This window comes from Cyrtonyx montezumae, unplaced genomic scaffold (assembly GCF_038088225.1).
Source record: "Cyrtonyx montezumae isolate F1298 unplaced genomic scaffold, pur_monq_1.0 scaffold_3, whole genome shotgun sequence".
Classification (NCBI taxonomy): domain Eukaryota; kingdom Metazoa; phylum Chordata; class Aves; order Galliformes; family Odontophoridae; genus Cyrtonyx; species Cyrtonyx montezumae.
Genome location: NW_027072034.1, coordinates 7,735,689 through 7,807,777, shown reverse-complemented (window position 1 = coordinate 7,807,777; position 72,089 = coordinate 7,735,689).

Genomic DNA, 72,089 nt, shown 5'->3' with positions numbered 1-72,089 from the left:
TCCCACACTGCTCTGTATCCCTTACCTCCCCAGAACAAAGAGAGGAAAATACTACTTGCACTCCCACTCCCTTAACCAACTGCCCTAAACACCTGAAATCTCTTTTGATAGCTCACAGGCTACCCTGAGTGATTTCATCACTGTCTGCCTGTACTATCAATAACAGGCAATAACCAGATGAATGAACCAGATCCTCGCCTCCACACTCACCTCCTCTTCAATTTCCAGCACTCTAAACCCGTTGCTTAGCAGGACAGGGGGAACTGGGGTAGGCAGGCAGGGGGTGACGCTTGACACTGTGCCAAGACTCTTTCCCAGACCTCCTCATATGTCAGATCTGTCTGACTGCAGCAGGGCTGGAGGTCCACCACTTCTCTCAGGGTATATCCCTGGCACTCTTCACTCTGGCCCTCCAGTGAGTTACTCCACCAGTCAATGTATTCAGTGAGTGAAGAGAAATTATAGCAAAGAACTGTAGACCAATTAATATTCCATTTACAAGAAAAAATGAAGTCTTTTAGTACAAGTGAATGTGCAAATAATTCAATATTCTTTATGGACTAAGTGGTCTGTCTTGGACAGCTCTTTCTCTTTTCAAAAATAACCTTAGTCAAGGTTTTAGGCATTCTACAGAAAATCTCCTGCTTAAGGTTCACAACCAAAGGTTCATAGGGTTTTTTGCACATTTTTTGTACTTCACTGTATTTTTAATTAGTCAGGAATATAATTAAATAAAATTGAAACGTCTTCAGTAGACATATTTTAAAAATTGTTCAAAAGATTCTGTAAATAATTTGACAGGATCTGCTTAATTCTGAAGTCACTAATTAATATTTCCATCAGAACAGGATTTTTATCTAGAAAATCTGGTTTAGGCTCAGTCAAGAAGAGTTGAAGTTATTTTTAGTAACTTAACTTACTGCCTAAGTGCCTTCACTGTCAGTAATAATGTATTTATTTTAATCTGAATTCATTAATTCTATGGAGTGTTTGTTACCAGAACACATCCTGCTACTTCTCAGATGTTTCAAGTAAGAGACATATCTGAGATAAAACTCCCTCCTCCTTAACACTAGCAACCATGTCAGAAGCACAAGTACAAAGTTTGGATTTTTTTCTAATGAAGTAAACTTATGCAAGTTTTTGAAAACTGCATTAGATGGTTCACTGACTAAGAAGTTGTCCTTAAATATCAGAGTTCGAAAATGTCAGATCCAGGGAGGTGCCTAAGTGGTTTTGGTCAGCACCAGGCTTAGTAATATTTGAAATTTTTAACAAAGGTCTGAAGAGTGAATTGCAGTTGATGAAACTTGAGAATTATGAGGAAAAAAAAACAACAAACAAATAAACAAAAACTTTACCATGTTTTTCCTGCTAGAGTAAGAAGGTATTAACATTAAGATATTTGACTGGCTTTTTCTGACAGAGTTTGTTGTGAAAATTATTTTATTTTGAAACAAGTCAAAGAGAAACATGTAAAGCTTTTTATTTGTGCATTTGCTTGCTCACTTGATTTTTGTTTGTTTATTTCCCCCATTTTTCCATCCTCAAAAAAATTTCCACTTGAAAGGTTATATATTTGCCCAGAACTGTACATTTTTTGAAATATGAAATATTTTATAGAATAGGAATAATATCTTCAGTGACCTCTATTTTAGTGTGGTCAACTACATAATTAAATGCAGAAAAAATAAAAATATCTAATTTTCATGAGCGGGCTACAGGTCAGTGCTTTAAAAAATTATCTTTAAAAAGAAGTAGCATAGGGTTCACATGGGCAAGAATTCCATATGAACTGACTAAAATAGGTGCACAAACTCTGAATGCAGTCTTTGAAGTTATAAAAAAAGCAAGTCAAATTGAGAAGATCACTCACATATTTTTTTGAGGAGTTCTTTATTATGTCAACACCACTGGCCAATAAATGCCAATTTCACTACTAGTTGCACTTCCAGATTTTACTGATTGTAAAATAATGCTGATCCTATATCTCATTTGGACTTGGTTTTGTCTGAGTTGATTTTTTTCTTTTTCCAACCATTTAAGCATTTTTTACACAATTCTAATTTGTTTTAGTTCAGTTCTGTAAAAACTATATATGGAAAAGTCTAAGAAATGTATGGAGTCTTCAGGTAATACATATTAACTTTGATTGTTACCTGTGTCTGAGGTTACTCTACTAAGAACCTTAAGCTTGAAATTAAGCTATGGATATACTTAAAAAACAAACAAACAAACAAATAATAGTAAATATATATACATATATATAAACAGTGCATAATCAGATTGTATGAGAAAACACTTAAAAATAGCCCCAGTCATATTCAAAACACACAAAACCATCAAGAATAATCAAGAACCATCATGCAATCAGAGAACTCAGGACAATGACTAATCAGTGAAAAATGTTTGTCTCAATTCTCCTTGAGGAAAACCTGCTTTCTCAGGGTTACGTTTCAGAATGCATTAGGCTGCTGAACATAACAGCAGGGAAAGGTTGCAGATACTAGAATATTTGTGTAGAATCTATGTTTATCTGTAAAAATTATATAATTTAGACTACAAAGTTATCATCATAGATTGCATCTGAACTAAAAGACATTGGTTGCAATTTTATTAGATCAAAAACCACAGATTTTCTTAAAAAGTAACTTAATATGAATTATTATAAATTATTGGAACCACTTGTGAATTTTCTTTTCCCTACATAGGGGAGTTCTTCGAAAAACAAATCATGAAATTCCAATTTATTAATAAAATTTTAATCAGAAACTGTATTCCTTAAGGAACCATTATCTTATTTCAGAATATAAACTGTTTTATAAGCAATCAAATCAATCTCTCTGTCAGATTCAGTATTCTTATGAAATATAAGTTAGTTTTTCAGGACATTAAAATTATTTGTAGAAGCAAACCATTTCAAACAACAAAAAATAATTACAGAAATCTCTCATCACAGTAACTTTGAAACTTTCAAAGAATATTATGTACACTGAATTATTAATTCAGCTTTTACCAAATATATAACTTTTTACATTAGAAAAAAGTTTAATAATTGAAATAATACAGTAAGCCAGAAAGAAAATGTGCATAGGTGGTTATTTTATAATTATATATATATATATATTCTCTGTACACTTGTTAAATTTATTTTGGTGATGCATTAATGTCAACATCAGCAGTATTACTAATATTCTTAGTGTTCTGTGTTTTGATTTGCACGATGAGTTCAACTTCTAGTTCCATCTGGAAGAAATTCCATTCATATTAATTTCCAGGAGTGATAAAATAATGTTAATTGAATTAAAGTGCTAAAAAGCCCCAACAATAAACAAAAAAAGAAAAAAACAACATTCCTATAATTTAAGCAATCAGTTTTACTATTCCTTATGTATTATTCTATAATAAATATTCTTAAGAGTATAGTTGCTGGATGATCAACTTATTTTCACCATTTATTCAGTTAATACTCTATAAATTCCATCTCTTACATAGCTTTGTCCTCAGGCCACTCCAGTGAGTACTAAAAGTTTTTCCTCCCCTCAGCTTTCTTTATAACAATAATATACTAATAAACTTAACTGAAAACATACTTAAGGTTGAAGTGAGATGCTCTTGTTTCATTCAGTGCTACATCTTTTTTCAGGGTCTATTTAACTGAGGTTATTCATTAGGAGAAAGTAAGGCTTCCACCCACTTAGATATTCTTCTCAAGAAATAATTTTTTATCATTCTTATCAGGTCCACAGTATTCTATGCGATTTGTATTTGTGCTATAAAAGCAACATATCTCATCCTCAGGATGCTGAGTGCCTGAGAATTAGTGCAGTATCCACCGGCATATAGAGTATGGTAATATGAATTTGTGAGTTTAAGATTTTGCAGGTAAGAGCACTCTGACTTTATGTTCTTCAGAATGAATCGGTATGAATATTTTCCTCAAACTAAAAAGCAAATGTTAGTGAATGAAAGGTGTTTTTCTTGGCCCCTTCAAGACATATGGACAGGAATGGTAAACTGAATCTAATAATACAGAGCCTATTACTATAGGCTTAAGTTTTAAAGAGAGGTGTATTATATGTAAATAAAAGAGACAGCAATTCAGATTTAAGCATCTATGATCCCTTTGATTTTTTTTAGTTCTATTCAAGACAATTTTCAGACTATCATTCAGGTCTTTGGGGAAATAAAGAAAACCTAGATAAATTGTCCCATTGATGATCAGCCCATGTTTAAGGTACATTGCCATGTATAGTGAGTATAGTCCATTACTTGGGTCTGATCCTAACCTCAAAAGCTATTATCTTCTTGATCCATTGAATTGAACAATTCAGTAGTCTGAATCTGGATCTGGTACAGTTTGAGATCACACAACATTGTCTGTACTATGGGAACAAAATAGATGCACCAACTTTATAAACACATATCTGTCTGCCTTCTTGACTTAAAATATCTTAAGACTCTTGCCTTTTCTCTCAACATTCTCTTCCTGTGCAAATATTTATTTTGAGAATGCAGTATAGCTTGGCTTATCACAAGATACACATGATGCAAATCAGCAAGTCAGTCTCATATGGAATGAGTCCAGTAATAACTTGTCTGAAACAAACACAAAAGCTTCTCAAATATTACTACAGTGACTCATGTCACTGCACACTATGCCAGTATCCTGGACATATCATATAGATTTTAATTGGGAAGCAAATGATACTTCAGACTGTAGTGCAATTTGTAAAGTATGGTCAGGACTACATCGAGAAAAGCATATAGATATAACTGTTCTGTCAAGATACTGCTCAGAAGATGAAAAAACAGACTTTAGTTATTAAATTAATGAAGATCGCAATCTTCTGGCAAAAAATATTGTTCCTAGGGCATGTATTATTTCCTTGTTGCACAACAGTAATGAAATATATCTATCTAATAACAAACATGGAATGAATGCACTAATAAATTTTGTACATGGGGCATTGTGGTAAAAGCAAGATCTTGCCTCTGAGAGATGTTAACCCAAAAAAAGAAACAAAAAATACAAGGTTTTAGAAGAAAATCTGAGATGAATAATTTATTCTTTAGAAGTCTAATAAATATTGTGACGTGTGTTCTACATTGTAAGCCATTTATATATGTTGAATTGATAGATGATCCTTGTTGAATTGTTGACTGTGTTCTGGGTTATTATCATCAGTACAAGCTCTGGAAAGTACCTCTGGAGAAGGACCTAGGTGTAGGTCATGAGAGGCACCCCCTCAGCAAGTTTGCTGACAACACCAAGCTGAGTGGTGTGGTTGGTGCGGTGGAAGGAAGGGATGCCATTCAGAGGGACCTCAACAGACTTGAAAGGTAGACCTGGATGAACCTAATGAGGTTCAACACAGCAAAGTGCAAAGTTTTGCACTTGGGCTGGAGGCATCCCAGGCATTTATACAGACTGGAAGGAGCAAACCTGAGAGCAGCCCTGCAGAGAAGGACCTGGAGGTCCTACTGGATAAAAAACTTAACATGAGCCAGCAGTGTGCACTTGCAGCTCAGAATGCAAATTGCATCTTGGGCACCATGAGAAGAGGGGTGGCCAGCAGGGACAGGGAGGTAACTGTCCCTCTCTACTCTGCTCTTGTGAGGAACCATCTGGAATACTGAGTCCAGGTCTGAAGTCCCCAGTACAAGAAAGACAGAGAGCTGTTGGAGAGGGTCCAGAGGAGGGCCACAAAGATGACCGGAGGTCTGGAGCACCTCCCGTACAAAGACAGGCCAAGGGAGTTGGGCTTGTTCAGCCTGGAGAAAAGAAGGCTGCAGGGTGACCTAATTGCAGCCTTTCAGTAGATAAAGGGATCCTATAAACAAGAGGGGTGTAAACTCTTTGAAAGGGTAGGTAACAGCAGGACAAGGGGAAATGGTTTTAAGTAGAGGGCGGCAGGATTTAGGTTGGATGTCAGAGGGAAGTTCTTTACTATGAGAATGGTGAGGTGCTGGAACAGACTGAGCAAAGAGGTTGTGGATGCCCTGTTCCTGGAGGTGTTCAAGGCCAGATTGGATGGTGCCCTGGGCAACGGGGTCTAGTATTAAAAGGGGATATTGGTGACCCTGCTTGTGTCAGGGGGGTAGGAGATTCATGATCCTAGAGGTCCCTTTCAACTTGAGCCATTCTATGATTCTATGATTCTGTGTCCTGGTGGACAACAGGTTGGCCATGAGCCAGCAGTATGCCCTTGTGGCCAAGAAGGCTGAGAGTATCCTGGGGTGCACTGAAAAGAAGGGAGCCAAACTGGTCAACGAAGGTGATCCTCTCCCTCCAATCTGCCCTGGTGAAGTCCTATCTGGAGTACTGTGTCCAGTTCAGGGTTCCTCAGTTTGAGAAAGATGGGGAATTTCTAGAAAGAGTCTGGCAGAGGGCCACAAAGATTATTAGGGGCCTGGAGCATCTCCCATATGAGGAAATGTTGAGAGACCTGGTTGTGTTCAGCCTGGAGAAGAGAAGACTGAGAAAGGATCTTATCAGTATTTATACAGGCAGGTGGATGGGGTCAATCTCTTTTCAGTGATGCCTAGTGACACAACAACAGGCCATGGGTACACATTATAACACAGGAAGTTCTGTATAAACATGGAGGTTACAGAGCACTGGAACAAGCTGCTCAGAGAGATTGTAGAGTCCGTAGAGAAACAAAATCCAGACAAGAGACTGGTATTTCTAAACAAGGAATGTTCTCGGAAGTGATTTAAGTAGCTGTGTCACATAGCAAAATAGCTGTGAACAACAAGATATTTTGCTGTGTCGCATAGCAAAATAGCTGTGGACAACAAGATATTTCTCACAGCTGTGTTTTCAAAGTTTACTTCCACAAGAAAATAACGTCAATAAATAAATAAGGATGAATGAATCCCTGCAGAATTAATTATTTAACTTATCACAGGAAGCTTTTCCAACTATCTGTTCTAGGTCAGCAGGAGAAGACCCTATGATTCCTGTAGGAATTCTTGCTCTTGATTTTTTTTTCTGACTAATTTAATCTTCAGGTTCTACCTACTGACTTGCTAACATACTGCAGCTGAGAAATGAGCCAAGGAGACAACAGAACAGTTGTGAAAAACATGGAGAATCTAATTAAGTAGTCTAGGAGGAATTGATATACTAGGAACTGCCAGTTTTGTTGTGCAGTCATAACACTATTCAAAAAGGAGAAAGAAACCTGTTGCTATATTTTCAGTTGAGAAACAAAATTAAGTAGTTCATGAGCTCACTTTTTCTTTCCCATTGATAAAGTGGAACTAAACTGCATGAAGAGCAGTAAAGAAAGTATAATGAAGAAATTGGGATAATATATTCAAATAAGAGATTAAACTTTTTACTCTTTATTTAAGTTGTATGGAAACCGTACAGGAGGACTCAATGAATCAGTCCAACATATTATTCAATGAGCACTGTCCCACTTGAGCAACTATGGAATTGGTTTCCTAGGAAAAAAAAAAGGCTACGTGTGTTAAAATTAACATAATTGTGCACATATGACAGAGGAACTTAGAAGTTTTTAGCTGGATAACCAACTGCTTACAAACTCTGAAATTCTTTTACTGTTTAGTCTATAACTTTAGTATTCTTCCAAAAGCTTTTTTTCCTCTTGTTTTAATATATTTTTAGTAAAACAATTTATCACTGCACTTCCTTTCAAATATCAGTAAAACTGCTATAAAAATGCTAATAGAATAAAACGATATCTATGAGAGGCCTTGGATTTTTTCTGTATCTTTTACTTTATTGAGAAACATAAATGGTAAACCCAGAACACACTTTTGATGTTTTGGGTGGGATGGAAATCTAGATGGAAAAAGTGTATCAATGTCACTCTTCCAGTTGTCCAGAAGTAGATTTAGCCTGAGGGAAGAAAAAAAGTATATGTAAAACACTCTAATTAAAGATTTTATTTATTTATTTTTACTTTCTGTGCATGTTTGAAAAGCGTTTGAAAGCAAAAATATGTAGCGAGGCATTGGCCCTTAAAAGACATATATGTCTTTGAAAAACCCTTCTTGGAATAATTTATTACTTCCTTCTGAAGTACCTTGCTGTATGCTCTACTCTGGATCATGTGTACACATCAGAATCTCCAAATAACAACACAGTGTAAGCAAATATTTCCTTTTTGCTTTCTATTCGTTATCAATATATCTTTTCCTCCTGTTTAACAGTTATTTTAATGAGTAACTGAATTTCTACCAAGTAGTATTTTATGAAGCTACTGAGATGTAATCCTATGAAAGCTGATGGCAAACGTGTAGGTGGAGGCAGCAATTTCTTTACAGAATCTCTGTTACTGATATATAACAAATGCAGCAACTGAAGTTGCGAGGGGTGGAAGTTGAGCATGTAACAAAAATACTACTTTAACAGGTGCCACCACATTTATTTAGATACATTTGAATAGTCAGGATTTTTCTTAGTTCTTCCTACAAGTATTTCAGAACTGGAAGTATAAGTAATGAATGCACAATAGCCTCCACACAGTTCTAAGATTGCTTTGATTGTCTAGAACTAAGCTCCTCTATTTATATGAGATATTAAAAAAAATTATTGCTTTAGAGGTTTCTGGAGAGTGCTGATTAACTAAGTTATCCTTCTGTCAAATAAATAGTACAGCTGAATCAGGAATTTCATACAGGAGATTAAATTTTTTAAGACCTGAAATTACTAGTAACTGATATATTCCCATGGCAGAGGATAAGTGAATTAATCCTTGGATCTCTTAAGATATCTTTGAGTAATTTTGCATTATGGAAACTATATTCCTCTGTAATTGATTTTGTCCTAACAAGTTCACAAGGGTCTCACTCCAGAATAACTACCGCTGTGATCACTGTTAACTAGGAAGGAAGGAATGGCTTACATGTACTCTTTCTAGTGGTATGAATACATTTAAGGTTGTACTTTCAAAAAAATCCTTTCAAAAGGTTGTACTTTCAAAAAGACTTAATGGGAGTTAGTAATCTTTTAGTGTACAGAATCAATCAAATGTTTATTCTACTTAAGACTGTTTTCACAGAATCACAGAATAACAGAATTGTAGGGGCTGAAAGGGACCTCAAGAGATCATCGAGTCCAACGCCCTGCCAAAGCAGGCTCACTAGAACAGGTTGCACAGGTAGGCGGCCAGGCAGGTCTTGAACATCTCCAGAGAAAGAGATTCAACCTCTCTGCGCAGTCTGTGCCAGTGCTCTGTCACTCACATTGTGAAGAAGTTCCCACTCGTATTTGTGTGGAACTTCCTATACTTTAGTATGTGACCATTTCCCCTTGTCCAATCGCCACACACTGCAGAGAAGAGTCCAGCCACATCCCTTTGAAAAACTCCAAGAGATTGTTTACCCAAAATACTAGCTATCATTTCAGTAGATGCAATATGATTTTATTTATTGTTTCTTTGTTTGCTTTTTCCCAAAGTGATCAATTACACTGGCACATTCTGCTAAGAAGATCAAAGTTTTAAGTTTACTTGCCATAGTACTCAGTGAACTTGCAGCTTGATTAGTATCAACTGAAATTGTGTACATTAGAGGACTCAACATTAATTCCTGAGTGATTTGAGTTGAACTCATGATACGTAGACTTAGCATTGTAACATTTCATTTTATGCATATTGTCTCTTTTGTGAACCTTCAATCTCCATTTAAGAAGAAAACACAGTGGGATTTATCTCCTGTTCAAGAATTTTATTATGATCAGATTCCAGACATTATGCTACATATAAGCTAGTAATGCAAAAATGGATCCTAAATAATAATTCAAACAAATGCCTTTCAAAAACTACTGTTCATGAACAGCCACCTACGTACCCTCAAATTATTAATTTCTTTTCCACACCCTGAATGGAAAGGTACTTTTTAAACTCAAAACTATATTTAGAAAAATATGTTCAAACACTCCAGAAAACCTTGAAATTCAAAATAGGAGTATGATAATAAATAGAATATTTTTTCAGTACGATATTTTACCTTCCTTGAACTATTGTTGTTTTTTTCAGAAAGGGCACAGTCTAAAGTTTTTATTATATGTATTAATTTTATATATGCTTGAAATAAAATGATTTAAAATTAGAAACTTGATTCAACTCATAGGTGGCACTTTGACATGGATTCCTTTCTTCTTCTTCTGAAACTGGGACTATCATTAAAAATTAAAGGCAAAGCAATTAAAACAGAAGTTAAAAATTTTCCATTTACTATTTATATTTATCACACATCTCAAGCTAAATTTTTCTATAAAAACATGGCAAAATTAAATCATTCCTAATAATATTCCCTCTAACAGCTGGTTTCTCTGCAGACTGCTGTTCAACTTTGGCCCAAGATTCTTCTCTACTCTTTTTACGTCTATAGAAACAGATAAAATACAACAAAATATTTCAAAATGATGACACTTCCTATGTTTATCAGATTTTTATGTTGTTTTTTTCTTCACTTTTATGCACTTGTCAAAAGACATAAATATACTAATGCAATAAAGATCATGTATGGACAGCATACATATTATTAAGATGAATGTGTTAAGATAAATGTGCTGCTCTGTGCTGTATTTTTTTTTCCCAGTTTTTTCTGTTGCTGCACTGTTTAACTGTCAAATTCTGAATAGTACTTTAGTATTTTAGAAACATTACAAATATGTTTTGAGTGCTCTAATGTCTCAGTAGATAGTTTTATATCCCAATAAAAGGAACATTTACATTTTGTTGTTCGTATTTTTATGTTACTTAAGTGCCCAAAGTGAATGTAGGAAGCCTCACAATAATTTCAGTGATGAGGAGAAAGGTGATTTATTTGCAAAGCTGCTGTACCTTTACATATCATGGTTTCATAGGCGCCCTTAGTCTAACCTTGAGATAGGCAGCTACTCCCTGTGCAAACTAATTCATGTGGGATGTTCCTCAGCAAACTGTCAATTATTTTAAACTGTGTCAACCTGTATATATCGTGCAATTTTCCACACTGAATTATTGTCTACTAAATAGAGTCAGCTGCAAATATTGAACTCTTACAAAGTACTCCAGGGGAAGAAATACGGAAAATTTATGTATTCTTAAAACATCAGCCAACTGTCCTCTTGCATAAATGTGAAGGGTTATAAAAGTTACCCAGAAGTATAGTACATAGCATAAAGCTTTATGAAAACAGTTTCTCATTTACTATATTAACAACTCATTTAGTACACAGTTGCTATTGAGAACAAGTCATTTAAGTACTTAATAGAAATACAGTGCATATATTTTCACTATTCTGTGAGCCAAGTCCCATCTGTCTCAGAAAAATTAACAAAGAAGGGGTCTAATGCTTAGTTAGAGTAAATTACCATCAGGGAATTAAATGGCGAAATTCAGTTTAAAACTGCTGAGGGTTCTCACTGCAATGTTCTGTCTGCCTTAGAATCATAGAATCCTCAGGATTGGAAAGGATCCCTGGAGACCATCTAATCCAGCTCCTCTGCAATAAACAGGGATATCTACAGCTACATCTGGTTGCCCGGGGCTTTATCCAACCTCACCTTTTAAGTCTCCAGGGGCATCAATCACAACACTAGGCAACCTGTTCTAGTGTTGCATCACCCTCACTGTAAGATATTTTGTCATCATATCTAACCCAAATCTACGCTCTCTGAGCTTTTAGCCATTTCCTCTTGTTCTGTCACCACAGACCCTGATACAGGTTCTGTCCCCTTCTTTCCTCTTTCAATAGCTATTTCTCCTGTAGCTCCTCTTTCAATATCTATTTCTCCTCTTCAGTATCTATTGAAAGGCCTTTATCAGGTCACCTGGCAGCCTTCTCTTCTCCAGCTTGAAGAGCCTTTTCTCATAGGAGAGATGATCCATTCTGTGGATTATTTTTGTGGCCCTTATCTGGAGGCACTCCAACAGGTCTATGTCTCTGCTGTACTGAGGACTCCACATCAGGATGCAGTACTCTAGGTAAGAACTCACCAGCACAGAGTACAGGGGCAGGATCACCTCTCTTTTTCTTCCCCTCAAAAAATGGACATGGCAGCTACACAGATCTGCTGATTTGAGTGGCTGTAACAAGGAAAGTAATAAAAATAATTCAGCAAGAAAACAATAAAAATGTAACAAATGTAGATGTGGGCTTAAAAATACTACCAGATATTCTCTAATGTAGTAGCATATTTATTAATGATCTTCTTTGAATTATTTTTAAGTATGTCTTTCAAATTAAGTTTTCTAATTGTCTATCAATTTCTTTGCAAAATACTAAATATTGCAATTTATGCAGTAACATCCCTAGTGCATATGCTCTTACAGAATGGTAAGGAAAAATGTGCCTTGAAATTATCTTGTCATTTACTTTTTCTCTTAAACAAATATTTAAAATAATTTAATAATAATTTTATAATATTATTATTAATATAATAATAATAAAAAATAGATATTTTACTAACATATAAGAATGAATTCATTAACTTTACTCTTAGTACTCAGAACACTACTTCTCAATGACCTTATAACAAAGAAAATAATTAAAATTCTTCTACACGAACTACTTGAAAAGAAACTATTGAAACCACAAAGGATTCTTCTGTGGTGTAAACAAAGGCAATTCAGTAACTGCAACTTGTTAGCAACTACTTTAATCTGAACAGGACTTAAACTATGTTCAAAGCAATATGTAGTTTATAAACACTTTCACCCATGCAGAACAGGAAATGTCAAAGGAAAAAGCTAATGATTTCATAGGAAACCTTAACAGGAGCACTATATAATAAGCATCAGGTGGGTTGACAGCTGTAATCTATTGTAAGTAACCTTGAAACTTGCAAGGACAGGATAGAATATTAAAAAGTTTTATTTAAATAGTCATACTCGTGGCCAGAATAGTGGTTGGGGTCTACTACAGGCCACCTGATCAGGGGGAGCATGTTGACAAGACCTTCTTGCTTCAGCTGCAGGTTGGTGTCATGCTTGCGAGCTCTTGTCCTGATGGAGGATTTAAACCACCTGGATATCTGCAGGTATAGTGGCAAGGAAGGTGGCAGACAATTCAGGCGATTTCTGAAGTCTGTTGAAAACAACTTCCTGGTTCAGGTACTAGATGGACCAACCTGAGATGAAGCCTTACTGGACCTGGTGCTCACAAATGCAGAGGAGAGCATCAGAGATGTTAAGTTTGGAGGCAGTTTGGACTGTAGTGATCATACCCTGGTGGAATTTGAGATCTGGAGGAATGCAGGCCTGGCAAAATTGAAGTAAAGACCCTGAACTTTAGGAGAGTAGATTTATGGCATTTTTTTAATGGCTTTCCATTAGAGGAAATGGCTGATATGGTTGCTGAGCTGCTCTCTATCATATTTGAAAAATCATTACTGTCAGTTGAAATCCCTGAAGACTGGAAAAAGGGAAACATTACTCCGATTTTTAAGAAAGGAAGAAAGGATGATGAGGGAACTACAGGCCAGTGAGCCTTGCCTCTGAGCCTGGGAAGAACATGGAGAAGATCCTCTTGGTTACCATGTTGAGGCATATATGAGATGTAGAGATCTGAGACAGCCAGTAGGGCTTCACCAAGGGCAGATCTTGCCTGACCAATCTGGTGGCCTTCTATGATGGAGTGATGACATTGGTAGACAGGGGAAGGGTGACAAATGTCATCTATCTGGACTTCTGCAAATCCTTTGACATGGTCTCTCACCACATTCTTCTCTCTAAATTGGAGAGGTATGGATTTGAAAGATGGACTGTTTAATGGATTAAGAACTGGTTGGCTGGTTGCAGCCAAAGGGTTGTGATCAACAGTTCTATGTGTGGTTGGAGGCTGGCTGGACAGAAGTGGTGCCCCCAAGTGTCGGTCTTGGTGTAGTTGATACTCTGGAGGGGAAGTAAGCCAACCAGAAGGACCTAGACAGGCTGGAGAAGTGGGCCTGTGTGAACCTAGTGAGGTTCAACAAGACAAAGTGCAAGGTGTTGCACTTTGGCCAGGGCAATCCCAGGTATTTCTCCAAACTCAGGGAAGAAATCCTGGAGAGCAGGCCTGCAGAGAAGGACTTGGAGGTCCTGGTGGATGAAAAGCTGGACATGAATCAACAATACATGCTTGCAGCCCAGAAGGTGAACTATATCTTGGACTGCATTAAAAAAGGTGTGGCCAGCAGGGAGAGGGTGACTGTCCCCCTCTACTCAGCTCTTGTGAAGCCCCATCTGGAGTAGTGCATCCAGGCCTGAGGTCCCCAGCACAAGAAAGATTCAGAGCTCTTGGAACAGGTCCAGAGGAGAGCCACTAAAATGATCAGAGGGCTGGCGCATCTCTCCTATGAGGAAAGGTTGAGGGAACTGGGCTTGTTTAGGTTGGAGAAGAGAAGGCTCTCGGGTGGCCTTCCAGTAATTGAAGGGAATGTATCAACAGGAGGGGGAACAGCTATTTGCACTGCTTGATAGTGATACGACAAGGAAGAATTGTTTTAAACTAAGACAGGGGAGATTTAGTTTGGATGTTAGGAGGTAGTTTTTCACTCAGAGGGTGATGACACACTGAAACAGGTTGCCCAGAGAAGTTGTGGATGCCCCATCCTTGGAGGAATTCAAGGCAAGGCTGGATGTGGCCCTGGGCAGCCTGTTCTAGTGGTTGGTGACCCTGCTCATGGCAGGGGTGTTGAAACTAGATGATCTTTGAGGTCCATTTCAACCCAGGCCATTCTATGAATCTATGAGCTAGATCATTTGATTAAATGTTAATCTAAACGTGCAGATGAGATTTTACTGCATCCAGATTGACATTAATGAATGGCAATATCCAATTCAGAATATCTATAACATGCACATTAATGGAGAGGCCTTTTGTGCTAGAAAGTGATGAAGTAGATAGGACATCTCGGCATGACTCAGTTAGTAAGATATATACTCATTCAATTGCTTCTGGTACTCATGTCATTACTGGCTCTGTCCTGATGTTCTCACTCAAAGCAAAGGTGTATTTGAGTGGAATAGGAAATTACAAACATTATGAGCATAATGGAAGAGAACAGAAGAGAAAAGCTGCGTGGATATTATAGTAACCTGAGAAGTGGGGAAAAAAAACCCAAAACAATTTCATAGCCAGGCATGAATTTCTAGTATTTTATTTTTTTAAATTAATTATGTGATGCCTTCTTTATAAAGTATTCTAGGAAAACAAAGAAATAAAGAAGGAGATCTTTGAGTATAGTTAAAACAGTACTTTCATATAAATAAAAAATCATTCTATTTCCTACTCTCTTGTTCAGCATTAAAGTCTGATTTTGATTGCAGGATATTATAGTGTGAAAACCCAATTTTATGTAATAAGCAGGTTTATTTATTTATTTATTTATTTATTTGAAATTATGTCATTTTTGTTTGCTCTTTTATAGTATCTAATGCTTAGAAATTCAGAAATTGACAGAACTATAAGTATACTGAAGCTCATTGTAAAAATATTGTTGGAACGAGCAATCATATCTGATGGCAGTACAACACTGGAATGATTGGAGTACAACACAAGAGTGAAAAGAATGCATTTAGCCTAATATTCACTTCATAATCTTGATTTTTAGTTTGTGTTTAGAAATCAACATCCGAAGTGCCGCAAAATCATAGTCATCATAAGCCAGAGCAAAAAAATGGTGTAAATTCTGACAAGCTCTATTGAAACATTTACAATTACTTCAGGGTGTTACTGAGAACTACTCGATATTTTGACAGAAGAAGGAACAGAGGAAGAAGGGAAAATAATCTGCTTGGAGAAGAAGTAAAACAACGCAGGAATCACTGTGACAAAAGCTCAGAGCAGTCAATACACCAGGAATTGGTGTATCCTATTTTCATATATACGTTAGATAATCAATAAAAGCAACAGGTAGTAGCTTATTTTCCTTCCTCTCAGTGATGTTAATCCTCCACAGAACACACTTCATCAGCTCTATAGCTTTTTAAAAAAACTTTTATGAGAAAGTGAGAAAGACATGTTTCCAAATCTATATCAATCTACTTTGATATAGAACAGCTGAACTGAGCTCAATGGGATGAGGTTCAATAAGACCAAGTGCCGGGTCCTGCACTTCGGCCACAATAACCCCATGCAATGCTATAGGCTTGGGGCAGAATGGCTTGAAGAATGTAGAGAGGAAAAGGACCTGGGGGTGTTGGTTGATGCTTGGCTTAACATGAGCCGGCAGTGTGCCCAGGTGGCTAAAAAGGCCAATAGCATTCTGGCTTGTATCACAAGCAGTGCTGCCAGCAGGAGCAGGGAGGTGATCATCCCCCTGTACTCAGCTCTGGTACGGCCGCACCTCGAGTACTGTGTTCAGTTTTGGGCCCCTCACTACAAGAAGGACATTGAGGCCCTGGAGCGTGTTCAGAGGAGGGCAACAAAACTGGTGAGGGGTCTGGAGCACAAGTCTTATGAGGAGTGGCTGAGGGAGCTGAGATTGTTTAGTCTGGAGAAGAGGAGGCTCAGAGGAGACCTTATTGCACTCTACCACTTCCTGAAGGGGGGTTGTGGTGAGGAGGGGGTGGGCCTCTTCTCCCTGATAAATAATGACAGGACGAGAGGGAATGGCCACAAGTTGCGCCGGGGAAGATTTAGATTAGACCTGAGGAAACATTTTTTTCTGAAAGAGTGGTCAGGCACTGGAATGGCCTGCCTAGGGAGGTGGTTGAGGCACCATCCCTAGAGCTGTTCAAGAAGCGTTTAGATGAGGTGCTAAGGGATTTGATTTAGTAGTTGGGTAGGGATAGTGATAGGAGGATGGTTGGACTAGATGATCTTGTAGGTCCTTTCCAACCTTATGAACCTATGAACCTACTTTGGGAGAAAGTAGGCATCTAATTAGTATTTCAATGTAGGCCTTCCTAGTCTATAAACATACATATTTACTTACATATGCTAGTTATACTGAATAACAGAAAGCAATCTAGCCTTGTTTATGCTGAGCAGCTAAAATGAATAATATCACACTGCAAAATTTACTAAATTAATCATATGAAATCAAAGTGTTTTATCATACTTTAATTCATAAAACCCTAGCAATTTCCATATAAATTGAGAATAAAATGACCTTCTACTCCGCTCTGGTGAGGCCTCACCTGGAGTACTGTGTCCAGTTCTGGGATCCCTGGTACAAAAAAGATAGGGATTTCCTTGAAAGAGTTCAGTGGAGGGATGCAAACATGATAAAGAATGTGGAACACCTTCCTTATGAGGAGAAGCTGAGAGATCTGGGTCTGTTCAGCCTTGAGAAAAGAAGACTCAGAGGGGATCTGATCCACATCTATAAATATCTAAGGAGTGGGAGGCAAAGGGACAAGACTGGACTCTTCTCTGGCGTGTGTGGTGATAGGACGATGGGAAATGGCCACAAACTGAAGCATAGAAAGTTTCGCACAAATGTGCATGGGAACTTTTTCACGGTGTAGATGATGGAGCACTGAACAGGCTGCACAGAGAGGTGGTGGAATATTCTTCTCTGGAGATGTTCAAGACCTGCCTGGATGCTTACCTGTGCAGCCTGGTCTAGGGAGATGCTTTGGCAGGGGGTTTGGACTATGTTATCTCTAGAGGTCTCTTCCAACCTCTACAATCTGTGATAATGACAATTTATAGAATTAAACTGTCTGTAATTTTATTGTTGTTGTCTCTAAGTTTTAAAATTTGAGTCAATGTAGAGAAAACTGGTAGCAGAGAGTTGCATGCTTTCAAGATCCACAGAATTCAATTAATAAATCTTGTTGAAAAAATTACAAAGCTTATCTACCTGCAAATGCTTTACTAGCAATTGTGAGTTGATTCTGTCTTTTTAATTTTTTACAACTCTGACTTTTACTAAGTTGATCATTTAAATACATTCTGCAATGTCTGCAACAAGAAAATTGAAGCAATCTCCAACATTTTTTTCCTGAAATACATAGCTTTAAATATTTACATTTATTTCTTTGACTCACAGACAGTTGTTCACAAAAATACTGCCATGACTGTGGTGTCTATTCACAAACATAATAAGGTAATCTTGAATTTAGTTGCAGCAGAGACTTCTGGAAGGACTGAAGAAATAAACAATGCTCCTTCTTTAATTGCAATTATATTCAACTGATAGATGGAAATTTCCTAAATACTTATTTATTTGTAATAAGAGAGATTTGAGATATTGTTTAGTCATTCAATTTTTTAGTAAAAATACAATAAAAGTATTAATAAATACAATTTGTTTTCTGATTCTAACAGAGTAATGTAACTAGTTTTTCTTTCACTGAGTAAGCATTACAGTTACTATGATTATTTCAATACCACTGGCATTTACCAACAAAAAAGTGATATGTGAAGATTGAACCACACAATGATTACCAATGTTATAATAGTGATACTGGAACTTGAAGTATTTGAGAATTCAGATGTCCAGAATTTGGGATGGGAAGTCTATATTTACAGAATTCCACATCATGGATATGCACATATCAGAAAACATATTTATTTACCACATTTCCACTAAGAAACATCCAACCATTTTATCTAAATATTTTTATATACAAATTTCTACCTTATATTCCATATTTTTCAACTACAATGAAATTTCTGCCTTAAACTCTAACAACTAACATAGTTAAGACTCTCAGGTAACAACAAGCTGTTACTCTCACTGTCTCTTCAAAAAATAGAGGCAAAATATCCTGATTTTCAGAAGCCGCATGCAATTCATGCCTCCATCCATTTCTACAGGCAGGATGAGAGGCTGTGAATACAACAGCTGATTTGTGTTCAAAGCAGCACAGCCATGAGTTTCAACTATTGAAACACTTGCATATTTGGCTGTCAGAGAAATTCCTATGCTGCAGGGGAAAGCAAACAAACAAATAAAAAGAAGACAGAAAAGGGCACGTGAAAAGGATCTTGTGGTGTTTCCAGGAGAGATAAGCATGTTTATTCACTTGTATTCTTCTGCTGCCTCACTGATTCCTCTTGCTTACACTGGGAAAAGAGGACTGAAAGAAAGAATGAGGGAAGGCAGCAGAATGCTGTCTGTCAAGTTAATCGAGCTATACAACATGCCAAACATCTTTGCAATGTGTATATCAACACAAAATAGAAGAAGAGCAAAGCCAGTTTGGGTACATTTCTTAGTTAGCAAATAACTCTGATCTCACAATGAATTCTTCTGTTGTCTTTTCTTTTCCAGCACTTTTTCCCACACACTCCAAGGTTCCTACAAACACCTGACAGGTCAGACCTTTTCCCATCTTCCTGACTCATTAAAAGTGAAAGCTCTGGACCACAACAATGTCAAAAGAGAAAAATGTACCTTGAACTTCTCAAATTGAACATGATACAGTTACAAAACAAGACTTAATTTTTTCCAGAAAATGCTATTCCTTAACAATAAAAAAAGGGAAATCTTTAGGAAAAAGTGAACAAGTGGGAAAGAAGTGTAGGAATTTATAATCCACATGGTGTACATACATAGAGTCTGTCTGGATTGTAAGTTCTTTCAAGTGCAGATGAGGCTTGCAGCCATCATTCTGCCCCCTGAACTGTATTCATGCCTTCCTCCCAGTCCCCAGTGGCTTGCAGTCTATGTACTGCTGCTATCCATAGTGCTAATTAAAAAATTTCCATCCTGTGATACTGGCAGTGTACTCAGCATTGCACAGACTCATATCCTCTCAGATATTAAAAAGGAAAACTATTGTGTATTATTTTTTTTTTCACACATACCTAAACAGCACATTACAAACACAAGAGTTATATCTATTTTTTTCCGAAATTTAGGAAGATCAGGAACTGGTCTTTACCTTTATTATTATTATTATTATTATTATTATTATTATTATTATTATTATTATTATTATTATTATTATTATTATTATTATTATTATTATTATTATTATTATTATTCCCTTGTAGTTAAGAAAGGTACATACACCTTCTGATTGACAAAGAATTTTCACATCCTTCAGACAATATTTCAGAGACCTAATAGTGAAATGATCAAAACCTGAAGCAGGAAAACAAGAAAACAGCACTGGGATATGTCCAAAATATGAAAGCATCTTATATGGATTATTTGGATGAACTGGGTAGATGTTCCTTGACTTCAGTGTGATGGCTCCAATTCCTCATGAGTTTCAAGTCTGTTTTCCAGTGGAAAGATAACTGTAGTAAATAAGAAGCAGGGAGCATAAATAATTTTCTAGTAATTTTAAATATGTTGTACCTGCATCAATTTGAACAAGCTAAATAAATTATGTGACTGTATGTTGCCAGTATGTTTAATGGTTTAATGACACCAAGACAATCTGAAAGACAACAGTGCTGGATACTGTAGTTGAATCAGAAAACCAATCCATGCCAGTATCAGTTGCCCCTGTACACACGATGAAACAATGACTGCCAGGCAGATCTTCTAGTAAGCAAAGAAATTCCTGTTAAGAAGGGGAAGGAAGAAGTGAATGAGGAAGGCTACTGTAAAACAGAGACATCACAAGAGCAGAAGGAGAAAGGGAAAACTCATAAAGGACAAAATATCATTCAATTCCATAAAAAGTGGGCAAAATATGAGGTATGTGAAAAAAAGTCGTCCATATTCCTTTACTTTGATTTAGTGTAAGCACTGTTCCATAGCAACTAAAACATTGGTGTGTTATCAAATCCAAATCACAACATCACACCTTATGAAGAAAATTAATTCAATTCCAGCCACAATTAGAACAATATAGCACAGATGTTCAGGGTTACTCTTAGGGAAAAAGTAATAATAATAATAATAATAAAAGCATACATACAAACACACACACACACAAACAAACAGACATACAAAAAACAAAAACAAGACCCACAAACTGATTGGAAAACAAACAACTATCTCCCTCCCGCAAAAAAAGACAACAGCCTCAGCCTATAGATCTCTAGCAAAGTTGGTACAAATTCCTCACAAAAAAACATTGGAAAATACCTGTTCACCAAAAGGGAATCAACTATTTATTTCCATTTATGTTCCATACTTCCAGAAGCAAACACCAGAGAAGTTGTTCTAGATCACTCTGAAAGGAAATGAAACTTTCTCCAGTGAAATTATTCTTATCAAAAGAAACTCATAAAGTTCTCATGGCCTCCCATGGATCAATGGATCGATGGGCCCGCTGGAGTCTTTCCTTGTAGGACAATGATCCAAGTTAGGCAAAAAATTCTTTTTTTTTTTTCGTTTTTTTTTCAGTTTGTCTTGTGCAAGTTAAAATGCCTGGGGCTGTCATCTCACAGGGCCAAGCTTCCAAGATCGTACAGTGCTTATCTGAGCTTGTGAAAGGATTTCATCTTCCATTTATACTGTCACTTTCATATCATAACATCCCTCAGGATATAAGCCTGCAGCAAAGGCTGTTATATGAATGAAATCCTAGGTGAACAGGAATGGCACATGAAATCCTTCTACCTAGAGCTTGTCCAAATATACTAAATGTACAACTCCCACAACTGCTATGAAGGAATGGTAAGATTGCTGCTATTTCTGCGACTGCAGTTGGAAAGCAACCACTGGAATAAATTAGAGGACAACTGTATGTGAGGACAACAGGGAGAGCCTGGCACAAAGCACAGAGTGTTTTAACAAGCCACAGTATTTGACTTACTGGCAAAATGATCATGCCATTTGTTATTAAACAGTTGTAATTAAACAGTTACTTTCCAATAAACATTGCCAATAAGAAGCAGAGACACTAATATCTACAACCTAGGAGTGAAAACACACATTATGCTGCAAGATCTGTTTGTTTGTTTTTAAGTAATATTGTTGTCTTTTCAGTGTATGAAAGTCTTACTTTATTCAGTGACCCCAGTGCTGAAACAGTGGGTCAGTTTAGGAGTCTGGAGGGCCAAAAAATCTAGTAAGATTTTCACGTTGAATGAAAAAAAAAAAAAAAAACAACCTTATCCATGTTCTCTGTGGCAGAGCTACAATTACATCTGACATATCCTTCAGACCTATATATACTGCTGGGCTGAAATAAGACAGGAGTGAGATTGTTTAGACACACTGGGGGATTAGCCCAGAAAACAAAGCAGACTACAGATATCTGCCGATGGAAGACGACTGGTGATGAGTCCTTGTTGCTGTCTGACAGCTTGATCACTACTGCCATATGTTTGAGAGAGGCATCCTTCTAGAAACGGGCAGAGATAGTAGCTACCTCACAGATGTAAATTATCAAAATAGTGGAAGAAGAAGTAGTAAAGAGTCGTTAATAATATTCAGACATTGATAGCTAACCTTAGTGAGGAAAAAATAACGTCAAGATGTATTAAAGAATCATACTAAAGAATCACATGTCCCATAATATGATCACAATAAAGAATGGATTTAAGAAAATAATTTATATTTTTCTAGACATTACCACTGTGAGACATTTCAGTTAAAATATGTTTTATTTTTAAAGTTATGCATTCTCAAATGCATAGCTTATTTTTTTAAAAGTCATAGTGCAATAGGTTTATTTCTGAGAAATTAGCAAATAAAAGATCATTAAAAATAACACACAGCTGACTATGCTGAAATAAGTCCCTGTCTAGAATGAAAAACAGATCTGTTTTATTTCTTTGTTTGTTATTTTACTTGTCCAGAGTCAGTGTGCTCCTTTTTCCCTTCTGCTATTTATAAAGATTTGCATGTGTGTGAATTTTAGATATTTTCCAGATAGTACTCTTTAAGTAAGATGTCAAATAGTAAGTATAAATTTTGTCTATGTGTATGCTTATATAACGTTTTTCAGTCCTTAGGCTCTCTAAAATTTAAATCTGAGCTATCTCAATACATGCTCTTCATTCCATTCATTGTGTATTTTTTGGTCTTTTCCATCTTATCATTATAACATTTTTGTTATTTTCATATTACATTACACTTATCAGGGCAAGGTTATATTGTATATGTAGCACTGTACATAAATATAATATAATGTAATATAATGTAATGTAATGTAATATAATATAATATAATGTAATATTATATTATATTATATAATAATTATCTGAATGTACGTTAAATATATCTTTTATTATAATCACCATTCCTGTTAAATAAATATTTAGAAATTTCCACTAGAATAGGGATTCGCTGTTATACATTCATTTCTGCTGTGAGTTAAAATAAAACAAAACAAAACTAAACTAAACTAAAGATTTTGATGTCCAAGAGTATCAATGTTATAGTTTGAATGCAAGTATAATTCATTTTCTTCATACATTTGAGTATGCTTAAATATTTATTAACTTACCAATATAAAACCAATATAAAACCAATATAAAGAGTTATGTGGAAAAAAAAATACAACAAAAAACCCCAGACATTTGTATATCAATTATATCAACTTTTTTTTATCGTAATAAGATATTTTAGAAGTAATAAGGATATAGGCAGGATAAGAGATAAAGGAATATTCTCTTTTAATTGGGCATAATTACCCAGTAAAGTGCGTTTATGTCCAAAAAGTTTAACAGACTGCTTCAGACACTAAGTTCTCAATCATTTCCTAAGAAACTTGTACACTACAGATAATTTAATAGTTTAATACTATAGGTGATACACATTAAACTTTTTTCATATGCGATGACAGAATCCTCAACAAGCTACTGTTATCCTGACAAACTCTTTGACCAGTCTTAAAGTGAAGCTTAATTTCATGAAGCAAAATGTGACAGAATCAGTGACAAACTTTTCTTCCAGAAATAATCAGAAATAAACGAGCCCTGAATTTCATCATCTGATCCTAAATTTGGCTGAAAAGAATCCTCCATTTTCTGGCAATCATATGTTTATGGTGAAGAAATGCATTGGCAAATAAAAAGTACTATGAACAGTAAAATTCTTTTTAAAACTATTTATTCATTTATTTTAATACAGAGATAACAGCTAATTTTTTTGTTCTTAGCACTTAAAATCACTTCTCCAATAGCTATTGACATGTAGTGAGGGACATTTTCCATGAACTTCTCCAAAAATTCATGTCAGACTTGGCTATACATTTAGTTGGTATAGACTTGTTTCATTGTTCAAAGTAAAATTATTAGCTTTTATATGTGTAAAAGCTGAAGTCTGAATATAAACTTTTTAACTCACAACTAAAGGAAATTGCACAGCAGATCTAAAATAGAAGTAGAGAGTGAAGTAACAACAGTTGTGGAGAAGGAACCTGAATATCTGTGATCTCCTAGTATACTAGTTAAGGGTGGAAAACAAAGAGAACAAAAAAACCTCAACAACAACAAAGCTACAACAACCAACAAAATGTAGTTTTTCAAACACTGAAACACTATGTTGGGAAGGAAGATGCTGCCAAAGGATATGGGCCTGGAGGAAGGAGGAGAAAATCAATTCTTTTATCTGTTTGGAAATAAAATCACACATATAAAGGAAAGAAAGAAGCATGCATTTTCTCTGAGTAATTGTATGACTCACAGTATTTAATCAGCTCAATTCCACTACCAAAGAAAGTATAAATGCTTTTGAATGAATTTTCACTCTGAAGTCATTTAAAAGGGACTCCAGTGATGAGCTTTCCTTCACTGAGACACTTTTTTTACCTAGTTTTTAATTCTGTTCTAGTTTCTGCTTCTGATAATAACTTTCTTGACTTTGATTTTTATTTTCATGTAGTCTCATAAGTTATCCCTATTAAACTAGTCCTCAGAAAAAGCAAGTTATGTGCTATTGTTTAATACCTTTGGAAGTTTTACACCTTTTTCAATTTTTCAGTCACTCACCTTAAACATTTTTAAAAAATGTTCATTTTCTACTATCTGTTAGCAATTTCTTAGAATTTCTGTAACTGCTTTCCACAAATGAAATGCCAATGAAATTAGTTAGCTTCAGTTTCCTGGGATAGACAGGTCTTTCTCTTGTTGCACGAATGGACTTCTATAAGTTAAGTCATATATGAATCTCCTGAACAATTTAGTGATTCCTTTTGACATTCAGCATACAGAATGCTTGCAGCTGGAAGACTTGCAGATAGCTTACACCAGTAGCTTATGCCAAATGTGTGAGGCATAATTGTGTTAATTACAGTTTTTTCAAATTTACATGACATAATTATTTATCTTTGATTTGTAGAAAAGATGCTCAAAAATGCAGTGGTTAAATTACTTTTCTGAGAGTGATTTCCTAATAACAAATGAGGAGACATCAAACATGGAAACAAAAATGCTTGCAATTCAGAGACACTAGACAGCCTTTATATCTTCTGATTTCTAGATCCAGAGACCAAAGAGTATCTCTGTTAAAATAAATTGAGATTTTTTTCATATTGTCTAGCCAGTGTTGAAGATCTAACAGATCTTCTATTAAGAGAATGAAGATTCATTACTCCTATGAATCAGAATGCTCTTTCATTTCTGGATTGAATGCTCATATGTTTCATTTATTGAATTCAATATGTCAGTACTCTTTTGAATCAATCTACATGTACAAAACACTTCTTTATGTCAAGAGAATGTTTCTCAACTTGGGTAGACATTCAACTGCTTGATACTGTCAACACTTAGATAGTCAGGGCCTGTTGAGACAGAAGTCTTCCATCATCATTACAGTCATAAACAGATACTAAACACTTTTCAGATCTAGTGACAGCAACTCTTTGGTTAATTTATTTCTCTTCCTTATATGATCCCTGTTTTAAAAAATAAAAGAAAAATCTAAGAAAAGCATAAATAAGATAGGAGCTCAAAATTTCTTTTACCTTTTTTTTTTATAACAGACTTACAAAAAGTAAAAAGGTTTTACTTAAAAACATAAAAATCTAAATAAAAACTGAACTACTGTGAAGTCATCTGGCCCTTGACTAGAACAGCTGCTCTTACGTAAGTAGTATTATAGTTTGTAGTGCAACAAATTCATATTCTAATCCAAAATAAATCCTGTTAAGTACATGTGACACAAACAAGAGAAAGAATACATATTTAGAACTACAAGTTACTGCAAACTACTGAGTAGGTTTCTACTATAAAATTGATTTAAAGGGCAGAAAAGTGCAGGCCACTGGGAAGCACTCAGAATTTACTACATGATAGAGGGATTTTATTCTCCAAAGAAACACATCAGGGATGTTGTAGTAGCATCTGTTTTCCTTTTGTTTATCTGAATTTGTTTAAAGAGTCCAGCACACATCATTTGCATGTTCATGCATATGCATTTTTCAACCTTCACTATTCATATTCAGTTTCATTCACTGTTGTATACGATTGTACACATTTTTCTTTTTCCCATCCACTCCCTGTTCTATAATCCTGAAAACTAACCACAAAAGATGTCCTCACTGGGACTGCTGAAATGTACTCCATTGTTATTGACAGAGGTGAAATGCTATGTAAACCCTACATATCCCCATATTAATTTTTTATATATATATATATATATTTGTGTAGTTTCATATATACCTGAAACTTTGCCTTTTTTTTTTTTTGTGGAAAGATACTGTTGACTAAAACCCAGTCAAGTGCAGTGCAACTTGGAGACACACAATCTAATTTAAAAAAAAAATCATTTTAAATTTTAGTGTACATTCTTCTAGCTATTCTTTTTGTGAGCATTCTAAATATATTTGAAAAAATTCACAACCAAGAGAAACATTTCAGAACATTAATTGTAGTATTAGTTTTATTTTAAGATATTTATGTGGAAACAGAAACAGATAGTAATGTGAACATGATATGGAGGGCAGACTAAGCATGTGTAGAGGTGCACATTTCTGTTACCTTACTGCTCTTTGAAAGAGATATATTTGATATCAGTCAGTGTGGTATGAGCCATTCCATACTGTCTACAAGATGGAGGTTTATGGAAAATGTTGTTTTTCTTCTTCAATAGACACTACAGGGAAAAAATGAGGTGACACTGACCTTTGCTGTCTTTACAGCTCCTTGAGATATTCACAGCTTATACTTAGTGCACAGAAAAGACCTCTGGACATCCCATGCTCTGAACAGTACAAATTATACTGAAATATGTGAAACAGTCATTTCAAGAATTTCTCTACTTCTTCTGAAGATTTTGAAATTCCTGCATCAGGCTGACCTTCAGAATAAATCAAAGTGGAGAGAATTGGTTGAATAAGGCAAAGAGCAGAATACAGTATTTGATACAAAAATCTGATATTTAATTAATACTGGACATTGTGAGTTTAACTTACATTTGACATTCCAAGTCCATCTGATACAGCAGTTACCAGATGCCAGATAAATAACTTGGGAAAGCAAGAATGCAAATATGAAAACATTTGTGTGTCACTGACTGAATTTTAATGTTGTCTGGACATGGAATGATATGTCAGTAGTAGAGGAGGAAAACACCTAGAGTCAGAAAGCTTATTTACTTCCCATAGCTATTAAACTTGTCGATAGTACAGCATTTTAGAACAGACATTTGAAGTTTTCAACCCAGTTCAGTCACAGGAAAGTATAGGCTAGAAGCCATTCAGCAATACCTGTGTGAGTGCACTCGTGCTAATTTGTAGGAGACAAATCCTAGATAGCTACTGAGCTCTACTGAGTTGCCTGCTCAGTAATTGTTCCCAGTGAAATAAATGAAACTTTAGTCATAAATAAAATGTTAAGCAAATGTTAGGATTTCATGACATTCTCTCACTTTATACAGATGCTAGTTTAAATCTGATTATTAGTAGATGAATATAAATTTAACCAGATTATTTGCTCTGTAAGCAAAGTCAAAATATAACCACCTCTCTCTCTTGATTTTTCAGTTCTGCTACTTTGCCTTGATTGATAAAATGAAAATCCATAAGACTTAGCATTATGCCATACTGTCGACAGGACTTGATTAAATCCTAACTGGTTCTAAAAGACTGAAAAATAAGAACTTTTGTTTTATTTAATTTACATTTGCCAACATGCATACACTGCACACTGTCTAGACCAGACTCTCCAGTGCATACAGTACCATAAAAGATTGAGCGGGCATCACTCTCTCATCATGCCCAGAATATGAACACATAGCACAGTAGATACGAAAAATTCATCCCAGAAGAAGACTTTGTTTAAATATTGTATCAAACTATTAGCATTATGGAGGCTTAACCCTTTATTTTATTCAAATGAGATCTACACATTTCTGGTAACCTGCAATTCTTCATGTTATTAGAAATATAATATCAGCTCTTAAGTTTCACTCTAGCTTGAAATAATAAAATGCAGTTTTTATCAATAGAAAATAATCAGTTTTTACCAGACTGTTTTGGACAGGACATAAAAGATGCTTAAAAAAAGATAGATGAAATGGGCCCTAAAACATCTGAGATTAATAACTGAAAACAAATCATAATCATAAATATGATTATTAGACTTTTTTCTTCCCAGGGTAAGATCTACAATAATCAGTAGCGTGTAGGGCTTAGCAGCCTTTTAATGAGGTAAAAAAGCAATGATTCCATTATTACTCAGTGAAAACAGTAAATATATTTCTTTGAAACATTTAAATCCTTTTTTTTTTTTTTTTTGGTCCTCTCAAACTGGACTTGTTAGATTAGTAGTATGACAGAAAAAAACCAATCCATAGCTATTCTTAAACAAAATTATATAAATATTTCTTCCTCTGTTGATTTCTACGTGTCTTTACTGCCAAACCTCTGCTTATTTTTTTTTCTGAATATACTCTTTCGAGAAGTTATTTTTTTTTCCCCATTGCCAAAATGGATTTACTTTATTTTTTTCTCTATGTTATCTTTTGTTTTATATTCCTTGACAGTAATTTAATATTTGGTGAGCTACACTGTCTACCACCTGTCAATTTGGTTTCTTTTAAATAGCATCTGCATAATTTGTGTCTTCATAATTGCTTCAAGCCTGTGATCTCTTACAGATGTCCTCATCCTTTACGTGCTTTAAAGTTTTTCTCTTTTTTTATCAAGTTACACTTATCCTTTCCTTTTTTCCTGCTTTTTAGTAGGCATTTCTTTACAGGCAAAACTAATTATGTCAAATCACATCAATTAGAAGTACTAAGGATGAAGAATAACTAATCTGTATCTCAAAGAAATGCCATGTTTAAAAGGAAAAGGAAAAAAAGAGATATAGGAGATGATAGAACACAGAAATGTGGCATATGGAATAAAGACATTAAACGTGGCTTTGCCATGTCTCTTAAAAATGTCTCCGAGAGACATTTCATTTAGATATATTAAGATTTATTTTTAATATCTTAACTCCTGAAACTATTCAAAAAAAGTGCCATCACACCTCATTTTAATGTAAATAAATAAATAAAATCACTTTTTTATTCTTAGTTTCCATTGGACATTTTTGGCAAAATGTTGCTGTATCAGCTACATTAGATGTCCAAATAGAAGCAAATGTGTCACATTAATTCAGACAGATTTGTCAGTGCATATGATTTCCTGAATTATGCAGATACTTTAAAATGATCTGTACAATGAACAATGAGTTCATTGTATAATGAACATGAGTTCACTATATAATCTTGTCTTAGCTAAATTTATGATATATACAGAGGAAGTAACTCTCTCTTCCTCTTTTCCTTCTTTTTCCTCCTCATTCTCCTCTTCCCCTTTCTCCTCCCCCTTCCTTTTCCCCTTCGACTGATATTCCAAAATTCTGAGAGGAAGAAATATTTAAATATGCAAAAATATGCTCACAAGCCTGAGTCTATTTTGAAAAGTTAATTTTAAAACATACAGAAGAAAATAATTTATTTTGGATTTTAGTGATACACTCTTAGTATGTATAGATGAGTCCTTTTTCTCCTATCTAGTCCTACAGGATTTAATAGGTTAGCTGACCTTAACTTGTGTTTTCTGTACTAGATGTTGCATGTGAATTTCTAAAATGCCGAACATAGCAAGTAATTCATAAAAGAGACAGAATTAAGAGGTGATTCTTGTTGCATTGTCTGTATAGTTCTCCCATAAATTGAAATCCTCTGCCAAAAAAGATTTTGGGATACAGGTGGATGGCAAGCTGGACATGAGCCAGAGATGTTTCCTGCTGCATCCAAAGAAGCATGGCCAGCTGATCAAGTGAGGTGATCTTGCAACTCTGCTCTGGTGAGTACTGTGTGGACCACACCTGGACTTCACATGTGGATTCCTTAGTACAGGAGAAATGTGGACCTTTTGGAGGACATTCAGAGGAGTGCAACAAAATGGATCCAATTGGTGGAACACTTCTCCTATTAGCGCAGTCTGAGACAGCTGGGACTATTCAGACTGAAGAAGAGAAAGCTCTAGAAAGACCTGATAGCAATGTTTCAGTATCCAAAGGGGGTCTATGAGAAAGAAGGGGAAAGACAGTATGTCAGGGTCTGTTTTGACAGGACAAAGGGAAACATTTTCAGACTAAAAGAGTGGAAATTTAGATTGGATATAAGGGGAAAGATTTTTACAATAAGGATAATGAGGCACTGGAACAGTTTGCCCAGAGATGTGATGGAAGACCTGTCCCTGGAGGCATTCAAAGCTAGGCTGGACCAGGTTCTGAGCAACATGATCTAGTTGTGCATGTCCCTTTACATTGCAGAAGGGTTGGACTAGAAGATCTTTCAGAGTCTCTTCCAACTCAAACAATTCTGTTTCCATGATTTTGTCTTCAGAAGTCAAGTCAGCTGCAGTCTAATGTGGGAAGAAAATTTAAAAACCTCTTGGTGCTGTTTAAAGTCACAAAATTACACTCACTTATTTTTACCTCCAAGGTTTTATCTAATTTGTTTTATTAATGCATGTCTTTCAAACCAGGCCTCAGAGAAAAATCACTTTGTACAATGAAAACCCTCATTTCTACTTCTCTAAACAATGAGCAGGCTTTTAAGCCAGAATGTCCTGTATCATCAAATATATTCAGAGTCATGAGTGTACATGATAATAACTATTTTTTGTATATTTGTTTTGTTTCTCTTTTGCCAGTCTACCCCTGAATTTCTTCGATTTTGAGAAAAGATTTTAACTGAAAGAGTAGAATATAGATCTTTTAAAAGAATATGCTAAGAATCAGGTTATAGAGTCTCTCACAGCAGATATTTCATTATTTTGAGTTAGCTAATCTAACACATCTGAAAACTGAAGTACAAGCATAGAATGTGTTTTTATGGTAAAAATGTGCATGTCCTGCTGTATTAAGTTTTGCTGCATATAACACTTCAGTGTCCTGTATTCCGTACAAATGATTAATCATTGTCAGTTGAATTGTGTTGATATATATAAATATATTTAACAATTGAAGCTTTGAAAATACAAAAATAAACATAAAAGACAAACATAAAACTTTCATCTTGCTGTTTAAGAAAATCTAGAAATTTGCTATTTAATATACACCATGTAAAACCAAGGAAGAGAAGGTACACAAGGAAGTTTTGTCAATCACTTCTATTCTTACTACTTTAGATGAATAAGAGGTAACAACAACAGCAATGAAAGTGCAGTCATTTTTTTTTCAAGATGCATTTAAAATTACTGCAAAGTGAAAGTGAAGAGTGATAAGAGTAAGCTGCCACGTCCTCCAGCTGTTTTGCTCCAGGCCAGAACCTTTCCAGCTCCTGGGGCCCAGCCTGGTGCCCTGTGGCCTGAGGTCTATGCAAAGCTACTTGCCCTTTGCAAGTTTAACCAAAGCAAAGCTGAACATAAATCCAAGAGATGCACAGACACAAACAGAAACAGCAAATCAGAAAAAAAGGCTGCCTCAGCTAGTATGGGCTGCCCTCAATGCACTTACACACAGGATTCACATAAATGTAGTCACCAACACCCAAGTCCCATCCAGTCTCTCTGGCTGGTAGAAAAAGAAGCCCACAAGTGAAGGCATGCACAACAATCTCAAAGTTTAAAAATACACAGGCTTTCATGGATCACTTGACAACTTGTCATGGCTCCTCCATCTGTCCAGCACTCTTGATTGGATTCCAGGCCTCATACCAACTTCACAGGTTGTCTTCTACCCAACTGACCCAGCTTGAAGTTTCCAGCAAACACAACAGTCAGATACACTTGTGCCTCATACACAACACACTTGCAAGTTCCTCTGGAAGTACTCACCACCTGTTTCACACCCCAGCCCAGACCTGATACCTGCTACTCATCAGTTAATCCAACTTAAAGCTCGTTAGTGAATACACATGTTCACAACATGCACAACTGACAGTGGAACATAGAATAAGCTTCCAGCAGCCAGCATTAGGCACAAGGGTTGTGCTCCAGCCCAGTTCAAGCTACAAGCGCAGTCTTACCTCACACTGATTCCAGTAGCTGACTGGGGAACATACAATACACCAGGAACTGGGAATAGAAGACCCCATTCACTCAGGTATATGATGCTCAAACCCCACTCACTCCAGTCTGATACCACAGGCTGGGGGTAATTCCCTCATCTGATTCCAGCATCTGGCACAGTCCACTCACCCTGATTCTGCCAGTAGCCAGCATTTTAGCCTCAGAGTCCTTAGAGCCCTTTCTAGTTCTAGAGTGGACTCAACCACTGAATCTCACCCATGCCAGTTCCTAACACCACAGTATGAGACGTCTGGGTTTAATGACAGAAATATATAAGAAGACAGACTGCAGTGATCAAATGTAGGGTGTGCCATCACTTCTATTTTATTCTCCTTGACTTTGCAGAATTTTGGCATCCTCCCAGTGGCTCCTTAGTTCACAATTTTGTCATTTGTAACGTTCATTCTTCCTAGAAATGGTGCCTGTAGCTTGCTGGTCCACCAATTAAGAGCGTCTGGGAGGACTGTTTCTTGTGACTGTTTCCCATCTTAGAAATCTCCACAAGCTAACTCTTTTGGAATAAATAAGCCCACATTCTCTCATGTTCTTACAAATTAGAGTGACTGAGCAGACTTACCATCACTGCCTCTTTCTTATTATCCATTGTGTTACTGGAAAGGAGACCTTGACCAAATACTCTTACAATAAAAATTAATTCAATTATTTTAATAATCATAATTATTAAAAAAAAAGTAATTGAGCAATTAGACAACTTTGTATGCAGTTACTGTTGTTTTCTATGCCTTTTCCCAATGACCACTGATGAAATATAGTATGTACTTGGCCATTAGTCAAATTAAACTCCTTAGGTTTGATGTAATTTTTATGTTATACATTATTATTTTTTGTCAAATACTGTTTCTGATGCCTACTTATGATTTAATACACCTAGCACCTTGCAGGATGCGAAGAAATAGCATCAGAACACAGGGGAGTTTCAAGAAGAAGAGAAACATTGCAAAAGAAAACTATCCATTTCTAGAACAGAACTTTGCAGAAATTATTCAAAATTGATTCATTCTCCAATAATGTAGTCTGTTCCTTATATCACCAAGGTCAGGGTTATATTAATTATCTGATGTGTGTTTTCTAATCGCATACGTAATTCCAACAGCTGCTGTGGCTTATAAGGTACCTTAGGAGAACAGTTCTAAAGTAAAGCAAGTACAAGTGATTAATGCATTCAGTGCCATAATGGGTGAGGAGACTGTACAAATACCCTACATTGGCATGAGGAATCATAGGTAACGTAGTATAACACAGGAAAGCTATGGTCTGATAATGAATCTATGGTTACTGTAGAAACTCATCTCCAACCAACAGTATGTTGGTTTCTACAGTAGAAAGCTCCTGTAGGCACTGTTAAGTCATTTGTTTTCGATACTGTGTTAACCTTTGACTTAGTCTGAAGGATTCTCAGTAGATTTACAACTTTGTCCTCTATAGCAAGTGACCTACAAGATAACAGAAGAACTGTTAATAACTTCTTTTTGGCAGTGTGAATATCATTCTGATCTTCTTACTACTATAGCTTGCAGGCACATGCAGAAATGCTCGACTGAAAAAAAAAAAGGAAAAAAAAAAGGAAAGAGAGAACGTGAAGAAAATAAGAGCAAGAAAAACTCTCAGTACGTTTGTTTGCAAACTTGAAAGATAAATTTATGTAATGCAGTATTATAATTCTGATTTCAGTTCTGAGGATGTGGGAGGTCTGAATTTTAATGGATTAGAAACATTAAAATACCTATACTAGGGATCATGCACTGTGTTCTGACTGCCAATCTTAATAAGAAACAAAGTTACCTGGAATTACAATAATTGATGTTTTTTCTAGGTATAATGTAGATATTTTTAATCGTACAAGGAAAATCGTGAGAAAAATTTACAGAATTATTCTCCAGTTTGGAAACTATGAGCTGATGAGTAAATGTAATATGATTACGTCTTTAAAATCTTGCAGGTAATTAGATGCTGAAAATTAAGCACATGTATTAGAACTTAAGAGACTGTTGCCTCAGCCTGTGGTTTTGTGGCAAAGTATTATAGTTTTAGTTTTCTTTACCAAAAAGAAATGAAATAAAATAAAATAAAATAATAAAATAAAATAAAATAAAATAAAATAAAATAAAATAAAATAATAAAATAAAATAAAATAAAATAAAATAAAATAAAATAAAATAAAATAAAATAATAAAATAAAATAAAATAAAATAAAATGTAACATAAAGCTGTCACGCTCCAAAATAAAGGAGGGAGACGAGGTTCTTTGATTATGTGAATACCCAGTGTGAGATTAAGAAGCAACGGTTCAAATGTCGGTCTGACCAGTTTATTACCAATATTGACCAGGGAAATGGGGAAGGGAAGGCGAGCTATAGAAAAGATAGGAAAGCAGCAAGGATTTGTACAATGCAGGGAAAGTCGCCAGCCAGGACCCTAGGGGTGGTCCGGTTGCAAGCGGCTCCGACTGTCCGAGGCAGAAGAGCAGGGGCGGCAGAAGCGGGGAGAACAGCAGCAGCGACGGGCAGCCCTGAGCAGCAAGCAGCTGTCCTGGAGAAGCGGCACCGGGTCAGCACAGGAGAAGCAGCAAACAGTGAGGGTTCAGATGGTAGAACACCTCGAAGGAGCGGTGAGGTCCAGGAGAAAGCAGCATGTCTCAGGCAGCAGGCCCAGGAGGGAGTTCAGCAGCAGGGATCAGCTCATGAGGTTTCCAATGGATGAACACCAACTCCCAAAAACAACAACCACCTCATGGTGGTCGATCCCTCTTTTATCCTCCATTTCTCTTGCCTACGTGACAAATCCCATGCTAGTGTGCCAGGCAAGCATCTCCTGAGATGTCTATCTCCCCACGGAGATGAGTACCACACAAAAGAGTGTTCAGCGGCCACTGAGCTGCAGCTTATCTCTCTTTCGTTGCCCCAGGACATGCCCATCTGCTTGTCCCTTAGACAAAGGATTTCGCAACCCTTGCCCAGGACTGGCTTGGACATGTTCGGACATGTTCATCAGCAAACTTTGAGGCAATGCTATAAAATATTAGTCTCTTACAAAAGCTAATAAAAATAAAAAACTTTCCTAGAGTGTCTAGAATAGCATTTTTTTTTTTTAAATCAGCGAAGAGAAAATCTGTTTACAGTGTTTCTAGGGCACCACTTTCCATGTTGCATACTGTGGTTATATTTTATGATCTCTTTAATATTGCAGCAGTGAAAATCAGTCTCTCTTATGATATTATTTAAAAGTAAAAAAGGAAGTGAATTTAATGTGATTGTCTGTCATTTCTTTTGCAGTTACAAACTTAATGTCACTTAATACAGGGTATGTAGACTTTCATGTTTAAACTATCAGTTTGATAATGAAGGGTTGAAAAAGTGCTCAGAGATTAAAAAGTCATTAGGATCAATCCCTCCTGAAAGAGTTACCGAAGTGACACAGTGTCCTAATAATGAGTCAGATTTATTAGGGTTGAAATCTCTATTCTATTTTATTTAATTAGCTTATTCTACAGAGATAATCTGGTGGCAGAGAAGCCTCCCTCTCCGTGGCACAAAACCTTGGATAACCACATTCTATAAAAGTGAAGTAAGAGAGAGATTTTAAACAATAATTTTCTTAAAACTGGCTTAGACGTAAAAAAAAAGAGCAAGCACATGAATCAGTATACCCAAGTACAGTGCATAAATATCTGGAATCTTTCTAGTAAGTAAAATTAGCAATGAATCACTCTTTGCCTTTATTTTTATTTGTTTGTTTGTTTGTTTTCATTTCTCAGTTTTACCTGCTACTCCCTTTATATTCAGTTGATTTCTTATTTTTTTTTGTAATTGACCAAACGTTGTTTTCAGAGATTGTAAACAATATGACTGCTAAATTAAACATTAAATGTAGAACAAAAGTGTTTTATCCTTCATTTTATTTTTCAGGCTTTCTCAAGGAGGTGTCAAAAGCTCTGTGAAAAAGAGACCAGATGGTACAGTCTCCAGCCATGACAGTGAAATTAGTACTACTTTAACATGATTTTCTGAATGAAATGCTTCAGTTCAATATTATGGTTCACTTTATTTTTTCCTTTAGTTTTTCTTACGAAAAAAAACTTTATTATAAAATATTTGAATACCAGCTTTGAGAATACCTCGTTAAAGACAGTAGTAATAATTAAGGCTAATAGGCTGAAAATTTTTATTCTTTTAGCATATGGGTAGTCTGAAATAATGATAGAAAATGGATGCTATGACAGGAATACAGGGCCAATAGAGGTCTTCACCTATGAATATTTCTGGGTTTTATTGTATTAATATGAAAGACTATGGTTATAAGGTAGTCATACTGTTTTCTTATTACATGTGTCCCAGTTTCAGCTGGAACAGAGACAATTTTCTTCACAGTATCTGGTATACAACTATATTTTGTCTTTCAGAGAAAAACAGTGTTGACAACACAGTGATGTGTCATTTGTTGAGTAGTGCTGTACAAAGCCAAGGATATTTCTGTTTTTCAGCATCTCATAGAATCCTGACAGTGAGGGTGGCTGCAGAGTCACTAGGAGCTGAAAGGGAACAGAACCATAACAGTTGACCTAAACTGGACAGAGATATTTCATACCATATGAAATCACTAAAAAATAAAAAATTAAGAAATTAAAACCTGTGGAGACACAGCCAGGGAAGCATTTGCTCTGCAGAGACTGGTTGGATATCTGCCAGTGGGTAGCAAGTGAGCAATTGCTTGTGTATCACTTATTTTATAGATATTATAATATAATATAACCTATATAATTATTATTTCTGTTATTTCCTTTTCCTTTTTTGTCTTAATAAATAGTTTTTATCTCAACCCACGAGTTCCACTTTGTTGTTTATTTTCCTTGATTCTCTCCCTAAACCCACTGGAGGAAGGGGGTAAGCAAGCAAGTGCTTCAATATCTTCAGGGTTAAATCACAGCAACATGGTAACTAGATTTTGAGCATGGCAAGATATCTGTTATTGTGCAGAGCTGACACATGAATCATCATCATTAAACTTTTTTACATTAAGCTTTTTTTTACATCATCAACTTTTTTACTGTGAGGGTGACGGAGCACTGGCACAGCTGCCCAGGGGAGCTGTGGAATCTCCTTCTCTGGAGATATTCAAGACCCGCCTGGACGCCTACCTGTGCGACCTGGTGTAGGGAACCTGCTTTGACTGGGGGTTGGACTCAATGATCTCGTGAGATCCCTCCCAACCCCTATGATTCTGTGAATCTGATCCTATGAAATTACCAGTGTAATCAACACCTCAAGCAGCTGAAGTGAATTGTCCTCCAAAAGATCCCATACCACACATCTTCACTGATATGTTCAATCACAAACTTAGTGCAAGATTTAAATAAATAAATAAATAAATGAAATGAAATGATGACATAGTATGTCTGAGTGTACCGTGATTATACCTCTGACAGCGTATGTTTTGACCTAAGAGAAAAGCTTATTATAAATAGATCACTCTGAATGTAAAGCCTCCTATTTGTTTCTGTGAAAACTACAATGGATGCAAAGAGTACAATAACATTATTTGATATAGCAAATTCTCAGTTACAAGACACTATTTTTAAGCATACCAGTAATAGCAATGCATTTCCATCAGCAATGAACAAGAGCCTGTATGACACACTTGTAAAAATCTGCACAAGCAGAGGTGATCCACTGTTAATGTCACTGCCACTGAAACACACCACCCACCATTTCAGTGTGCTGACATCCATTGTTTGGTCTCCATAAATGCACAACAGGTGTCAATGAATGTCAGTAGATGCACTTTTTCCACATGAAGAAGTTCAATTACACATGTTAGACTTCATTTTGTCAGACTTCCCTGCTGCTGTCATCTGTCACGCAGCAACAAAATTTAATGGATTATTGGTGAGGAAGGTTCAACCTCTACTGCATATCATCAAACATCCACTTCTTATACTATGGGCCAACATAACAAAAGAGGAAGCATTACTTTCAGAGTTATTTTTGTGTATAGTTCTTTTTTCTCCCAAGTAAAATTCTTGAATCTGATCATGCTCTCCATACTACAATTGCAGCAGTTGTCATGTTCAGCTTCTGTTTCAGCTTAAAATACTGATCTCAGTATTGACAATTCATTTGTGCCTCTAACTATACCTTTTCAAAACCATAATATACCAACTCTGGTAACAGTAGCCTTATTATTAACTGTATATATGTCATTTTGTTAGGAAGAGGAAAAAATGCTTTGACTTTCTTTGCCCATAATTTACAAACAAGTAAATTTCACTGAAATATTTTTTACCAAAAAATAACCTAGGAACTAAAGATTATATGTTCACTCAAGCTTCATATGAAACTGGATAGATTCTTAGTATCTGATACTTTCCAAATGTATTTTTTCTGATTTCTAATAGATCTTATAACTGCTCTAGATACATTTTCATTTGAATGCTTTTAGTATGGAGCCAAATATGGTATAAGTAAATGTAGTTATATTCCTTCTAGTGCTGAAACGTCATGAATTCTGCTTATCTGCAAAACTGAATTTGCAGTTTAGAATGATGTAAGTACATATCTTTCTGAATATAATGTAATTAATTCGTTATTTGGCTTTGTAAGTTAGATTCCATGTTACATGCTTAACTATTAGTTCATAAGTTCATAAGTTCATAAGATTGGAAAGGACCTATAAGATCATCTAGTCCAACCATCCTCATATCACTATCTCTACCCAACTACTAAATTAAATCCTTTAGCACCTCATCTAAACGCTTCTTGAACAGCGCTAGGGATGGTGCCTCAACCACCTCCCTAGGCAGGCCATTCCAGTGCCTGACCACTCTTTCAGAAAAGAAATGCTTCCTCAGGTCTAATCTAAATCTTCCCCGGCGCAACTTGTGGCCATTCCCTCTCGTCCTGTCGTTATTTATCAGGGAGAAGAGGCCCACCCCCTCCTCATCACAACCCCCCTTCAGGAAGTGGTAGAGTGCAATAAGGTCTCCTCTGAGCCTCCTCTTCTCCAGACTAAACAATCCCAGCTCCCTCAGCCGCTCCTCATAAGACTTGTGCTCCAGACCCCTCACCAGTTTTGTTGCCCTTCTCTGAACACGCTCCAGGGCCTCAATGTCCTTCTTGTAGTGAGGGGCCCAAAACTGAACACAGTACTCATGGTGCAGCCGCACCAGAGCTGAGTACAGGGGGATGATCACCTCCCTGCTCCTGCTGGCTACACTATTTCTAATACAGGCCGGGATGCCGTTGGCCTTATTGGCCACCTGAGCACACTGCCGGCTCATGTTAAGCCGAGCATCAACCAACACCCCCAAGTCCTTTTCCTCTCTACATTCTTCAAGCCATTCTGCCCCAAGCCTATAGCATTGCATGGGGTTATTGTGGCCAAAGTGCAGGACCCGACACTTGGTCTTATTGAACCTCATCCCATTGAGCTCAGCCCAGCTGTTCAGCCTATCCAAATCCCTCTGAAGGGCCTCCCTACCCTCAGGCAGATTGACACATCCTCCCAACTTTGTGTCATCTGCAAACTTACTGAGGGTACTCTCAATTCCCTCGTCTAGGTCATCAATAAAGATATTAAACAAGATGGGCCCCAAAACTGACCCTTGGGGGACGCCACTCGTAACAGGACGCCAGCTGGACTTAACTCCATCAACCACTACCCTCTGGGCACGGCCCTCCAGCCAGTTCTCCACCCAGAGAAGAGTGAACCTGTCCACACCACGGGCTGCCAGTTTCCTTAGGAGATTTCTTAAAATCTTTCCATACCTTTATTATATACATTTATTTAAATAATGATCTATCTGGGTATTTTATTGATTTTTAAAAAATATTTTTGACAATTATTATTATATTTCTCTTTAATTTTTGAATTTTTAATTCATACTTTTTGAACAGTTAATATGCTGTTACTGATACAGCATATTGTAACTTTTCACTCTAATTCACTGAGTTCAGCATTCTCAGCTGGTTGTGCCAGATGGGTTTTGTGTGAGCTATTACCCAAGTATTATATGTCACAGAAAATCAATACAGATGTATGAATTTGAAATAAAATGATATTGCATAGTAACAGCATTTGATTTCCTTGAGGAATAATTCCATCAAAAGATTTGAAATTTGAAAGTAATAGCCTATATGTTATATTTTTTTGAAATATTATTGAAAAACTTAAACCAATAGATTTTCATCCCACACAACAGAATGTTTGAGGTAACCATCCAATATTTAATGTATTTGGTGCTTGACTTCACATACTCCTTTTTTCTTGTGACATGAAGTTCTCCTGAAGATGATGTGCACACAATACCAATTGAATTGTTTCTTGTTCAGGCATCTTATGTACCAGACTAATCCTACTGTAATTTTCTCAGGAAAAAATAAAAATAAAAAAATAAAAAAATAAAAATAAAAAAGTGACATAAGATCATAATAAGATTAAATCATTTGAATTGAACAGACAACAAAAATGACAACGTGTAAGAAGGAAAACTCATACAGTTCTTGTTCAGTGAAGCATTATAATAACTTTTAGTTGACTGGGAAAAAAATAAAAGAATGAACTTTGCCACAGAAGCATTTAAAGAATGAAGATACTAATAAAAATACTGTTTCTCATGTAATGTCCCAAATGTCAGTCTTCTTTGTTTTTCATTTTGAACATTGATAATTATCATGGATATATGTCTACGGTGTTCTTTGTTTTCTTTTTCTTGAGTTAAAGTATCACAGGAAGGAGTTAATTGAGCCAGAACTACAATACGATAGTAAAACCATGACCTCACTGTTGCATTCATACCATGCCATGAAAGTATTTTTAATACAAAATAAGTAAATAAATAAATAAAATAAAATAAATCATTCTTCCTCTGTCATAGAAATAGTCTTAGTCAAGAGCTAGAGAATATTACAGTAAACTGATGTTGACAAAACAATGAACAGAAGAACAAAGACTGAACAGCCTGGATATGTATCAGGTATGGTCAACAAATGACAAGGGAATGTAGTTTTTGGCTAGCCTTGACTGTGCTAATTTTCCATAGCTATGGTGATTATCTGTTGATAGTGTGCATGTCTGCGCTTGTGCACATGCACACATGCATGTGGACACAAAGCTTTTCCTGACAGAAACTTTCCTTTGTTCGATCTTGTCAATATTTTGATCTTGAGAGTGTCACATTGTGTGGTGTTACTCTTCATTCTGTGACATCCTCTGAATGTCAGAATACTATTTTTTACTTTTTTAATGGATTGACACAAATGATTGGCTTTTAACTGTGAGTAAGAAGGGAGTCAGGACTGGATGTGCTTCAAGTTAACATCATTTGAAAATTTTTAAGGACTGCTTGCATCCTTCCACTTCCACGTGAGTTTACACATAATTTTTTTTTACTTATATACTTTATACTTATCATAAGAAGTTCAATTTAAAGTCTATTTTGTTTATTTTATAAACTTCATTTCAAAAACTTTGTGTGTATACAGTTTTTATTTCTACATATCAGGTCATATTTTGGTGGCCAGAAGTTATAGTGTTTCTTTTACTGTCTCATTTTGCATTCTTAGCCTTTACAGACTTTCACTTTGAATTTCTCTTCATTGTGAATGACATTGATTCTACTGTCCTTTAAATTACTTGACTTGAATTCTGCTTGATCCTAGAGATTTGCTGCTTTTGAATCTTCCCAATTAACTTAATCCTATTACCAAACAGATCCTGCAGTCATTCAGGATGAAGTATTCTTACAGTCAGTGCCAAATAGAAAGCTGTTAGTGTCCTCAAGTGTATATATACTTGGGTGCACTGATTAAATATGCTGATTATTACTTTATGTTCTTTTTTGGCATCATCCTTCAGTTTTATGTTGCTTAAAACTTTCCCCACTCAGTTTTTATTTTTGGCTTGGTTTGATTTGTGGCAGTGGTGATGCTAGCACAGATCTTATTAAAAAGATTAGTACTTACATACAATGTATTTTAGTGAACATCTGTTTATTTGTTGCTTTTTTTTTTTCCTTATATTTTCTGCCTTTCTCCTTTGGGCTTTTGTCGCAGTTCATAGCTTTTCTGCTTCACTTTGTCTTTCTTGCATGACGCAACTGCATGAGTAAGTAAACAGCACAATTCATTGCTGTATACTTCCATACAGTTGGGTTATAGGAGAAAACTGCATGGAAGAGAGACCTTGATTATTATTTTGTTGGGAGTGAAGAGACAAACTGAAATCAGGATTTTACTTGTTCAAAATAGTCTGTGAAGTTGATTAAAATGAATGAGTAGAAATACGTGGTAGTAAAAGCAAAGGGAGAAAGTCATATGAAGTCCAATAAAATCAATTTTGTTGTAATCTAGAAACCACTGAAGTTCTGATAGAATAGTATGTTTTGTTGTTATTGTTAAGGGACCTTGTAATTGTATGTTCAACAAAATGCAGCTGATAAATAGATTTCTGCTGGCAGTGCAGGACAGTGCAGGGGAGATGAATTACATCAGTGAGGGAACAGTAAAACAAATGAACAAATTAAGAATACTGCAGTGTCAAGAAGAAATTGTGAGTAAAAATATATTTAGAAATAATAAAATAAAAGGAGGTTATAACTGTGTAAGTTATTCTAAGAAACAGAAAAAACAATGGTTCCCTGAGAATTTAGTAAAATGAAATGCCTGACAAAACACTGAGAATAATTGACTACTAAATATATAAATGCCTACATATAAATACAGTAATGCATGAAAAGAAAATATCTTCTGTAGAAGAAATTACTGATTAAATAAGAATATTACTTGCTGTTGGAAGTGTTTGGCTTGGGGAACTATTACCAACTAGCACAAACCAACCAACTAACCATACAAACAAAAAAAAAAACATAAAACCAAGAAACAAAACAAAATAACAGTCCAAGTCAAATGTCTAGAGGTACCAAAAATCATGCTCAATGGCAATAGTGTTTTAATATCTTTTGCTGGTTTTGGACTGCAGTCTGGATTGTATCATAGTTCTTTGCTTTTGTCTGCTAAAGCAGTTCTGCTGATAGTTTTATCAGCTTGGAAAGTTCACTCTTGTTGTACATTAATAAACAGAGTCGTTTACAATAGAAAATGGCTATACACTAGGAAAATGCATAAGTAATAAAAGGCAGATAAAATTATACTGCAGTTTGAATCATTATGTTGGAGGGCATTATGTGTAGATTATTAGCTATGAAGCACTGAACAATAAATATGGTTATTATTATAACAAAAGACTAAAAGCTTTCTGACAGAGTATAGATTGTTACCCAGAAGAATGACAAATTGCTGAGATTTATAGCTTTTAGGTATTTAATAAAAACACAGTCAGGAGAATATGTCATTCTGCTATCAGGAAATAATTTAATTGCACTGATTGCCAGGAATTTGACAGTGGTGGTAATTTTGATTTAAAACATAGTGAAAGGCACTTTTCACACTGAGAAACCAAATTGTGAATGGCACATAGGCAACATGTAACATTTCGTGGGAATGCAGTCTCAAAATCTCATAAAATAGGAATCAAAATGTCAGTAAACTAAACTGGAAATGTTTATCAGGTAAAGAACTTGCAATATTTTGGAATAAGGTAATGTCATAAGTAGGTTCATGAAAAGAAAGCATAAGCAGTCGGAGAAAAACAGCATAAATAGAATTGTTACTTGCACTTTTAAGTGCTGTTGTTGATTTTACTTTGATGTTAATACAGTGACAAAACGAATAAAGTATCATCGAAAAGTCTATGACAGACCAATTATTTGTTTATGTAAAGATTATGGAGAACACAATTTAACCTAATATATCATGGGAGTTACAGATTGATGATTTGCTCTAATGCGAGAACTGTATTTTTCAATCTTGAATCATATACATTAATATTTTACTGTAGGTAAACAAATGTTTTATTCTTTTAAATTGCATCTTTTAAGCAGGAATAATAAAAGCCAGAGAAATCTGTTAAATATAGACACAATACTGGATATAGTTTAGAGGGGTGAATTCTAAAAAATAAATAGTAGCTTTAGTTTCTATGTTTTAAGTCAATCTTGATTCTACAGTAATGAGTAAAAAAATCTACTGCTATGCAGTTCAAAGAAATAATAAATGCTCCATTATAATGTATTTCTTTTTAACTGGTCTGCTCTACCAAGGGCTGTTGATTGGTTTCTATTTTATGCTATATTCCCCCAGGACATTAGGACAGGGAGAGAACGAAGTCAGTGACTTACTTATTTCACGGAAATCTATGATAAGTGCATTATTCATTCAAGAATGGAATAATTCTTACTTTCTTTGCCTGTCATCTTCATCATTTACCATTTTTCTTAGAAGTCCTCATTCTATTAGATAAGTGAAAATATCATAAGTAACACAACTAAGCCACTAGGAAAATGTTTTAAAAAATTAAAAATTATCATCACTTCCTCTTTTCTTCCTCTATTCATGCATGAAATGTATTTTTTACACAGAAAATTATCTTTATTCTCAATGTGCAATTTTACCATCCCTTTACATATCTCTTTCTGAGGCTCTTCTTCCCTGGAATGAACCTCCCCATCTCTCTCATCCTTATATGAGTGGTGCACCTGTCCCCTAATAATCTTGGTGGCCTTTTCTGGATGCTGCTTTCATGGGTTTCTCTTACACTCGTGAGCCCAGAACTGGACTCCAGATATGGGTTCATCAGTACTAAATACAATGGAAAGATGACATTCCTTGACTTTCTGGTAACACACCTTTTAATGTAGTTCAGGATAGCATTAACTTTTGTGGAAAAGTCATATTGCTGGCTTACGTTCAACTGAACATCTACCCTGTAAGGTTTTCTGCAAAACTGCTTTATAGCTGGTTGCTTGACCAAAAGCTGGATATATACAGGTTTATTAGCAGTGAGAGTATACTAATTAGCAAGGATCAAATATATTTCCTCAGAAATATGTTTTTTTTGTATAATCAATGAGATCATAAATAATGCAGTAGCTACAATTCAGATATCATATATTCATTCTAAAGAATAAAATCTCATTTAGAAGCTGTACAGCAAGCTGAGTACAGAATGGAATGGAGCTAAGCACAGGTTCTAAAATCTTTTCTTGATATTTTCACACCAGGAAAATAGTGAAGAGTCTGAATCACTCTTAACTTCTGTTCACAAAAATGTAGGACACTCCAAAAGTAATGCCTCCTCTTTATTTCAATAGAAACTACAGTAGATATATGAGTATAATAATAGTTTCATAGAGCAAATTCTTGGGTATGAAACACTGCTTGTGAATGTAATTATTAACACTAGGTATGCATTTTCAACAACAACGTACAAGAACCTGCATGTTGTGCTCATATAAATCTGCATGGTCATTCAGAATGTGGCTTGTCTTTCAAGACACTGTCACCACTGCTGAAGTGCACCACTCAGCAGACATGAGAGACCTTAATCATGCAGTTTGTAGAGTACTTATTAATTCAGGGTCAATCTGTTCAGAATGGAGGCACTTATTTTCAGTACCATTGATTTTAATTTTCTTTCTTTTTTTTTAATCCCAATTAGGAATTTGAATAATATAAAGCTAAAATTACAACAAAGATCCACAGAAAATCCAGAGCAAATGGAGTCTTCAGATCAATAATTGTGTAGCTAAGAAAACTTTTAGATTGTTGCAAATTGTAATTTGGTCAGGTTAGAGTGCTAGTTCACTTAGGAACAAAAAGCAAGTGTGCTATAGTGTTGGAGAAGTCTCACAACTCATATTCAGTTTACACTGTATGTGGGCAATAGATAATCACTATTTCTGTCGAATAAAGGATTATGAAAGTTCAATTTTAGCTCGTAGACTGCACAAATTCAGAACCATATTATCACTGTACATACATGATATTAATGGATGTTACTCCATTCTAATAAGTAGCTCCCAGAACAGTGACCATAATACAAAATATCTGTACTGACTGCTAGACTTTCGTATTTCAGATATGTTTCCACTGACCCTGGGAATCTGAAATGATATATTAAACATCAAGAAAATTAATAAAAAACAAGCATAATTACTTGTATTAAATAAATAAATAAATGACTCAATTAGCATTTGTATGAGACCTGTTTTCTCTGAATATTTAGCAAGCTATTTTAAACAGAACACCAGGCACATGTGAGTTCCATAACTAATTTTCACAATCTCATGGGTTTATGGTTTCTGTTGTCGGTATTCCACATCATAACGCCACGTAGTATACTGTGAGTTAAAGAGTTAATGCTCCAGTTCTGTGGATCATTGATAGTTCTGGGTATACCTGTTTCAGAAGAGAAGAACACCATAGACCAGAGGACTTAGTGTTTGTGTATTTCTGTTTTCCATTCAGAAGAAAAGATAAAACTGCTTGCACATTATGAGATTGCTCTCTTCTCCCTTTCGAGAGATCGAGAGATTAAATGATCCTCACTAAACAGGACAATTAGTGATTCAAGTAACCAGTTCCTCCCTCCAAATGATATTAAAACCCCTACTACAAAAAAAAAAAAAAAAAAAAAAAATTACAAAGATTATAGTCATTGAAAAAAAATTCTTTATCAGACTCAAAGCTTTCATCTTAATTTTCAACAGGCAGATGTCTGTAACTGCCAAATGTCATTGCTGCATTTGATGTTGAGATCAGTACTGTTATTTAATGACTAGACTTATCACAGAACCTTCTACAGACTTTGGGTTTTAAATGTTAGTATCAGCTAATCTGTAATTAAGCATATGACTTCTCTGTTGCTCTGTGGCACTATATTGCTGTCCTTTTTATATTGTTCAATACAAATTGCATCCCAGGGCCCTAAGGGAACTGGTTGAGCTGAGTTTCTGGTTGCTGAGCTGCTCTCCATCATATTTGAAAAGTCATGGCTGTCGGCAAAGTCCCTGGGGACTGAAAGGAAAGGAGACATCGCTCCCATTTACAAGAATGGGAGGAAAGAGGACCAGGGAACTACAGGTTGGTGAGTCTCACTTCTGTGCCTGGAAATATCATGGAAGAGATACTTGTAGAAGACATTTTAAGGCAAATGAGGGATGAGCAGGTGATCAGAGACAGACAGAGTGGCTTTTACCAAGGGAAGATCTTGCCTGACCAATCTGGTGGCCTTCTATGATGGAGTAATAACAACAGTGGACAAAGGCAAGGCAGTCAGTGTCATCTACCTGGGCTTTTGCAAGGCTTTTGACATTGTCCCCGCCACATCTTTATCTCTAAATTGGAGAGAGATGGATTTGAGTGGTGCACTATTCGCTGGGCAACAAATGGGTTGGAAGGCTGTACACAGAGGGTTTTGCTGAATGTCCAGGTGGAGGCCGGTGACAAAAGGTGCTCTCCAGGGGTCTGTGTTAAGACTGGTGCTCTTCAACATCTTCATCAATTACGTCTCTAATGGGCTCCAGTGTGCCCTCAGCAAGTATGCCAATGAAACCAAGATGAGTAGTGTGGATGACACATTAAAAGGGACACCATACAAAGGGATCTTGAAAAACTCAAAAGGTGGACCCATGTGAACATAATGAGTTTGCCATGTCAACATAGCAAAGTGCAAGGTTTTTCACTTGGGTCAGAGTAATTCTAGGTACATACACACACTGTGAGAACTCCATGAGAGTAGCCCTGTAGAGAAGGACCTGGGGATCCTGGCTGATGAAAAACTGAATGTGAGCCAGCAGGGTGCTCTTGCAGTTTGGGAAGCCAATGACTCCACAGAAAAGGGGTGGGCAGCAGGGACAGGGAGATGATTGTTCCTCTCTACTCTGCCCTTGTAAGGCCCCATCTGGAGTACTGCATCCAGGGTAGGGCTGGATAATACAAGAAAGATACGGAGCCGTTGGAGAGAGTCCAGAGGAAGGCCACAAAGATGATGGAGCACTTTCCCTACAAAGACGGGCTGAGGGAGCTTGGCTTGTTCAGTCTGAAGAAGAGACCTCATTGCAGCCTACCAGTATTTTAAAGGGGATTATAAAAAAAAAAAAAAAAAAAAAAAAAAAGGAGGGAAATGAAGTTTCTACAAGGGTAGACAGTGATAGAATAGGTTCAGAGGTTCATAGGTTCATTAGGTTGGAAAGGACCTACAAGATCATCTAGTCCAACCATCCTCCTATCACCATCCCTACCCACTGAACTACTAAATCAAATCCCTAAATATCATAACTACTAAATATCATAATTACTTTAAATACTTATCATAATTACTTTGAATATCATAATTACTTTAAAATACATGTTGGCAACAAAGTTTTGCTGAAATTTTTTTAGTCAAATCCTGTGCGCAAAACAGACATAAAAAAATTCACAAATGCTGTTCACTGAGATAGACCACCTATCTAGCAATGTTGATACTGGAAGTAACTACAGTAACTACAATATTCATAACATGAACAAACAAAAAAAAGTAAATAAGAACTTTGTTGAAGTTTTCAAATATATTACATCATTCCTGGAATAAAAGCAAGACTGAAAGTCACTATGACAAAAAGATATGAGAGAAAAGCAGACATTAGGGTAGTTTATGCCTCTAATACTAACCTAAAAAGTGTAAAACTCAAGTCTGTATGTGTTGAAGCTCTGACTTTATCATCAATATGCTTCCTTTCAGACAATTATGTAACTGTGTCCACAATTTATGTGCTAGTTTGACCCAGTTCCATGATGACTGGCGTGGGGGACCCATGGACATACACCCTGGGACAGGGGAAGGGGGAAGGGGAAAAGGAAAAAGGAAATGGGCACAAAAACAAAACAGCAGCAACAATCTGAGAAGGAAAGGTAATTTACTAAATAAGATATTGGAATGCAAAATAACACAATATAATACAATATAATTGGAATTCAGGCTAATAAATCAAATAAAATGAGAGTGTTCAAAAAACCGAAGGCCTTACACTAAACACTGAAAGCGAGACAGATAGGGAACACCCAGTGCTGTGTCAGTCCGAAAGAGAAAGAACCTGTGCCTCATGACACGTGAACAATTTTTAGTTTTCCCTCTGAGCAGAACACAGAAAAATCTCAAAGCAACGCAAAGTCCTCTTGGGTACATAATTCTTATCTTCTGAGACAGGTATACCCGGAACTATCGATGATTCATGGAATGAGAGCATTAACTCTTTAACTCCCAGTGCACTACATGTTGTTTAGATGTAGAATGCCAATAACAAAAATCGTAAAACCATGACCAATTGCTTGACTGCTATGGGGAAGGAAGAAGAACAAAATAAATAGTGCCGACAGGACAGAGAAAATATTTCCTAACAAAAGGCACTGAAAAAATCAGCATGTTACTGTCAGCATTCTGATTTCAAGGTTTGTCAGAACAAAAAATGCTAGTGCAAGAAGGACATATGGAGATCCTCTCCTACTTGAAAGAGACCTATTGCCTGCAATCAGGTGAGCTACAGCTTTATATATATAAGTAATGAAAAAGTCCAGCCTTTCTGGACAATAGTTTCTATTTTGTTACTGTCCTGATGATTTTTTTTTTCCTAATGTCCACTCTGAATCTTGAAATTAATAATTTATCACCACTTTCCTGCTGACATTGATGAGAAAAGTTTTATTTCATCATCACTGTAACAAGACTTCAGGTAATTGTAATCAGTGATTAGTTCACTCTGTGGCCTCATCATCTCTGTCAGAATAAACAAGTCCATCTCTCCTGCTTTATTTCAATAAGACTTATATTCTAGGTTCTTGAACATCTTGGTATCACTCCACTGAATCCTTTTAAGTATGCATTTCTCTTGAACTGGGATCCTACAGCTGGGCACTTTATTTCTGGTGCAGACTACCACAGAAAAAGGAGGATTATAACTTCTTTGGATCTGCTGGACACAACCTCGATAGCGAGCTCCACTCTGCAGTTTGTGTTATTTGCAAAGAAAGAAGGCTGTTATCACATATTCAACTTGACATACGCCAAAATGATTTCCAGCAGGACTACTACTTGCTTCAGAACCTGTACTGAAGCATAGTGCAACAAGACTTCTGGTTGCCTCCCAAACCACATTGACAGCTTTATTATTCCAGAACTCGAGTTCATCAAAATCACATTGTGCTTTTCCTGAGAGCATATTGTATTGTCTAAAATTTTCTCACATATTAACCATAAACTCTGTTCCTTTGAATGTGTCCATTTGAATGTGTCTGCACCTGCACCATTTGAATAAGTGGATATTAACCTTTTTACGCAGCAAATTGAAAAAAAATGTCATTTTCAGCCTCCGTAACAGAAATGTGTGTATTTGGATAGATTTCTTTTGAAATTAAGATAAGAACGTGCTGAGAGATCATGGAATTTTCAGCCTGGAAAAGAGAAGGCTCTGAGAGAATCTTATAGCATCGTTCCAGTACACAAAGGAGGCCTACAGAAAAGATGGGGAGGGACTATTTAGGAGAGTAGGTAGCAACAGGACAGGGGGGAAATGGTTTTAAACTGAAAGAGGGTAGATGTAGACTAGATATTAGGGAGAAATTCTTTACTGTGAGGGTTTTGAGATACTGAAACAGACTGCCCAATGAGGTTGTTAACGCCCGCTCCCTGGAGGAGTTCAAGGCCGGGATAGATGGGGTTTTGAGCAACCTGGTCTAGTGGGAAGTGTACTTGTATATAGCAGGGGTGCTGGAACTAGACGAACTTAGAGGTCCCTTCCAACCCAAACCAATCTATGTTTCTATGATTCTATGATATAAGATAAGTAGGGTCCATTAGTATTTTATTTTTCAATGAGAAACACATATATTTTGTAGGATCTTCCTAAGGAAGATGAAAAAAAATGTGGAAGTATGGATCTACATTCAGATCTTATATTTTACAATGTTATTTACTCTACTATTAGAACTACATTAAAATTATATCCAGTTTAACGACAACAAACTAACCAGAAGAATATAAGAGATTTTTGCTGTTTAATACTGCATGCCTGAAAGGTCTTTAGGGATTGTACCAAAGACTCATTTTCAAAAGGCAAATATTACTTATATTCTGCTGTTGAAATTTCCCCAGGTTGTCAGCTTTCTTTACCAACTACTTAAAGCCTTTGAACAGTGCTCAGCATGAGGCCTTTGGAAAGTTATATTAATACCCTCTGGAATATTGAACTTCATTTTTTCCTTTTAAGATTGACTGCAAAAGTGCTTACTCTAAAAGTCCAGTTGGGACGTGTAGATTTGAGTAACTCAGACAGTTGCAGAAAGCATATGAGACAAAGCAGTTGCAAAATCAGTGAAAATAAAGGACAGTACATTTGTAAAGAATATAAATGGAATAAATGACAATACAAAAATGTACGTGAGAGTGTTCTATTACAAAATAAGAAATGAAAGTCATTGGGTGTAGGCTTTGCAATTCAGACTATTAAATGTTCAAAGGAAACAGGGTGTTTAAATGTAAATGAGGTGACTCAGAGTCTTTGACTTGATTTAAACTTGGACTACTAAAGCTTGTAGCAAAATAAGACCACATTTCAGTGAAAAGGAATATGCCAATTTGAAGCCAAGGACATTTAATAGAACTTCCTGAAAGAAAAATCTATCAGACTGCGGGAAAAAAAAAAAAGAAAAAAGAAAAAAGAAAAAAACTCCCAAGGTAATAAATGACAGAAACTCTAGTGTATGGAAAATTTAACCAATTCTGAGCTAATCAAAACATTTGTGAATGAACAATAATGATCAATCCCAAATGGACTGGAAGGCAGACTATATAACCTAATAGGTCTTCTCTTTCTTTAATGTCTGTGAATTTACAGCAAATTAAATCAGTCGGGATATGGTGCCAGCACTCACAAAATAGCAGAAAAGGGAATAAACTACTAACCTTGAGAAGACACAACAATAGAGAAAAGAATGTATTAGAAAGTTTGTAAATATAAAATTTGAACAGCTAATATGTCTCAGGCTCATTATAAGAAAAAATAACATTGAATATTCATATCAGTCATTGGTTTAAATCTTTTCACAAACATTTATGCTCTTTCACTGACAAGCAGAGGGAATCACTAGGGAATCTGTATGTTGTGAAGGAGTGTTTTAGACTAGATAACAAACTGTTTAATGGGAAAATGGGAAGTAGATCTTAATGTATGTTTTACAAACAACTTTTTTTTTTCATGTGAAAATGTAACTTTTGGTGTACTGCTATTTAAATTCATATATAATTCTTTTGATGTATTCTGACATAACCATGGATGACATCATTTGTGGCTGAAAGGCTGGTGCAGCCACAGTAAATTTGGGTTCTTTGATCATGGGGTGGTTTACTCCGCTTCTGGCCTGATGTCTGCGGATGGATCTTGCCTGTCTCAGAGAGGAAAGTGGATCCTAGGCCAGGATATGGCAGGGCTGTTGAGAGAGTGCTAAACTATGTATGAAGTGGGAAGGGGAGAAAATGTCGCACACTAGGGTGGAGCAAATAGTTCAGTGATGTCAACTAAATATGATGGGGGAAGAGGGTGGAGGTCAATGGGACAGTGAAGGGCTCTGGGATGTTGTTGTTGTAGGAGATTGCAGGGAAAAACCTCTGGATTGTCCTGTAAGATCTTTTGAGGACTCCCCAGAGGAATTACCATTGTGCCTGAAATCTTCTTGCATCCCTTTAGGACCACCTGCACCTGCTGCTTTCCTAAAGTGTCTGTATACTAATATGCACAGCATAGGAAAGAAACAGGAAGAGTTAGAGATCTGTGTGTGGCCACAAGGCCACAATCTCAAAGCGATCAGGGAGACATGGTGAGACTTGTATGACTGTAATACTGTCATGGATGGCTATGTGTTTTATAGGAAAGACAGGATGGCAAGGAGGGGTGATGGATTTGCTCTTTAAGTGAGAGAGCAGCTAGCTAAAATTTGCCTGGAGGAGGATGATGTACCAGTGGAGAGTTTGTGGGTGAGAATTAAGGGGCAGGCTAGTGTGGGTGACACTGATGAGGAAAAGGAAGTTGATGAGGCCTTCTACAAGCAGCTAGAAGTAACCTCACTATCTCAGATGCTGATTCTTATGGGGGCCTCAGTTATCCAGATATTTGTTAGGAAAGCAACATGGCCATGTATGCACACTCCAGACAGTTTCTGCATTGCGTTGAAGATAACTTTCTAATGCAGGTGATGGAGGAGATGATGAGGAGTAGGGTGTTACTGAACCTTGTTCTTACTGATAAGGATGGGCTTGTTATGGAAGTTAAAGTTTGGGACAGATTGGGACACAGTGATCACGAGATGGTGGAGTTCAAGATCTTGAGTGGAAGAAGCAAACCAAAAAGTAGGATTGCTACCCTAGACTTCAGGAGAGCCAACTTTGATCTCTTCTGGGACCTTCTTGGAGCTATCCCATGGACTAGGCTGTTAGAAGGCAAGGGGGCCTGTGAGAGCTGGTCAGCTTTTTCCAAGCTCAGAAACAGTGCGTTTCTGTAAGAAATCAGGCAAAGGTGGAGGTAGACCTGTGTGAATGAGCAAGATTTTCATGCATAAACTCAAAGGGAAGAGAAAGGTCCATGAAATGTGGAAAAACAGTCTGACCACTTGGGAAGAATATAGGAATATTGTCAGGGCCTGCAGGGATGTGACGAGGAACACCAAAGACAACCTGGATATGGATCTGGCAAAGGAGATAAAGGTTAATAGGGAAGGGTTTTTTAAGTATGCCAACAGCAAAAGAAAGACTAGGGAAAATGTGGGTCCCCTACTAAATGAGGAGGGTGTTCTGGTAACGGGGATGCAGAGAAGATGCCTTCTTTGCTTGTATCTTCACTGTGGGAACTTCCCATAGGGGTATGTGAGAGGGTCTGGAGAATGGAAGAGTCCCCTTTGCTGAGGGAAGAGGTGGTCCGAAAGCGTCTAGGCAATATCAATGTACGCAAATCCATGGGCCCTATGGGATGCATCCATATGTGCTGAGGGAATTGGCAGAAGTGATTGTTGAACCACTCTCTATCATCTCCAAGAGGTCTTGGAGAATGGGAGAGGTGCCTGAAGATAGGAGGATAGCCAATGTCATTCTGATCTTCAAAAAGGGCAAGGAGGATCCGGGGAACTACAGGCCAGTCAGCCTCATCTCCGTCCCTGGAAAGGTGATGGAACAGTTTGTTCTGGATGCCATCTCCAGGCAGTTGGAAGAGAAGAGAGTTATCAGGAGTAGTCAGCATGGGTTTGCCAGGGGTAGGTCATGCTCAACCAAGCTGGTGGTCTTCTATGATGTCATTACTGGCTGGGTGGATGGGGGGAGAGAAGTGGATGTAATCTACCTTGATTTCAGCAAGGCATTCTACACTGTCTCCCACAGCATCCTTATAACAAAGTTGAGGAAATGTGGAATAGATGAGTGAATGTTAATGTGGGTTGAGAACTGACTGACTGGCAGAGCTCAGAAGGTTGTGATTGGTGGTGCAGAGTCCAGTTGGAGGCCTGTACTTGGCAGTGTTCCTCAGGGGTCAGAGCTGGGCTCGGTCCTGTTCAACATCGTCAGTGACCTTGATGAGGGTCCCTTCCAACCCGTACAATTCTATGATTCTGTGATTAAACAAACAAACTTACTAACTAAAACAAACATAGAAATACTATATTTCACAAAATCACTGCCATGGTTTTATGATTTTTGATATTGGTATTCCACATCATAAAATCACGTAGAGCACTGGAAGTTAAAGAGTAAATGCTCCACTTCCATGGGCTGCAGAATTTCTGGGTACCTGGTTCTTTGAAAGGAAGAACTGCATACACCAGAGGATTTCGTGTTTCCACTTTCTGTTCAGAGGGAAAGAAAATACTCCATTTTTGGACACTTAATCTCTCTCATTTTATTGTATTTATTAACCTCAATTCAAATTACATAGTATTATGCTGTGTTCTCTTACATTCCAATATCATATTTAGTAAATTAAACTTCCTCCTCAGATTATTGCTGCTGTTTTACTTTTAAGCCAGTCTCTCATCCCCTTCCCCTTATTTCCCTTTCTCTGTTTTTCCCTTTCCCAAGGTGTGGATCTGTGGGTTCCCCTGCCCCATGAATCACAGAACAGGACTAAACAGGCCTGTAAACTACTGACACCCCATCCTAATCCTAGGCCTGTGGGCCTGCTGTCCCCCTGACACAGATAGATCTAGAGATTAGTCTGTGACGATCATTGATCTCTTTCAGGCAGAGGGATGGAAATTTCAGGATACCTAAGTTCATAATCTCTTTTCACTTCAGAGTTTTCCAGTCATGAAAGCTTATATCTGTAGCATATATGTGATCCTTGAAAAAAGAAATAGAGTTTTAGAATATGTAGAAGATTCCCTATGATGATAAGAGGATGTAACCAATTCATTATTTTATTTTAATTAATTATTGATTTGATTATTAAAATTAGCTAAAGTATTTCTCAAATGTATGTTTGTTTAGTTATTTTGTTGTTGGTTTTGTTTATTTGTTTCTTTTTAAATTATCCTGATTTATTTTTTTAATCTGAGTAATTAGCATTTTGTAACAGTCACTGACATACAGCTATCACTGTCTTCCATATACACTGTTCAACAGATCATCTTAACTTCAAAGTTTACAATCTGTTTCAACAATTCCTTGTAATCTAGGCTATTAAAGAAAATAATAATAATGAAACAAAATCTAAGTAAGCTGTTGTCTGCTACTTTTAGAAACAAAGATGCCAGTTCTTCAGGATGCAGTTAATTTTTAAAATAATTTAAACAAATTATTCGCAAAAGGAGTGCAGTAACTACAAAGGAATGTTGCTGTCAGCTCTGTTCAGGATTCAATACTTGTGCCAAACACACAACCAACAAAGAACATATTTAAAATTTCAGCTACATGTTTTGATGTTATGCTATGGTTTGTTGCACATTTGATAGGATGAGCCACAGTCAGGTTATTAAATGTCACATATCACAAATTTGAAGGCTTCAGAAAAACAAGTTCTGTACCTGCTCTTTTTCCAAATACATAATCCATTCAAGAAAGTATTTCAAATCAGTCATAAACAGTTTATATCCCTAAGAAACAGTAGTCTTTTGAAACCGTGTGGGCTGATGCTACAGAAAGCCTTAGACACTTGGAAAGATTTATGCAGAAATGTATATCAATGAAAATGACACCAAGTAAGCTTTCTTACATATAATTCTGAATCTGGATTTCTATATTTTCACTGCCAGTTCTATTTTATTCTGTTCTGTTCCTTATTTGCAAGACAATTTATTACTTGCAGTCTTTTAGGACAAAGCAAAGTTCTATTGAAACAAAAAAGATAACTGCATTAAGAACAGTGGAAAATTCCTTTTTGGATTTGTCTCTTAAATGATTTATAGTGGATGTTTGTCATGCTCAAATAGAAAGGAGAGAGTTGAGGTTCTTTGATTATGTGCATACCTGATGGCGAGATTAAGACACAATGGGTCAAATGTTAGCCCAACCAGTTTATTATAAATACTAGTTGCTTAGTGATATGAGGAAGGGAAGGTGAGCGATAGAAAAGAGATAAAAGGCAAGGAGTCTTGATAGAAAGCAAGAGAGATATAATCACCACCATGAATCCAGTGAGGTTCGTAGTAGGTCCGTTGATCTCAGGAACTCACTGGTCACCGTGGGGGATGGGAGAAAGCCCGGAAGCTTCGCAGCAGGCAGGCCATGGGGTTCATCTGAAGAGTTTTCATCCATTTGCTCTTTGGGAGTTCTTCTCCAAAGTCGTCAGTTTAGTGAAGGCCTTTTATCCCCCATTTCTCATTTTTTTTTCTGTTCTCTCTGTTAGTGTGACATACCTGGCCCAACAGATAAGCCAGCAGGGAGTGGTACCTTTGTTGCCATGCACAAGCATTGTCGTCTTTTGCAGTGATCAGCTTCTCCAAGCCGAACCCCGAAAAAGACAGGCTTGTCCTTGCTGCTTATCTTTACAATAATAAGCAGAGGCACTGTGGCACAGGGACATCCACCTAGATAACCTGCAGTCTCAATTAGAGTCTTATAACCAGAAAGGCCTCGTGAAGCAAGCTTTGAGACAACAAAAGTAAAAAACAGTTTCTGTCCTTCACAATGTTAGTACATCTTAGCAGTATAGGGTGACACCAAGCTATGCAATTATTAAATTATACCAAAGATGGTTATTTGAAAAGCATTACATATGGTCATATTACTTAATTACAAAAAGAGCAGATCAGAAACTTAAATCTACACTAAAGAAACATTAAGAAAATGTTCTCATTTATGGACTTTCGTTTAGAGCAGCATTGTAAGAATATGTTCCGTTGAATTCCTCACAGAATATTTGTTCTGTTGAAGTCGCAGCCTCTGTACTATTTAGTTTCCTGCTTGCTTCCCTTGGTAAAGACATCATATGTTCTCAAATTACAGATTTTTCTTCTCACAGTTCAGCAGTACAGCACTTAGTTTTCAGCATGATCCAATTCAAAGCAGATGTGCTGTTGTTTTAAATGACAAAAAAAAAAAAAAAAAAAGATAAAATGGTCTAAAACGCTTTAATTTCTTCACTCTCACCCTTTTGGCACTTCATCACTTTGTCAGAATTTACTAAGTACTGCACTGCATTTTTAATGTGCATTTCAAATTTCATAAGGCTGCACAACTAAAGCCCTTCCAGATTCTTTAAAGAATGTCTGTGTTGTCTTGAGGTATATGAGAAAGTCTAACCTTTTCACCCAATACTATTCATACAATTCTAGAAACTGTACAAGAATTACTAGACCAATACTTCACTTTACATCCTGCAATTAAAACACATACTTGAAATTTTATCCATTGAGAAGACAAGTGTGTTGATCTAAGTGGTCAAGACTTCTCAAAACATACCTGAAACATTATTCACTGGATTAGCCAGCTTTATTTTAGTGCTCTGCATTTATTCTGCTACAACCATGTATGAAACAGAGAAACAAAATCAGCTGAAAGACAAATTGTATGTAAGCACTCTTCCACTAGCAGAATCCTACATAGACCAACAGGTGGATATTTTTCTTTGGCAACTAGCTGAGTCTGGAAAATATGATGGATGTTTTCACTATACTGTGATAGAAATTTCTACCAACAAGGCTCCATGGGACCCCTCAACAACAAAGATCCACATACAGATGACATTTGCAGCAGAGTAGGTCTATCTCTCTTCTCACAGAACTCTTGCTGAGGAGGGAAAATATTTGCTGAAATGGGAGGAAAATGAATGTAATTATCTATCAGCCTTTTGAAAATTCATGTCTCTTGAATGTAGTCCAATTATATGTTCAGGAATGGAGTTGAGTAGAGAGTTTCAACACTATTCATCTGTGTCTTCAGCTTCTGTGTATCTATTAAAATGATGAAATCATCAGATAAGTTATCTGTAACTGATAAGTTAATTGAGGCAAATCTTCTTCTTTGTAAACTTGCCATTTTCTGCTTTTTAATTAGGAAGTAAAACCTAGCTACTTCTGCAGAATATGACAAAAGCTCTAAGAGTGATGGGATTTTCAGAGAGTTACGACTGATACCACTTTAAAGTACACTACTTCAAAATTATCACTTCAAAAGCAATTATTATCATATTAAAATTTACTATTTATAAATTATGTTAATGGAGGAGACATTTTATTTGTTATTGTTTTCATTCATCTGATTAGTGGCATTGTACAGAGATCTTCACTGTGTATGATGAACCTCTTACTCAATACCAGTATTGGATATAATAAAATGTTTTGAAATGTGACAAAAATGTTTCTGATCTTTTACACTGTCTGTCAGTGATAGAACAAAGGGGAATGGTTTTAAACTAAAAGAGGGAAAAGTTAGGTTAGGTGTTAGGAAGAAATTTTTTACTCAGAGGTACTGGCACAGACTGCCCAGAGAGACTATGGATACCCCACCTCTGGTGGCATTCAAGATCAGTTTGGATGGAGCCTTGAATGGCCAGGTCTGGTGGATGGCAACCCTATCTATGGCAGGGGGGTTGGAATTAAATGATCTGTGATGTTCCCTCTAGTCTAACCCACTCTATGATTCCACAAAATTATCTTTGTCTTCTAGAAAACAGTGGAAGTTTCTATAGAATAAAATATGGAAAATGAAGAAACACTGAGAAGTAATATATCAGTAATTTTCAGAGTAAATCCACAACAAGAATGTGCTAGTTTTATATCAGTGAAATATTTAACTAAGTTTCTAGCAATTTCTACATGAAAAAATACATGAAAACAGTTAATTTTGAGGCTTTTGTAATGAAGAATAATTTGCTTGATTTCTTAATTAAATAATTTAGAAAAATCTAAAGCAGTTTCCTTGAAGAAATGCTTTGCAGTATATCTTTTCTCCTGATGCAAAGTCATTTACAAGCATACAGCAAACAAATGTTCATATGTAAGCAGTTTTTAGACACCTTGTACAGATGTGTTTTATGAGGGCTGCTCTGGAGATAATGTCTCCTATTTTGTTATGCTAGTTCACACTATCAGAGGCAGATGTTAGTGATATGACAGTAGAGGTTGAATCTTCACACCAGTATTCCATTACATTTTGTTGTCATGTGACAATTGGTAGCAGAGGCTAAGACTGACAAAAAAAAAAAATTAAAAAAAAAGCAACCAAAGTCTAACATGGTAGCGTGTATGAAGAAAAGGTGTGTCATTTAATTCTTTCATGCAGAAAAAATTGCACCCACTGACATTCACTGGCATTTATGGAGACCAAACCGTCCATGTCAGCACAGTGAGGCAGTAAGTGGTATATTTCAGCAGTGGCACCAGCAGTGTGAAAGACAAGCCATGTTCTAGATACTCATGGGAGCATATAGACCTTATGGAGGTATAGCATGTAGGATCTTGTTCACTGATGATGAAAATATCTAGCTAATGGCGATAACTATTCACAAACAGAAGCTGGGAATTTGATCTATCAAACAGCACTGTGCTCTTGTGCCTGTCATAGTTTCCGTTGAAATAAATAAGAGGAATTGCTCTTACCTGAGCTTTTTACTAAGCTGTAAACCAATGACCAGTTGAATTAAATCAGGACTTCTGTATATTACATAAAGCACGTTATTGTTAAAAGTGAAATACAACTTCACTTTAAACATTTTTTTTTTAATTTAACATATGTTAAAACAGTTTTTAAAAATTTTCATGGGATCCAATATCTCCATCAGCATAAACATAGACGAGTTCAGTGATCAAGTATAGAGCAAACTATGTGCTTGCTGCTGTATCTAGGAGACAGGCACACAGTACTATAAAAGCCCTATATGCCTTTAAATCTATTCATTTACTGGATTTATCCATTCTTCTGTTCGCAGTGTCACCCTGTCCTTCATTACCTTGTGTCATCAATAGATTAAGTACGATTATTTGGCTATGAATAAATTGTGTGCTAAACTCCTCCCACAGTGAAATACTCTGGAAAAGTTGTTGCAGAAAGTAATCCCTAATGTGACCTTAAGCTCTTCCTCCTTGTTAATTTTAATTAACTAACATGCCAATCAGATTTTCAGTGTATGTTCTTTTTCCAGCCATTATCACTTTTTGTAGATCTTTATTTTAATCTACGTATAATACCTTTGCTCAGCTGCCTCTGTATGTAAGTGTGTGGATGTGTGTGTTCATATCAGGTTAGTCAGGCAAAACTGTGAAAGATCAACAATGCCATCTGCAGGTAGAAGATAACTCCTCGTCTGGAGAAGAAATTGCTGCAAGCTTTTTTCTTTTCCCTTTCTTTGACTAAAAGGATGTTTTTTTCTGCAGCAAACTTAAATGATGCTCGTACTTAAAAAATTCAGACCAAAATTGTTTCTGTGAATCTTGACAGAACAGATATAAACATAGATGCATGTATTAACTTGAACAAAAGACTGAATATTTGAGACTTATTCAAGTCCAAACTGAAATAGCATTCTGAGTAATGTGTAAAATAATCTCTTTGAAAATTCCCAGTATTTTTGCTCTTGAACAAGTCTGTGAAAAGAGCCAGGACAACATTTCTTATGATCTGTATGCTTCTCTTTTTTTAAAGTGGAGCAAGTAGAAAATTCAAGAATGATACACATAGTACAGTTTCTTCCTGGCTTTTGTATTAACCCTTTTCCCTTACAGTTGTAATCATTTGTTATGTGCAGAATTTCAGATATTTGGAGCAATTGTCCAGAAAGGTTATGGACGTCCTATCCCTGAAGGCATTCAAACCAAAGCTGGTTGTGGCTCTGGGTAGTTTGATTGGGGTTCCCACCCATGGTAGTGGAGTTGGATCTTGATGATCTTTGAGGTCCTTTCAAACCCAGGCTATTCTATGATTCTATGAAAAGTATTCCAAGGCAGCCAGAAAAGCCAAAAATATCCCAGAGTGCATCAAGCACAGTGTTGCTGGCCAATCAAAGGAAGAGTTCGATCCACCTTATACTACACTAGTGCAGCCTCACCTTGAGTACTGTGTGCACAATACAATAGGAGAGAAAACTATCAGAGTGCCCAAAGGAGGGTTGCAAAGGTGGTGAAAGGTCTGGAAGTGAAGACACACATAGGAGCAGCTGAAGCCCCTTTGTTTGTTCTGCCCAGAGAAGAGAAGACACAGGATATCTCGTGGTGGCCTTCAGCTTTCTCGTGAGGGAAGCAGAGGAGATGCACTGATCTCTGGTGACAGTGGTAGAACCTGAGAGAATGGCATGAAGCTGTGGCATGGAAAGTTGAAACTGGCTATTATGAAAATATCCTTCACTAGACGGTGTTTGGTCTCTGGAACAGGCTCCCCAGGGGAGTGGTCATGCCACTGAGCTTGCTAGAGTTCAAGAAGTTATTATTAGAAAGGAGATAAACATATGATTGAAACTCAGGAATTTATAAGCAGTCTCTGATTTTTTGACTGCTTCAAAGTGGCTCTGGTCAAAAGCAAAGCTCTGTGTGATCACTATCTGCATTTGCAAAATTAGAATACCAACGTTTACCACTTACAAGGGAATTGCAAGCTTTTAACAGTATGACATTCTAAGTCTCTAAGCAAAAATGAAGTATTCTTAAAACAGTACCTATAGGAAACTGCAACAGATTTTAAAATGATTGCAACGTATGTCTTGTAAAGTATTCATGTAACTGCACTTTTATTCTTAATTTAGCCTCTACAGTTTTAGAGGCCATCACCCACAGCTGCTAGCCAGAAGCAGTTTTAAGAACTTTGCACACAGAATGGCAAAACATTGTTTTTGTCAATATTGTCTTTGCCATCTCTTCATGACCCACTCTCCCTAATCTTTCATATTTAGTGAAATTAACTCGAATTATACTGTGAAGTAGGTTCTAGAAGTAGTTGTGTTCAAGTGGTTGCATCATAGCAATTCTGTTGATATTATGTGCAAAAGAGCAAGTCTCATTACTGCAATTTTAGAAGTCATCATAACTTATCTTTTCTCTTCCTAGTTCTGACTAAAAGTAAATTGAAAACAAACAAACAAACAAACAAACAACAACAACAAACAACTGCAGTGTAAGTTTCTCCTATGCCCCTGTGACTAAATATAATGAAGAACTAACTGGAGAGAGAATCCTCTTGATGTTTCTACACTTCAGTAATACTTCTGCTTAATAAAGCTGTTGGTTCTGTTACCTTCACAAAAGTCACATTGCTGTGGAAAGATAAAAAAGTGCTAATATTTTCAACTATTTTGTTAAATTTGTTCATATAAAATACAGGTGAGACAGATGGAATATTTAGAATTTCATCATAATTTCTTTGATTTCATTTTTAAATGTTAATACTAGGCATCTTATGTCTGTGTTTAAATCAAGTCACCAAGTCACTGAAGAGAATTTAAAAGACTATTTCCCTTTATGTCTTGTATACTAATTCCCACCTCCATAACCAATGCAGTTTCTTGTCTACATTATGCTATATTGACTTCTTAGACAGTGTTGTTAGTAAGTGCCTCAAGTAATTTCAGAAGTTACCAGTACAATAATATGATGCTTTCTATATTGAAAATAAAACTTTAAGTCCAGTATTTGGAAAAAGATTTTAGAGGATCATACCAGCTATGGCATACTCTGAAGATTAACTTTGAAAGAGTATCTCATGTAAGGCAAAGCTAGCATCATTAAGTCATCCTATTTATTTTCTTTTTCTTTGAACTCAGCATATTCAGTTGATCAATAGTTTTGTTACATTTTTAAAAACTATTAACTCACTTTCCTACTGTTCAATAATATTTTTCATACTAATAGGAAATTCTCATATCAACTATTGTAACAGGAAAGACTATTCCACAGATATATTTCAGAAATAAAGACATTATTCATTCATAATCTGACATCAAAATTATCCTTAAATCGTTACTTCAGTTCTTATATTTTTCTACTGGATGTATAATTCTCTGTTTGAATGGAAATTACAGAAGATCAAATAAGGTTTGGCCTCTTAACCTACTTATCTGACAAAGAAAAGCTTCATGCCTCACACAGCTGCTTTGCTTTTTTTATTTTCCATTTTAAGAAATGTATGAGTTATTATTAGTGTCATTATTATTAACTGTAGCAGTTAGATATTATCATTATTTTACAATCTTGTCATCTTTTTGGATTTATACCTATTAAACTTCATTGACTCTTCCTCTTCCCTCCCTCAGCTGCAGCACTGAGAAGGCAAAAATGAGCCCACCTATGATTCTGGGTTAATAAGCTAGGGCTTTTTCACTCAAAAAATTGCACTGCAGAAAGCCTCATTATCTTCAACATAGTAATCCATCACACTGCCAATCTTACTGAGTTCATCTGAAGAAGCATAATTTCTAGAGAAGTTTTTTCAAAGCAGAATTCAGTTTTTCAAAAATAAATAAATAAATAATAAAAAAAGAATATCATTTTCTCTAGTTTTTTGTCTACAGTGGATGCATATCCAATAAAGCAAGTTTGCATAAATTGTTACTTATGAGAGTTTCACTTGCTACCAAAAATATTTTACTTGTTTGCACGCAGAAGAAAATAGAAGGTTAGAACTCTTCTAATCTTGTTTTATATTTGTAAATAATGTCATCATTATTAAGAAAGGATCTTAACCTTTCCTTATTCTTAATAGTTTGCATAGACCTGGTAAATTTGTACCATTTCCAAACTCAGCTTTTATGCTGAAATAAGTCTCTGCATAAACAGATATACCTAATTTCATTTGATATCACTATAATCTTTGAACAAGCTGACATGTGGAAAAAAAATAGAAGAAATTAAAAAAAGAGATTGAATCTTCTGTACTTGCTTTAACTCAGATATGAAACAGAAGACTTTGTTTCCTGCTAAATCACTTGAACAGATTTTCAGTTAGCACATTCAGTGCTAGGGTGGCATAGAATTTTTATGATATAAAGGAAAGAAGGAAAGTTTATATGTTTCTTTTAATCTTTTCATCCTTTTTTCTTTTGTTTCTCTGGTGTCATGAAATAGCTGGGGAAAAGGTGGGATGCTTTTTAACAGTGCTTCCTCACATGTTTTTTAGTAACTAAAAAACAGTCATTTTCTTTTTCAGGGAAACTGCTCTACACTTCAGTAACAAAACGTGTGAATCACAGCAGATGAAGGAGATGCTGATAGAGGCATAAATTCTGCTTGCTGCAACAATTTTTTTTCTTGTAGACTTGTTTAATATCCTTGTCATCATCAAATTCTGACTCATACTGGGAAAAGCTTGGAAGGAAAATGTATATGTGTGTGGGTGTCAACAGCTGGAGTAATGCACAGTATAAAAACCAATTTCAAAAGGTAAAGAAAAGTCATTGACTTTTGTCCATGAAGAACCAAATTCCAGTGAATTCTTTCATGAAATTCAAACCAACCATATTAGAGCTGTGGAAGCCCAAAATTTCAGAAAGATCTAATATGTTTGGACAATGATAAAAACAAAAATTTCTAGCATGTCAGAGATGCATTCATTTCATTGGAAATATGCAGAATGATTGCCATGTCATTATGGTCTGACCATTTGTCAGATTTTATTCACACACTATACTTAATTGTCCACGATTTCCATGCATTAGTCTTTCAGATATCTCCAAATTAACTATGTACTGACGTTTTTTAGCTTTCAAAGCCTTAGTGCTTAGCAGAGCACTGTCTGTTGTCTACAACTATAAATGTTTTAATTTAGATTCCTTATAATTAAATCATCAAACTAAGGCAAGACAGGTACCAATATTAGGTACATATTTACTTTTATTTTTTTCTTAAATAAAAGGGGTAACATTAAATATTAGAGTAATTTTTAAGAAGCTATTTAAATGCTTAATTATTCTGGAATCTATCATGCCCTATATTTTTCAAATATCTTCATTATATTCATCATAAAATGGTGAATTTTCAGTTCTAGTGGTGAAGATACTTTATAGATTAATAGAAAGCTTCTTAAATATGCATTTCTCAGATGCTTATATATGAATTAATTTTACTCTCTGCTTACAAAATATCTGGTATTTTCCTATTTGAGTATATAGACAAAGAGCTATTTTGATTCTTATGAGGCATTCAATTTACCTGTTGTTAAAACTAACAAGATAATCAAACTGGCAGTCTCATAGGAGTATTTTTGAACTGAGCATGAGTTTTATTATTCTAAAATTAGAGGTCAAGTTCTATCCTGTACTGCAGGCAAACACAATTTCGTCAGAAAGATCTTACACTCAGCAGCAGGGCTTGTAAGAATATTTGATTTTCTAAAGATCATAGCCTAAATTCATCAATGCATTTCAGAATTTGTGACACTTGGTAGTATAAGTTCATCACCCTGGCTTTGTAATTCCTTCATCTGAGAGTGGAAGTAGAGGTTCAAACTGGGAGTGATGCAGATAATTAATGTAAATGTAGTTTTATGTAAATGGTCCCTGCTTCTGACATACCCACTCACCTTTATTCTGACTCAAATAGCATACCTAGTAAAAGAGAAACAGAGCATAAGCAAGGATCATATTGCTTTGCAAAAACAGCTCTGCTGAGCAGACACCTTATTTAGTGGAATTGATGTGCCAGAGATAGTATACATGAGATAGGCAGTGGGGATTGCACAGTGCACAGCTTGGAATGAATACTACATAGCATGTATCTATCATTCTCATACGTATGAGCCGCTTCACCAGTGACAAAAGACACATTTTGATCCTAATAATTCAATTGTAACATACAGAATTTAATAATATATATTAACAATAACTGTGAAAAGAATAACTGGGAAATAATTGTGCTCCCTATGTTGCATCTTCCTTCAATCTGGAGCTAACAGGAAAGAAAAACTTGAGAAATATTTATTTTTAAAGAGTCGTTGGTTTTAGAGAGAAATTCAGTGAAAGTGCTGCATTATACAATTGTTTTTATATATTTTTAGTTTGACTATAACATTGTATGTTGAAAGGCAATGGAGAGGATTCAAAAAAAGCTTAAAAGACTTTGTGAAAGTTAATCATTACAATCAATCCCCTTTGATTCCATAGAGATAAATTCCATTTCACAGGCATGATTCCAAGAAGAGCCGAAAACTTCAGTGTGTGAACTGTAAATGTTATCACAAACAGTATTTGAAAAATGGTCTAATCACTACAGTATATATCAACACATTTTTCTTTGCTGTAATGAAGTGTCTTTTCTTAGAAAGCATATGGATTTATACCCTTCTGAATTTCTATAAAATCTTCAACACATGCTAGTCTTGATTAAGTTTAAAAAAGCCTGAAATGATTCACAAGACAGTTGTCCAGGCCTTTTTAACAACGCATCTTCAGAGGCTATATTATTTTTGTTATGTTATAAAGCAAATCTTTCATCTGTGAGAATACATTTTTATTTTTAATTTTTTGAGAGTAATAGGAGTTAAAACTAAACACATTTCTGAACAACCTGATGAAACTAAGAACAGAATTATTGGTTTAATTTGGTAACAAAATGTTAATTATTAGATAAAAAAAGGACTAATTTTATTCTTCATCTCTGGTAAATTAATGCTATTTATTTATGATTTACTGTTATAGCCATACTTAAAAGCATATTTCAAATGCTTTAGCTTTTGTCAAATAATTTCAGCTGCTCTCTATCTGTCTTCATTTTTGTACTAAACTTTCTTTGTATTTTGTTGTTCCATATGGTTGTACAGTATTAGTTTCTACTTTTTGCTTCATCCGAAAATTTGTCATCTGAGAAAGTGTAAATGCACTCCAACCGTTTTTACTACAAAGGGAAAAACTAACATTTCTGACTGTGGTCCTAAATCGTATTTTGTAAATCCACTACCAGTGATTTCTAGCAATGCTGTGTCGAGCAATGATTTTATGATTAATTTTTAACCAATATTCTTCATACTGGCAATGAGGTTGCACTATCAAAGTAATTTTTATTTGTGCTAACAGCAGTCGGAAACCCAGGGTTGCAGCTCCAGCTGACTGTAGAGCAACTTCTGCAAATCATGTACATTCTTCGTGTCACATCTCATCTGTAAAGAGGAATAATAATAATTCCCTTCCTATAAGAACTGCTACATAGAGATTACACTGAGTTCTTTTTTGTGTGTTTTCTTCACTACAGAAAAATTCAGATATAAGGTTTTGTGAATGAAATTCTAGTAACTAAAAATATATTTTTTTAAGTATTTACTTTCACTTATTGATCTAATCACCTTACGGAGCAATTTGAATATAGACTAAAAATTTGTTTTCATCAAATATATTTGTATAAAATTTCCCACATAAAATACAGAAATAGATCAGTTTCTATGAGAGAATTATTCATTCTTGCTTTATTCTTTAATCAAATATGTAAATATGGTTAAAAACTATTTTTAAGAATATGGCAATTCCTAGGAGGATCAGAATAACAAAGAAAACAAAACAAACAAACAAAAAAAGCAACCGAAATGAAGAATAAATATATTTATTTAGACAAGCATATTATGAAACAACTCTCACCCCTCGCTGAATATTATATTCCTTCATTTTATTGCATTTATTTATTTCCAATTTTACATCTTAATGTGAAGTTTTTTGTTAGAGATCTGTAGTAGATCCAGCATGCACAAATTTAAAGTATATAAATGTAAGAGGTGTTGGGGACTGTGGACAGGCATCAGGTATGATGTGACATTGTACCTTTTTAAAGGTTCAGAGTTGTGGTGATAACTGCAGGATATGAAAGGCCCTACTGACTACAGGAAAACACAGCAGGACATGAGAGAGATGAGAAGCTCTTATGTCTTGATAAAACTAAATAAGAAGGAATCTTCTGAGCTGACACATCAAATGTCTTGTCAGGGCAAGCAATTGCATAACTTAATAAATCTTAATAAAATATATATATTATTTTTTCTCCTAATATAATGTTTGTAATTTACTAGAGTTCACTTTGATAGTTAGAAATCTGATAATTTTCATCTAAATTCAGTTATATCTGTTATTGTACTCATGTTCTATTATTATTTTTTACTTACGTTCATCCCTTAGCTGATATTTCTTTTCTCATTTTTACCTGACATTAACTTCTGTCATACTTTCTGAGGACAATCATACATTCTTTCAGTTTTTGACTTCCAAGGCTCTCTGTTTTTCCTTAATGATTTACATTCTCCCATGTAATTCACTATAATAGCCCTTTTTTAAATATAATGAGAATTGATATTATATTATATACTGATTATAATTTTTTTATAAAATTTATACAACTTATTATAGAAAAAAAATCTTAGACTTTGCAAAATAGTACCTTTTTTTTTTTTTTTTTCCAGATACACTTTGGAGTTGTAGTTGCCTAGTTTGTTTCCACAAAGGCTAAAAATGGAACTGGTAAATATACACATCTTCTTTTATGATCATCACCTTCAATGCAAAAAAAAAAAAAAAAAAAAAAAAAAAAAAAAAAAAGTATAGTTAGTCCTTGCAAATTTTTATATTCCTTTACTTCTTAATATTATTCCTGTGATAATATTTCCGTCTGTGATATAATACAAAACAAGGTTTGGATTCTCAGACAGGAAAATAATAACATATTATTTATGTCTAGTTCTCTGCTCCCCAGTTTGAAAAAGACAGGGATCTCCTAGCAGGAGTCTAGTGGAGGGTCATGAAGATGATAAAGAGACTGGAATATCTCCCATATGAGGAAAGACAGTAACCTAGGTCTCTTCAGCCAAAGGAAAAGCCAAGTGAGTAGGGATCTGGTTAGCATTTAGAAATATCTAAAGGGAGATGGGATACAAATGGACAAGGCCAGGCTCTTCTCAGTGCAGAGTGATTGGACAAGGAGTAATGACCTAAAATGCACTATCTTTTGGGTAGGTATCACAGAATCACAGAATTGTAGGGGGTAGAAGGGACCTCTAGAGATCATCTAGTCCAACCCCCTGCCAAAGCAGCTTCCCTAGAACAGATTGCACAGGTAGGTGTCCAGGCAGATCTTGAACATCTCCAGAGAAGGAGACTCCACAACCTCTCTGGACAACCTGCTCCAGTACTCCGTCACCTGCACTGTGAAGAAGTTCCCATGCAAATTTTGCAGAATTTTCTATGCTTCAGTTTGTGGCCATTTCTGCTTGTCCTGCCACCACACACTGCTGAGAAGAGTCCAGCCTTGTCCCTTTGCCTCCCTCTCCTTAGATATTTATATACGTTGATCAGATCCCCTCTGAATCTTCTTTTCTCAATGCTGAACAGACCCAGGTCTCTAAGCCTTTACTCATAAGATAGATGTTCCATGCCCTTTATCATTTTTGTAGCCCTCCACTGGACTCTTTCCAGGAGATCCTGGACTTTTTTGCACCAGAGAGCCCAGAATTGGACACAGTACTCCAGGTACGGCCTGACTAGGGCAGAGTAGAGGGGGAGGATCACCTCCCTTGACCACCCAACGCCACACTTTTTAATGCACCCAGGATGTCATTGGTCTTTCTGGTCAGCAGAGCACTCATGGCCAACCTGTCATCCACCAGGACACCCAGGTCACTTTCCTCAGAGCTCCTCTCCAGCAGGTTATCCCCCAGCCTGTACTGGTGCATGCAGTTATTCCTCCTTAGTTTCAAGACTCTATGCTCTTGTTAAACTTCATCTGGTTCCTTTTGGCCTGTCCATGTCTGACTGAATGGCAGCAGAGCCTTTCGGTGTGTCTGCCAAAGGAAGGGAGTGATCCTTCCTGATTTCCTAAAATCTAGAACTATCAACTATGATCACTACATCATGACATTAACTCACTTGCAACATGATAACATCAGGTCCCATACCAGTTTGAAGACCTTGGAGCACAATGGAGCCACTCTTGGGTGGACTCTGTTTCCACATTCACTGTATAGCCTGAATTTGATTTCTCACTTTCTGACTTCCTTGTGTTCAGGACGACGAAAGATGATCTGTGTGGACATTTTCCTAGTAAAAGACAGTGTCATAGTAGCTGTGAAACAGTGGGTCACCTCTTCTGGTGCAGAATACTGCAGAGCGCAGCATTCAAACTTTTGTTTATTTCTGACAAAAATGCATAGCTGATGACTCTGTTGAAAAATTGTGTTCTGTTGTTGAGAATTTGCTCTCTTAAGTAGTGTTACTGTGTTCTTTTTATCTTTTATAGTTTCCCTGGAAGTAAATAGAAGGAATTACTTTTGGACTAAACTATGTAGATTTTAAGATCTTAAATATATAATTCCTAAAATAATGTACACATTTTTCCACTATTTATAGAAAAAGGGTATCTTATTTTGAACTCAAAACAGTTCAAAATTTTCAAGCCTCTGCGGTTTCAAAGGAGATCTCTAATATTTATGACTTCTCTATATTCTTAATAAGCAGGGCACTTTCTTTTCCAAACTCTCTATTACCAGGGACACATAAAACAATGTGCAGAGTTTTACACAGAGCAAAAAAAGTCTCTGTTGGAGTTTTCTGTTTTAAACTCTGTATGGAAGACTTCTTGATTGACAAGGGCAATGTGCTAATGACGAGGAAATGAAAATGAAGAAACTGAGGATGTGAAATGCTTATGTTTTCCTTTCCTAATAGGATTGGCTACTAATAAGAGACAATTAGTAAATGAATGCTTACTGTCTCCTTCCACAATCAGCAGCAAATATAACAAGGGGAGAGACGCTGAAGCTAATAATAGCAATAGAATGCATAAATAGTTGTATCATTCAAGATTAATCCACAGAAGCAAGCATTTATCTTTTACTCAAGAAATAAAAAAATTGTTCCAAGGCAGCTCTAAATAATGAGATTATTTAATAAAGACAAAGAGAGGCCAGAAGTTTCCTTTTGTTGTTTCCTACAGTGGATTTTACAGAAATTTTAGCACTAGACTTTCCTAGAAACCACTATAGATGGCACAAAATAATAAGAATTAAAAATTTTGCATAAGAAATGATGGGTTTCAAATTGCCTGTGCAACTTTGTTTTGGATATTTTGTGTACACATTAATTGTCTATTATTATTACTATTATTATTAATTGTCTATTATTGTCTATAGACCTTCTGTTGCATATAGACTGCAGGACAGATTGCTCAGAGTGTAAAAGTTGCTTACTGCAGAGGAAAATACAGAAATTTAGCCTCAAACCCAATGTTATCCATCTTTTTTACCAAATGTTTTACAACAAAATATGAAAAAATAGTGATTTTTGGAAATGCTTAAGATATATTTTTCCTTATATAAAAATTCAGATTGATGCAGTGAAATCCCTTGCTATTTTTTATTCTTAATATTTTTAAATTTCATAAAATTGTAACCTATTAATCATTGGCTTCAAAATTGGAGTAAAAGACTGAGTACAACAAAACCACTTTCTTGAATGGCACTCAAACAGCAGAGAATAGAACACTATGGGACAAGCAGTAGCAGTCAATTGCT